The sequence below is a fragment of the Nicotiana tomentosiformis genome, chromosome 5, assembly GCF_000390325.3.
Source record: "Nicotiana tomentosiformis chromosome 5, ASM39032v3, whole genome shotgun sequence".
In the NCBI taxonomy this organism is placed as follows: domain Eukaryota; kingdom Viridiplantae; phylum Streptophyta; class Magnoliopsida; order Solanales; family Solanaceae; genus Nicotiana; species Nicotiana tomentosiformis.
The window spans coordinates 88,446,526-88,518,614 of record NC_090816.1 but is presented as its reverse complement, the minus strand read 5'-3'; the positions used below and the strand labels follow the sequence as shown (position 1 = coordinate 88,518,614).

General features: G+C 40.2%; 2 protein-coding genes and 2 non-coding genes across 5 annotated transcripts; 1 reads left to right on the top strand and 3 right to left on the bottom strand.

Moving 5' to 3' along the window:
* Window positions 1-8,424: 8,424 nt before the first annotated feature.
* LOC138892744 (uncharacterized) lies at window positions 8,425-8,850 on the bottom strand. The gene has a single exon (XM_070176480.1). The coding sequence runs from the start codon at window positions 8,848-8,850 to the stop codon at window positions 8,425-8,427; it is 426 nt and encodes a 141-aa protein (XP_070032581.1).
* A 23,276-nt stretch (window positions 8,851-32,126) lies between these two features.
* On the bottom strand, window positions 32,127-49,951 carry LOC104091984 (ABC transporter G family member 24-like). 2 transcript variants are annotated; one of them, XM_009597438.4, is made up of 14 exons: window positions 49,374-49,951; window positions 49,126-49,202; window positions 45,129-45,395; window positions 44,510-44,573; window positions 44,269-44,415; window positions 44,022-44,056; window positions 43,771-43,844; window positions 42,512-43,443; window positions 41,988-42,284; window positions 41,087-41,578; window positions 39,317-39,465; window positions 38,919-39,208; window positions 38,695-38,828; window positions 32,127-32,436 (listed from the first exon to the last, which is right to left on the bottom strand). In XM_009597438.4, exons 1-14 carry the CDS (start codon window positions 49,652-49,654, stop codon window positions 32,280-32,282), a joined length of 3,396 nt encoding a protein of 1,131 aa, XP_009595733.1. In that variant the 5' UTR covers window positions 49,655-49,951; the 3' UTR covers window positions 32,127-32,279. The 2 variants fall into 2 exon arrangements, with proteins under 2 accessions (XP_009595733.1, XP_033510915.1); XM_033655024.2 differs by lacking the exon at window positions 45,129-45,395 and having other exon boundaries at window positions 49,374-49,950.
* On the bottom strand, window positions 32,925-33,027 carry LOC117275724 (U6 spliceosomal RNA). The gene has a single exon (XR_004505922.1). It is a non-coding gene; the product is annotated as a U6 spliceosomal RNA (small nuclear RNA).
* A 4,105-nt stretch (window positions 49,952-54,056) lies between the features above and the next one.
* Window positions 54,057-54,163, top strand: LOC117275726 (small nucleolar RNA R71). The gene has a single exon (XR_004505924.1). It is a non-coding gene; the product is annotated as a small nucleolar RNA R71 (small nucleolar RNA).
* The last annotated feature ends 17,926 nt before the right edge of the window (window positions 54,164-72,089 follow it).

Below are 72,089 nucleotides of genomic sequence, written 5' to 3'. Positions count from 1 at the left end.
TGATCTACATCTCCTCCCGTACAGTGCCTCATACGGGGCCATTTTAATACTGGAATGGTAGCTATTATTGTAGGCAAATTCTATAAGTGCCAGATGGTCATCCCAATTCCCCTTGAAATCTAGAACACATGCTCGTAGCATATCTTCAAGCGTCTGGATGGTACGTTCAGCCTGTCCGTCAGTCTGCGGATGGAATGCAGTGCTGAGATTTACTTGTGTGCCTAAACCCTTCTGAAAAGACCTCCAAAAGTTAGCCGTAAATTGAGCTCCTCGGTCTGATATAATAGATACCGGCACACCATGAAGCCTAACAATCTCCTTGATATACAACTTCGCATAATCTTCAGCCGTGTAAGTTGTCTTAACTAGCAGAAAATGGGCAGATTTTGTAAGTCGATCAACTATCACCCAGATGGAGTCAAACTTATGATAAGAGCGAGGTAATCCAATAATGAAGTCCATATTAATCACCTCCCATTTCCAGGTCAGAATCTCTATATTCTGAATCAATCCACTAGGTTTCTGATGCTCGATCTTTACTTGTTGACAATTAGGACACTGGGCTACAAATTCTGCAATAGACTTCTTCATGTTATCCCACCAATATTGCTCCTTAACGTCATGATACATCTTTGTCGAGCCAGGATGGATAGAATATCGGGACTGGTGAATCTCAATCATAATCTTCTCTCGCAACCCTGCCACACTAGGTACACATAATCGGCCCTGGTATCTCAGTGTCCCATCTCCTCCGATCTTGAAAGCTGTAATCTTACACTGCTGAATTCCCTCTCTCAATCTTACTAAGGTAGGATCTTCATATTGCCGTGCTTTTACCTCGGCTACCAAAGATGATTCTGCTGTATTCTGTACAGTAACACCTCCGTCATCAGAGTCCAACAATCTGATTCTCATATTGGCCAGCTGGTGAAGCTCTTTGGTCAACCCTTGTCTACCTGCCTCAATATGTATTAAGCTTCCCATTGACTTACGGCTGAGAGCATCTGCCACAACATTAGCTTTACCGGGATGGTACAATATCTCGACATCGTAGTCTTTCAGTAATTCAAGCCACCTACGCTGCCTCAAATTCAACTCCTTCTGCTTGAAGATGTATTGTAAACTCTTGTGATCTGTGTAGATGTCAACATGGACGCCGTATAAGTAGTGCCGCCATATCTTCAAAGCATATATTACTGCAGCCAATTCCAAATCATGAGTCGGGTAATTCTTTTCATGCTTCTTCAATTGTCTTGATGCATAAGCAATCACCTTCCCACGTTGCATCAATACGCACCCCAAACCTATACCTGAGGCATCACAATATACCACATAACCTTCTGTTCCTTCTGGGAGAGTGAGCACTGGCACGGATGTCAATCGATTCTTTAGCTCCTGAAAACTATGTTCACAAGCATCAGACCACTGGAACTTGGTAGCTTTCTGTGTTAACTTAGTCAATGGTGCTGATATAGAGGAAAACCCTTCTACAAACCGCCTATAATATCCTGCTAGCCCCAGGAAGCTGCGGACTTCTGACGGTGTTGTAGGTCTCGGCCAATTCTTCACTGCATCGATCTTCTGAGTGTCGACACTAATACCCGCATCAGATATCACATGGCCAAGGAATGCTACTGAGTTCAGCCAGAATTCACATTTAGAGAGCTTAGCATATAACTTATGATCCTGAAGGGTCTGTAATACTATCCGCAAGTGGCCCGCATGTTCCGCCTCCAAACGAGAATACACCAGAATGTCATCAATGAATACGATCACGAACACATCAAGATAGGGCCTGAATACACTATTCATGAGATCCATAAAAGCTGCTGGGGCATTTGTTAGCCCGAACGACATCACCAAGAACTCAAAATGCCCATATCTTGTCCGGAAGGCCGTCTTTGGAATATCCTTCTCCTTAACCCTCACCTGATGATACCCTGAACGCAAGTCAATCTTGGAGAAATACTTGGCACCCTGGAGTTGGTCAAACAGGTCATCAATTCTTGGAAGTGGATACTTGTTCTTTATTGTAAACTTATTCAACTGTCGATAATCGATACACATCCTTAACGACCCATCTTTCTTCCGCACGAACAAGACTGGCGCACCCCAAGGTGAAGTGCTAGGCCTAATGAAACCCTTATCCAGCAAGTCCTTCAACTGTGCCTTCAACTCTCGCAACTCTGCCGGGGCCATCCTATATGGAGGGATAGAGATCGGTTGAGTGTCAGGCAATGCATCAATGCTAAACTCAATCTCCCTTTCAGGAGGAAGGCCTGGGAGTTCATCTGGGAAAACATCTGGAAATTCATTGACCACGGGGATTAATTGTAGAGTAGGCGGCTTCGCCTCCGCATCCCTAACGCGAACAAGATGATAAATGTAACCTTTTGAGATCATCTTCCTTGCCTTAAGATAGGAAATAAACCTACCTTTCGGCGTAGCAATGTTCCCCTTCCATTCAATGGTGGGTTCACAAGGAAACTAAAACCTAACCATCTTCGTATGACAGTCAACACTTGCATAGCATGAGGCCAACCAGTCCATTCCCATTATCACATCGAAATCAACCATTTCTAACTCAAATAAATTTGCCGAGGTTTGACGACTACAAATCATCACAGTGCAACCTTTATAAACCCTTCTAGCAATCACAGAATCTCCTATCGGAGTGGATACCGCAAGTGGTTTACTTATCAATTCAGGTTCAATGCCAAACTTATTAGCCACAAAGGGTGTAACATATGATAAGGTAGATCCTGGATCAATTAGCGCATATACATCATAAGAAAACACAGACAATATACCTGTAACAACATCCGGAGATGACTCGAGATCTTGTCGACCTATTAGAGCATAGGTTCGATTTTGAGCACCACTCGAACTCGGCACTGAACCTCTACCTCTACCACGACCTGTCGACTGTTGAAAACCTTGTGCTGGAGGTCGAACTGATGAGGAAGAACCAGACACAGATCCAGTCGGTTGAGCCATACCACCACCTCCTCTGTTAGGACAATCCCGCATCATATGGCCATGCTGTCCGCAAGAATAGCACGCATCGGAACCTCGACGGCACAGTCCAAAGTGGGCCTTGCCGCACTGATCACAACGAGGTGTTGGGGGTCTCGTCTGACTAGTATCTCTATGAAATTGTGAGCCTGATGCCCTCGAACTCTGACCTGAACCAGAATAGGTAAATCGATCATACCGAGGCCTCTGAAACTGTGGAGGAGCACTAGCTACAGGTGGTGCCGAACTCCTCGAAAGATTGGGGCCTGATACTGCCTCTGAACTCATCAGAATACCATGCAAATCTTGCCCTCTTATGCTGGCCCCTATCCTGCTCCCTATCTGCCCTTTGCTGGCGCTTACGATCCTCTAGGGTCTGGGCATAAGCCTGAATACGGGAAATATCCATGCCCTCTACCAAGGAGGCTGTTGTGCACTCATTTATCAGATGTGGTCCCAACCCGTTCACGAACAGATGCACCCTATCACTCATCTCTGACACCATATGGGGAGCATACCTTGCTAAAGAATCAAACTGTATACTATACTCTCGTACACTCATATTACCCTGTCGAAGGTTCAAGAACTTATCAGCTCTAGCTCGTCGTATCTCAACTGGCAAGTAGTGACGAAGAAAGGCCTCAGAAAATTCCTTCCACACGGCTGGAGGAGCGTTCGGACCCCTAGATCTCTCCCAACTATCATACCAGAAAACCGCTAAATCCCGTAACCGATAAGAAGCCAACTCTACTGCCTCCGTATCACTAGCATGCATAACCCGCAATGTACGATGAATCTGATCAATAAATATTTGTGGGTCCTCCTTGGGGTCTGATCCGGTAAACACTGGAGGGTCTAGATTAATAAAATCACGAACTCTCGCACTAACCGGTTTATCAGCAGCACCGGTATTCTGCCTCTGAGCCTGAGCAGCTACCAAGCTAGTCAACAATTGCACCGCACTGCGCATATCATGGTCTGTAGTGCCAGACGGAGGAACTGGATGTACTGGGTGCCTCCTAATATCCTCGGGAGGAGACAGAGAGGTATGAGACGGCATCTCACTCTGAGCCTCACTTTGGCCTGCTCTGGCTGGAGGCACCTGAATGTTACCCTCTCCCACAGCTGTATCAAGCCGTTTACTAATCACTTGCTTCCTAGTCGAAGGCATCGCTGAAAGAAAACAAGGTGAATATTAGATATGAACACTTACTACTCAACTCTACGCACGATCTAGATTCAGGAAGAAGGTAACAACCCTAGATGTCACGTAGCCTCCTGATTATAAATGTGGCGCGCTACACATCCATAATCAAAACTCTACTAGACACGGCTCATAGACAACCCCTAGGACAGACTTGCTCTGATACCAAGTTTGTCACGACCCAACTGGAGGGTCATGACTAGCACCCGGGCCATACTTGCCGAGCACTAACGTACATTTTATCTAACCTTCCTTATTATCTTTAAGGGCCGACAAGATCAATATAAATAGTAGACATGGATCATGAACATCCAACAATGAAAGATAATGTCATGAACATACATAACATGGGACGACAAGACTGTCAAGAAACTATATATAAGGTACGAGCTATCATGATGCCATGAAAGACTATACAACAAAAATCAGCCGAAAAGGCATTCTAAACCATACATAAGTCGACACCTGTCTATGAGCCTCTAAAAGAACATAAGTGCTACAACATTGCCGGAACAGGGCCCCGACATACCCATAAGGTCTATAACAAAAATGCATACCAAGACCACGGCAAGTCCGGAGAAGGGATCTCGCCAATAACCGCTGAACTGGACAGCCTACTGTGGTGGGGGAGCTACGTCTACCTGTCTATCAGGACCTGCAGCACGACATGCAGCATCCACAAATAAAAAGGACGTCAGTACGAATAAAGTACTGAGTATGTGAGGCAAGAAAGCATAAGTAAGAACAGTAATGTAAACATGGATAGAGAATATACAACCTGTGACATCTGGGTACCTCTGAGGGCTACTGACATGAAATACATGATACATACATATATATACATAAACTTTTAAAACATACGCCTTTGTGGGCATCACCATCATCATATCGTACCCGGCCATAATAGGCTCGGTAAAACGTACCCGGCCATCATAGGGCTCGGTAGAATCGTACCCGGCCACGTGGAGCTCGGTAAAACCCAACTGATCAGTGGTTGCACAATAGGTGCCATACCCGGCCAACTATAGCGTGGCTCGGTAGAGTAAAATAGATACATATATATGATGCATGCTGGACTCATTGGAATCACATTTTGAACCTTTCGGAGTGACGTAAGGTTGGTATCCTTCGTACACGTTATTAGGATTAACTCTTCATCAAGAAACTTATAAGAATCAGGAACTACCAACAACATTGATAATATAAGAATAAGAGAAGTAACATCAATACCAATCGTTTCATAAGAAGGGCAGCAATGTAAGTACTGCTAGCTTCTAAGAGTAGAGTATCTTTGGGAGCTCGTTCATTACATTATGTACAATCGGAGTCGTGCAAAAGAATGAAGGGGATAGACTCACATACCTTGTATATACTGCCCAACCTCAAGCTATGCAAATATCACGACTCCTTAGTCTACAATAAGACAAATGACACTATCATTATCGTTTAAGCGTCGTAACTATTATGTATCGACCACAACCTATTTTACGATGAAACGGACAGCACCTCCCCTATTTATATGACTTCCCACAAGTCAATACAATCACCAAACAGCCCAAACAACATCATTAATAATCATATTGAGCCTCCAAAACAGTCCACCAACCAACAACATTACTACCAAGCTTTTCGATATATATTTCACAAGTTCTAGCTTCAACGACTTAGCTGCAACTTGGATAATCTTAAATATATATAGAGTAAGAGGTTCCTTACCTTTAAACAGAAAGAACAACTCCAATTTGACCTTAATTTTCCACGAAATATCCCTTCAATTCTGCCACAAGAACAAGGAAGCGAAACTAGCAATTAATTCGGGTTTTTCGGCACTAGAATTACTTTAGAAGACTTGAAATTACCTAGGGTTGATATTAAAAACTTGAAGGTGTATTTACAGGACATAAAACACTTAAAACAACCTCCCACACGAGCTGGAACAACACAAAAATCAGCAACAACAAGAAGAACAAGAAACTTACTAGCGCCACGGGATTCCCGACATTTGATTTGTGTTGTTTGCCCTTTGTTTGGGTCTTGGATCATGAGAGAACCTTGAGAGACTGTTTTTAGGGTTATAAGGTCTGAATATACTGAAAACTAATGACTTAAAACGGGGTTGAGGTATCTTATATATGTCCATATGTCTTAAACCGCCTTTGTGGGCCCCATAGAGAGCAGCTTGGCGCACTCTCGCGAAAATGCGAATATCTCTCTATTCCGAGATCGTATCAACGAACGGTTTAATGCGTTGGAAACTAGACTCATAGATCTTCAATTTGATAGGTAGATCACCCCATAATTCCAAGCACATTGGGAGAAAAATGCAGTAACATTTGACCTAAAGTTTAAGTAAAATTATAAACCTAAGTTGCGACAACTTTTATCAACTTTTGTTTCATAACTCGCTTGACTTCAAGACTTATGATGCGGATATTATATGATTCAAATACATTAAAACAAGACCTCTTGGGACAGTTAATCACCTCTAGTGTTACCCGAAAATACGGGTTACAACATCTTTGATTCGTTTAACTTTTAATATTTGTTAACCACTCTTATACACCCTTGTATCGTTTAAGACCAATAGGATTAACTTCTTATCATCTCAAAGATAATCTCTTCTTGGATTTACATCGACTAACTTACGACGTGATCTATGGTATGCGAATTTGGGTTGTAACAGCGTCTCTGCTTGTTAGGAGAGCTTTGCACTAAAAATGTAGAATAATCTCCGCTTGGGAGTGATTGAATTAGACCGTAATCATGACTGAAGCTGCATGAAAAAAATGTCAAAACATTCAAGATAATAGTAAAAGAAAGAAAAAGCATGCCCAAGAGATACTCTTGACTGCGCAGCTAAGTTGCGGCCATTGATTGGCAGAACGTCGGTGACGAGGTTTGTGGCTGTCTATTCTGGCTTCCGTTGCGATAGAGTGGCGGTGCGGATTGTTCCGTTGGCAAACTGAACAATTTTCTATATACAAGGCTTCGATTGGTAAAACTGACGTTTGATTTGTACAGGGCTCTCCAATCGATTAAGTTGACGGTTTGCTATATACAAGACTTCAACTGGTGAAGCCGACGGCTCGTTTGTACAAGGTGCTCCGATTGGTTGAGCAGGTATTTTGCTATATACAAGGCGTTAACTGGGTGAAGCCCGTAGTTTGTTTTGTACAAGGTGCTCCGACGGGTTGAGAAGACAGTTTTCTATATACAGTTCCTTTTCCATATCTGCGGTCAAACTCTGAGGTACCTGCAAAGGATTCAAGGATTAGATTTAGCTGTGCCAGAAAAATTCAAGTAATGGAGTAAAGGGAAATAATCCTGGGAAGGTGACAGATTCGTCATCTGCCCAGTGTGGTCTAAATGCTTCCTTGCTTCTTGTTGACCCTGCGCTCAAAGAAAAATTCTTAGTGGTAGCGGGGAAGTTGGTTTGTGTCGACCACAGTGTTGGTTTGCCCCGACCTTTGATATGGTTATGCCACGAAGTTCGGTAGGTGGAACAAATTACTGTATGTTTAAAAAAGGTTTTTTGAAAAACTTTATTTTCAGACAAATGCCGTCGTTTCAGATTATGACATGTTACGAAAAGTTCTCCACATGCAAGAGACTCTTCTTGAAAACTCTATCCCGTTGATGTCGATCTTTCGCGATGCTTGACAATTCAGATGCTTTCCATTGCGACTGCGTTCTAGTTCAACTAATGCATTACAAAGGTTTTTCTTAAGATTATAACCGAACCCTTTCAGGTTGCCTACGTATCCAAAATGGAATCAGGTCTGAACGTAGTTCGTGGATGATGACAAAATGTGATGAAGATGACCGAGCCTGACTCAGGCAGCCTACGTATCCAAATGGAATCAGGTCAAGATGTAGTTCAATTACATTTGATACCAAAATGATGAGATTAAGAATGAAATGGCCGAGTCTGACTCAGACTACCTGCATATCCAAATGGAATTAGGCCAGAACGTAGTTTAATTAAAAAGATGACTGAATCAGATGAGGATTGCCTATGTATTCCGTTTTGAGGAAATCAAGTCGGCGTAGTTCTAGAGCAACATACAAAAGTGATATTTGCCTTTTCTATTACAAAAGAAATGAGGGAGAGAAACAGAACCCTACATGGGTTGCCTACGTATCCCTCCGTTGGAAGTCAGGTTGAACGCAATTTTGTTACAACAAAAACCAAACTCTATTTGTCTTCAAACATAGTATCTCTTGATTGCGTCTAAGTTGATGGGCTTTCTGTTGATTCTTACATCCGTTTCTTCCAAAATTAGATCTCCACCCGACAACACTCGGTGAACCACGTAAGGACCTTTCCAGTTTGGTGCGAACTTTCCTTTGGCTTCCTCTTGGTGGGGAAAGATTTTCTTCAAGAACAACAACCCAGGTGTGAACTGGCGAGGCTTCACCCTCTTGTTAAATGCACTGGCCATCCTGTTCTGATATAGCTGACCATGGCATACCGCATCTATTCTTTTTTTATTGATGAGCATGAGTTGCTCTTGTCTGACCCGTATCCACTCTGTATCGTCCAACATGGCCTCTTGAATGACCCTTAAAGATGGTATCTCGACCCATGCGGGTATCACAGCTTTAGTGCCGTATACTAACATGTACGACATTGCCCCATTGGATGTTCTCATGGTGGTTCAGTAACCCAATAAGGCGAAGGATAGTTTTTCGTGCCATTGCCTGTGATTATCCATTATTTTTTGTAGAATCCTCTTGATATTCTTGTTGGCTACCTCCACTGCCTCATTCATTTGTGGTCTGTAGGCTGTGGAGTTATGGTGGAAGATTTTGAACTTCTCGCAGATTTCTCTCATGAGGTCGCTGTTGAGGTTAGTGACATTGTCAGTGATGATTGACTCAGTTATCCCAAATCTGCAGATGATGTTGTTTCGGACGAAATCTGCCACTACCTTCTTTGTGACGGCCTTGTAGGTGGATGCTTCGACCCATTTAGTAAAGTAGTCGATATCTACCAAGATGAAGTGATGCCCATTTGATGCGGCGAGCTCTATGGTTCCAATCACATCCATGCCCCAAGCGGTGAACGATCAGGGTGAACCCATCACATTCAACGCATTCGGCGGAACCCCGATGAAATTCCCATGAATTTGGCACTGGTGACACTTTTGCACGTAGCGGATACTATCACCTTCCTTAGTCATCCAAAAGTATCCATCTCTTAAACTCTTATTGGCTAATGTGAACCCATTCATGTGGGGTCTACACGTTCCTGCATGTATTTCTTCCAATAACCTGGTTGCCTCAGCAGCATCTACACAACTCAACAAACCTAAATCTGGGGTCCTATTGTACATGACTTCCCCGTTGAGGAAATATTGGTTTTCCCACCTCCTGAGGGCTCGCTTTTGACTATTAGTTGCATTCTATGGGTATTCTCTAGTTACAAGGAATTTCCTGATGTCGTGATACCATGGTTTACCATCTGGCTCTTTATCCACATGGAAGCAATAGGCATGTTGATCCCTGATCTCTACCTCGATAAGGTCGATGTAGTTCTTGTCTGGATGCTGAATCATGGATGATAGAGTTGCAACGACGTCAACAAACTCGTTCTGAATACTGGGGACGTGCTTGAACTCAATCTTTGTGAACTTCTTGCATAGCTCTTGACCAAAAGTTCTTTGATGCTCATGTCGACTGCCATTCTGATCCCAAGGATTCACGCTTCGTATTCAACTATATTATTAGTACAATGGAATCTTATCTTTGCCGACACTAGATAGTGCTATCCAAATTCAAAAATTAGTACTGCCCCAATTCCGACTCCTTTAAAGTTTATTGCTCCATCGAAAAACATTCTTCATCCAGCGTATGATTCTGCAATATCTTCTCTAGCAAATAATACTTCTTCATCAGGAAAATACGTACTGAGTGGCTCGTAATCCCTGTCCACCGAATTCTCTATGAGGTGGTCAGCTAAAGCTTGCCCCTTGATAGCCTTCTGAGTTATGTACACAATGTCAAATTCGTTGAGGAGAATTTGCCATTTAGCTAGTTTTTCGATCGGCATCGGCTTCTGGAAGATGTATTTGAGCGGGTCAAGCCGAGATATCAGATGCGTAGCGTATGCTGACATGTAATGCATTAGTTTCCGGGCGATCCAAGTCAAAGAACAACAAGCGCGTTCTATCAAAGTATATTTGGCCTCGCATGGTGCGGACTTCTTACTTAAGTAGCAGATGGCCTGCTCCTTTCTCCCAGTTTTGTCATGCTGTCCCAACACACATCCGGAGGCGTTATCCAAGACTGATAGATATAGTAACAATGGCTTCCCGGTATCGTGGGGAACCATCACTGGCGGATTTGAAAGATACTCCTTGATTCTGTCGAAAGCTCTCTAGCACTCTTCTATCCATTTTGTGGCAGCATCTTTCATAAGCAACATGAAAATAGGTTCACAGATTACTGTGGACTGGGCTATGAAATGACTGATGTAATTTAGTCTACCCAAGAATCTCATCACGTCTTTATTTTTCTTGGGTGGTGGAAATTCCTGAATGGCCTTGTTTTTTAATGGTTCCAGTTCTATCCCTTTCCTGCTTACAATGAAGCCCAACAGTTTTCCAACAGGGACTCCGAACCCGCATTTTGCCGGATTCAATTTCAAATTGTACCTTCGCAGGCGCTCGAAAAATTTTCTCAAATTGTCCAAGTGCTCCGAACTCTTTCGAGACTTGATGATGGTGTCATCCACATACACTTAGATCTCCTTATAAATCATGTCGTGAAAAAGAGTCATTATGGCCCTCATGTATTTTGCACCGGCGTTCATGAGACTAAATGATATGACTCTATAGTAGCAAACTCCCCAAGGTGTGGTAAAGGCTGTCTTTTCTACATCTTCCTTGTGCATCAGGATTTGGTGGTACCCAGCAAAAAAATCCACAAACGACTGCAGTTCATGCTTCATGCAGTTGTCGATGATGATGTGGATATTTGGTAGAGGGAAGCTATCCTTTGGACTAACTTTGTTGAGATCTAGGTATTCCACACATATCCTAATCTTTCCATCTTTCTTGGGTACTGGACGATATTTCCAACTAGCTGGAATAATTGGTGACCCTAACCACATTCGTCTCTATCTGCTTGGTCACTTCCTCATTTATCCTCAAACTTAAATCAGGTTTGAATTTTCTAGGTTTCTATTTGACCGGCATTCTAGTAGGATTGGTGGATAGTCGAAGCGAGACAATGTCAGTACTTAATCCCGACATGTCATCATATGACCACACAAACACATCGATGTATTGTCGGAGGAGCTCAACCAGTTTTTCCTTCTGCTCGGCTTCTAGATGAATGCTGGTTCTGGTTTCTTTCACGTCTTCTTCATTTATGAGGTTGATCACTTCCATTTCTTCGAGGTTGGGATTTTTTTTTAACTCTCCAGCTGTTCGATCTCTTGTGGGATATTTTATGGCATCATACTCTCATCATACTCCTCGTAATCTAGGTCATTTCGCTTGACGGTTTCATTATATGTCACAATCACGGAATGCGGTTTTTTAACATTTTTATTACTAAAAAGAAAAACTAAGTATAAATGAAGCGGTAAATAAAGTTGCAATATTTTTAAAAAAATGATTCTTTTAATTTCATCAAAAGAGGAACGTCTGAGCGTTCGCAAGAGGCAAATGACAAAAAGGTACAGACACGGTGCATGCCTTAATTGACCGTGTGCTTTTCAAAAAAGAAAACTTTTATAGTTCCACACTACTAAGACTCTCGGCGAACCAAAGATGGACTGGCGGTCCATTTCCACAGCTCTTCCCTTAGTTCAGCATTCCTAATGGTCAGTGTCTTGATGTTAGTCCCATCACAACACTCTTCAATCATATTCATGAACATCATTCCCATTCCATCGAGGATATCATCTTCTGGTACTGAAGTTTGGCCCGTACTTGAAATATGCTCTAGCAAAAAAACCCTTTTCTCGGAGCTACCGGTATGAGCTTTCCCCACTAGAGGCTGATATCTGATGCCGGCCCTTCCTTTCTGCCCATTAACTTCTATTGGCTCTGTGATCACGTCCGACCTGACTCCTAACCCTGTTCCTGGTTTGTATCCATATTTCATAATCTCCCTCATAGCCATATTGGATCTATACGGCAACTTCATTCCCAAGTTTTGTTCAGTCTCTTCCATTTCAGTGGTCTGTATGATTTCCACTGCATGGAAAGCAACTTCATCTAGCCCTTCAATGAATGGAACAACATGCTCCAAATAAGCGGAGTGACCCCACTCTCCATGGACCACAATCTCCTGACATCCCCACTCAAATTTCATGCATTGGTGTATAGTGGATAGGACGGCCCCGACCATGTGTATCCAGGGCCTTCCCATCAGCAAGTTGTATGAAGAAGAAATATCCTATACTTGAAATAATATGGGAAATTTGACCGGCCCGATCTGCAAAGCCAAATAAATTTCTCTGATAACATCCTTTTGCGAACCATCAAAAGACCTTACCCTCACATGTATTTCCTTAACTTCCCCCAAATGGATTCCCAACTCCCACAAGGTAGATATCGAACAAATGTTGACTCCTGATTCTCCATCAACCAGCACTAGGGACACTACTTTGTCCCCGCATTTAACAGTGATATGAAGAGCTTTGTTGTGACTTATGCCTTTGACCAGAAGTTTGTCTCTTCTGAAAGTGATCATATTTGCTTCAACCATTTTCCCGATTGTCGCGGCCAGCGCCTCACTAGTGGTGTTGATTGGTACACTTACCCCTCTTAGTACTTTAAACAGGGCATCCTTATGACTGTTGGAGCTCATCAGCAAGTCCATGATTGATATCTGTCCTGGAGTTTTCTTCAGCTGCTCCTCCACGGAGTACTCTTTGGTAGACATTCTCTTCAAGAATTTGGCAGCTTCTGGGTCTGTTATGTTCCTTCTTTTAATCTGCTCTCTTCCGAAGTTCCCTCTATTAGCATCTTCAGGAGCGTAGCATCTCCCAGACCTAGTCATACCATGGGTTATGACAGAGTCTGTCATCTTGGCCTTCCCCTTCTGCTGGTACGTCCATGGGATAATTTTGTATTCCCGACTCTCTTCATCCCCTGTAGCAACGGCAGGTTGTCGCTGTTAAGTCTGAATTATCATCGTACATATCACTTGTACTATAATAATTTAAGTCCTTTGAGGTGGGATCCTTGCGGCCTCTGCATTTCCTATTGTGACAATCGTTCCCTTCAGATCATGTTCTTCATCTAATGTGATCATGTTGACCCCCTAGTTTCGGTGATCTGGCAACGGGTTGCGATTCACATTGGGTGGTGCCATAGTGCACTGAATGGCTACGCTCTTTATTAGTGTTTTAATCTTATTTTTCAGCTTAAAACAATCTTCAGTATCATGTCCAGGCACATTGAAATGGTACACACACCTTTTAGTTGCATCAAAATACTTGGAAGGATTCTCAGAAACCCTTCCTTCCACTAGATGTATCAATCCTTCTTTTCACAATCTCTCGAACAACTGGTCCAGAGGCTGAACAATCAGGGTATAATTTCTGGGACCCCTCTTTTCAAAATTGGGATGAGGGCGTGATGCATAAGTGGGTCAGTTTTGGTGGGTAGTGGTTTGGACAGGGGCATATGGTCGTTGTGGGTTCGGGTTATTGTGGGCTCCAGGATGGTTGTATTGGGGTTGAGGGTGGTAATATGGATGGGTGTTATAGACTGGAGTAAGCGGGTGGTGGTGAATGGTTGTTTGGGGAATAAGAAGTGTTTACGTGATGTGGGTTGGGTTGAGAGTAAAGGACGATTGGTGAGACCTCCTGTTTCTTCTTCTTTCCGCTACCGATTGACCCTGATTGGATTTCCTTGCTGGCTACTTGCAGTGCTGCCATAGATTGTACTTTACCAAATTTTATACCTTCTTCTAAGAAATCTCCCATCTTGACCAGCTCGGGGTATTTTTGTCCCACCATTCCCATCATTTTTTTGAAGTATATCCCTTCCTGGGCTTTGATGAAATACTTGGTTAATTCACTGTCGTTCAGCAGAGGTTGCGCCCTAGAGGCCTCTGACCTCCCCCGACGTGCATATTCTTGGAATGACTCGGATGGCTTTTTCTGTAGGTTTACTAGTGCGAACCTATCAGGAATGATCTCTGTGTTGAATCAAAAGCGATTCATGAAGTCCTCCGCCATATCTTGCCAGGTTCTCTAGTTTTGCGGATGCTGTCGATTATACTAGGTCAGTGCTTCTCCCATCAGGCTCCTTATAAATAGCTTCATTCTTAGCTTCTCGTTCCTTCCCACTTCATCTAACTTGTCAAAATATGACCTCAAATGCACATGGGGATCACCCGTCCGATCGAAGATATCGAGCTTCGGAGGCTTATACGCTGCTGGTATATCCACATTCAGATAGATACACAGATCCTTGTTGTCCAAACTTTCACTTCCTCGGGCGACTTGGAGGTTCTTCATTTGTTTTCTCAAGATTTGAAGCTGCTTAGATACTGACCTCTCTTCCTTACTCCTAGCTTCCCTCTCCATCCTGACATATCGGTCAATCTCATAAGGCACCTTGACCGTGATAGGCGCTATAAAGGTAAGTTCAGAAATGGCATATACATGAGGAACATATCGCTCATGGGCGGCGGTATGTGCCATAGGTATGTGTTGATTTGGATGAGTGGTAAAAGTGACTCCATCATGAGGAGGGGTGTGAGTTGCGTTGGTTTTGGTAGGCGATTTTGTGGTGTTTGAACGTATTGTGTTATGTAGGGAGTGTGGATAGGGGGATTTGGTGGGTTTGCGGGGGTTACTAGAGGTATGACTTGAGTGGTGGGGACTGAAGCTGGGATGTTGTTGTTTTGGCGCGATGTGGAAGGAAAATTGTCGGGAATTGAATCCAAAGAAGGAAAGCGAGGTGGTTGAGGAAGCGTTGTCACAGCCAGGTGTTCTAGTTTCCTGATATGCTGTACTTCCTCCCTTAAGGACTCCATCTCTTGGGCCATCTTGGCCACGTGATCATTATTCCTGGTATCGTCCTTCTCCCTTGATCGCTCCGGGCTATCGGCTATGACCAAAGTATGTTCAGTCAGTTTTTTGTAGCTGACATCTTTCCCTTTGATCTTAGATTGTACAGTGGTTCCGCCAGTTTCGGTTCGACACAAACCAACTTTCTTTTGAGGAGAAATAATAAAGTAAAAAACAAGAAGAAAAAAAAGAAAGGAACATGAGTCAGTCTCTTCATTTATACAAGAAGGAAATCACACAGAGCAACTAATTCACGCATTAAGACTAGCGTGTTTTCCAAGATTTCGTGGGACCTCTCATTGCCGTAGGTAGGCTTAAATTGTAGATGTTTGACAAACAATTAGACTTGACTCATTTAGATACGAAGCAAGTTTGTTTTCATTGATAATTTTGGACTGAGATAAGTGGGAACAAAGATTACATCACCGTTTCTAGAACTACATGGGCTTAAACAACTTGCACTTTAGGAAAGTAAAAAACAACTGGGGATAAGGGTACAAAGTGGGAAAGAAGGGGAAGTCAACCAACATCAAGTACCCATCTCGGAATCATTTCCCATCTCATCTTCTTCTGGTTCTTCCTTCGGGTCTTCTTCAAACTCCTTCTCATCATCGTTGAACTTAGACCTTCCTCTGGATCTTCTTCCGGCCCTGTCCCAGATTCTATCTGGATGCACTCCACTAGTTAATACACTTCTAATATTCAAGTGAGTCTCTCGAATTCACTCAATTATTAGTTCAAACGTTTAGTAGAAACTCCTCTCTCGATTAAGTCTCAACCTCACAATGTGAACCAATTTAAGATCGGTGAGGATATGCAAGTGTTCATAGTGGATTGGTCTTTGGGAGAACCTCTTTCGATTATTCTCCTAACTAGGTCTAAACAATAATTCAACTAGCCTCTTCGATTACTAAGAAGAATTAATGAATTCAACCAACAAGATAGTGCAAAGATGTCACAAGTATGCCTCTCTCGATTATATGAACATGTAAAAATAGATGCAACAATTAAAACACCCAAAATGATTCAATGCATAAAAACTAGAGTTAATATCCATAAACAAATATCAATACACCAAATCTATCAACCGCTAAAGAGAACTACTCCATAGATATGGAGTAATTCATCACAAATATAAAGAAAAACATAAAATTATCCAAACTTTTGTCTTGAGTGAGGATTGAATGATGAATCCATTGTGCTTTTGCTTCTTCACCTCCTTAGGTCTTAGATGTGTCAAAAGTCTTAAAAATAGCATTTTTACAAGTATTTATACCAAGTAGGGTCGGGCCCAAATGAAACCACTTTTTCCTACGTGAATTAGGACAATTACTTTGTAAAATTTGTAGAGGCGCGCCACACGGGGTGTTAATGGGAAAGTCCAGAGAGTTAAAATTTGTCATGCAGCTGGAAAATGTACATGCACGCCCCATGCGATGGGTGTGCTATTTTCTCAGAATCCGGATTTTTCTTGACTTTTTGATATCCAGACGTGGTTTTCGACCCCCGAACGCGATTCCAGCTTTATCCCTTGGGCTTTTACTCAGACTTCAAATCTCCAAATCACTTGAATTCATTATGTAACATCTACATAGCTCGGAATCCTCCTACAAGGCATAAAACACATAATTAGTGCAAAACACTATCAATTAAAGCTCAAAACAAGTGAAGTACAATAAATTAGACTGCAATAAGCGACTAAAACACGCGATTATAGCCTACCATCAACACCCCACACTTAAACCATTGCTCGTCCTCGAGCAATCAAACTATACTTTATAAAGACACGACCTTTTTACACAACCCTCCTAACTCATCATACTAAGAATATTTAAAATATATTAAGCACAATAACATAACATCATAGCCTCAAAATTCGACTCAAAAGCACCAAGCATTATTTATAACCCGATCACTTACTCTAACATAGAGGTCAACGACATTATCTTTCCTTCATGAATTAACTACCCTCACCACAATAGAGAGTCGTTCCACACACAATAGAAATTAAGAATAATTAGGAACTCAAGATAGAAAGAATTCACTCATTCTCAGAAACAACATTCATATGCCACAAAAGATGAACCATAGGCTTGCCCGTAGTGTACTACTCTACTAATCGAGCCCATTCAGTCAAGGATCAAGTAGGACTTTAATTGGTTGTAATGTAGGCTGCGAGACGAGTATGATACATTTAGATATAAGAGTGACTACACCTCCCTAAGCACTTTAATACAAATAATTTAACATTTAAAGACCCCACATTTGTGTCAAACCATACTCCACCTTCACATCAATATACATTAACTCCCAACTTTTTTAAGCACAATTACATCAAAAGTTACCACTATCAAAGAATATTTTTGCACAACAATACAACAATTTTTCCTTTTCCTATTCAATTCAAGTGGTTCTTACTTACTTTTGTTTTCAAAACAAGTGCACCTTTCTCCTTAATTCATTAGTTCCACTCAAAAGCCAAACCAACCACCCCACACTTCAACTTTTGCAAAGTTCATATCAAATTCAATTGCTCACGAGAGGTAAATGGGTCAAATATATGGTCAATTCAAACAATTGGGTAAAACCTGTAATGTGGTTGCCAAAGAAACATGATTACAGGCTCAAACGTGTTAACTAAGATACATAACAATTAGGTGGGTAAGAGCATATAACTGGTTCAACAAAGAAATGCCTAAACCACTTCCAAGACTGAACAACGCTACTATTTCTCTTTGCAAACACACGGGGCAAGTTCTAGATATCAAATGCAATATATAGAATACTCAAAAACTCACACACATATGGCACCTAACTCACTCAAGATCAGACTATCAAGACACTCTAGTCAAAGCAGTTAAGCAAAGTTAAAATCATACAATTTAAGGTGCTTATGCAAAAGTCAAAAACTAAGCCTAAGCGTCACAACTAAAGCACTCACTATTATCAAGGCATAATAAAGTCAAGATACATTGCTTCCAATTCAAATCATAACACAAGGTTTTCTACTATTCTATAAAACCAAAAACTAACTACACCCAGTTCAAACAAAACCCTTAGAAAAGAACCGCGACACAAAGAAAAACCAAGGGGAAATATTACACTACCTAACAAAAAAAATATTTTTTGTCTTTTTCTTTCGACTTTAATCCCTCAATAAACCCGTCGAATGATATCCATCATCGGGAAAAGTCAAAAATTTTAAATTTTTATGGTTTTTCTCATTTTTCTATCTCTAACTACTAAAACAACAAAACTAAATTACTAACACAGATACATACAACATACAACATACAACTATCCCCCCACCCAACACTTTAAGTTGTGGCATGTCCCTATGACATAGAATTAAAAAGCATAAGGTATAGGAAACTTCCTTGAATCTCTAGTCAGGGTCTAAGTCAAAGTCGGACTCCATTCTTCATGCCCAAACTAGTGCACACATCCACGTGGACAACTTCTTCTCAACCTTCTTGGGGTACACCCCACACTTGTCTTTCTCAATCACTGGGACCTTCTCTTTTGAACTTTTCACTTTCCACTCTACGCTTGTAGCTGGCTTCTCTATTCTCACCCCATCTCCACATTCATCTCGAAAGTCACCGTCTCCTCACCCACTCTAAGCATGAGCTTTCTATCATGTATGTCTAATATTGCTCTGTCCGTCGCTAAGAATGGTCTTCCTAAGATAAGGGGGACCTCTTTGTTCTCCTCCATCTTCACAACTATGAAATCTACAGGAAATACAAACTTATCGACCCGAACTAAGACATATTCAACTATCCCTTCAGGTATAAAAGTTGTTTGGTTGGCCAGTTGCAAGGATATTGGTGCGGACCTTATCTCTCCAATCTCATTCTCCATGTTCCTATAAATAGACAAAGATATTAAATTTATTGAGACACCAGAATCACATAAAGACTTATCAAAATTAAGAGTGCCTAAAGAGCAAGGTATAGTAAAACTTCCTAGATATCCACACTTTTGTGGGAGTTTGTTTTGCAACATTGTACTGCAATACTCTGTGAGCTTGACCATTGAGGTCTCTTCTATCTTCCTCTTCTTTGTAAGGATCTCCTTCAACGATTTGGCATAAGCTGGCATTTGTCAGAGCACTTCTGTGAATGGCAAGTTTAAATTAACCTGCCTCAGCATCTCTAGAAATTTGGCAAACTTCTTGTCCAACTTTTATCTATATAACTTTTGGGGAAAGGGTAGATCAGGCATGTGCTTGCTTTCTTCAGATTCATCCCTTCTTGAATTCTTTTCCTTCTTCTTTTTCTCAGTTCCCTTCTTGCCTTTCTTCTTCTTATCAAATTTATTTTTCAGCTGCTCCACACTTTCTTTTCCAGGTACCACCTCTTTTTAGTGGGCTCTTTCACTACTTGCCCACTTCTCAAAGTTACAGCATTTACAGTCTCCTTGGGGTTTCTTTCAGTATCAGCTGGCAGAGTACCTAGGATCCTTTCAGACAATATGGTGGCAATTTTTCCCACCTGCTTTTCCAAGTTTTGCAACACTGTGCCAAGTTCTTTGATACATGCACCATGAGCATCTAACCTCTCATCTGTCTTGATAATGAAGGATTTTATTAGATCTTCTAACCTAGGCTGACTTGGCTGTTGAGGATGGAACTGCGTCCTAGGCTGATTTTGGAAGCTTGGGGGCTCCTTGTCCCTGGAATCTGGAGTTGTTTTGTTGCCATGCATTTGCAGTACCCCCAAGTGAACTTCATAAAAAACCGGGGTGCTTCTGACCCATTGCATTGAAGTTATAATTCCCCACATCATTTACTTCCTCAGTTGAGGCTTGGCACTCATGAGTAGGGTGTCCTCTTCCACATATATCACAAGCTGCGTTATTCTCACTTTGTATTGAAGCTAAGGTTAGCTTCCGTATCTCTTTCGCCATGGCATCAAGTTGTACTTGCACAAATGTGTTAGCATCAACCTGGTGAACACCATTCACCCGTCTTCTTTCAGCACTTTCAGAGGGCCACTGATTTGCATCTTCAGACAATTCATCGAGAATAGTGACTATCTCCTCTGGTGTCTTTTTCATCAAAGGGCCTCCAGCTACATTACTCAATGTTTTACGTGAGGTCGGTGTCAAACCATCCCAAAAATCCTAGAGTTTCATCTAGAGTTCAATTCCCCTATGTTGACACTTTCGCACTATCTCCTTAAACCTCTCCCATGCTTCAAACACAGTTTCAGTATATTTTTGGCAGAAGTTATGGATTTCTCTTCTGAACTTGCCTGTCTTAGCTGAGGAGAAATATTTATCAAAAAAAATTTTCTGGTCATCTCTTCCCATGTTATAATTGATCCCGGGGCAAGCTTCTAAGCCACTGCTTTGCATCATCTTTGAGTGTGAAGGGGAATGCTCTTAAATACACTGCATCTTGTGACACACCATTGTATTAAAAGGTGTTCATAATCTCCTCGAAGTCCATTAGATATGTATTTGGATCTTCGTTTGGCTTCCCTCTAAAGACACAACAATTCTGAAGAGTTTGGATCAACCCTTGCTTCAATTCGAAATTGTTCACAACCACTGGAGGTGGTCTAATACTTGATAAGCCTTGGTTGTAGACCGATCTAGTGTAATCACCAAGTGGTCTTTTAACTCCAAGAGCTATGTTTCCGAACTGGTCTGCAACCACGGGTTGATTCTGAGCAATTCTCCGAGCCCTCTCCTCTTCATAGACAAGTTATTCATTTCGAAGAGCATCTTCCTCCACATCTCGTGCAGCTTTTTCCCATTGTTGGGTGCCTCTCTTGCAGCCAAATCAATATTATCATCATCTCCAGCCATAATTTCTTTGGTTGAGGATTGCCCAACCTTTTCTATAATCTCGGGGAAATTTCTTTCCATCTTCAGTTGTCCCAGTTGTTTCTCGATTTCTGGTTCGTATGGTAGAACTTCCTTCCCAGAAGATTGAGTTATGCACCAACTTAACCTGCAGCCTGCGCATAGTCAAAGAACATCAAGCGTAAAAATGGAAAAATAAAATAAAATAAAAAGAAAAATTTCTGAATTAGCAATACAAACTATTTCAAACACTATTGATTACCAATCCCCGACAACGGCGCCAAAATTTGACGAGCGCAAAACACACACAGAAATATGCTCGCTAGTCAAATATAGTATAATATAATATCGTATCCACAGGGATTAGAGTTAAATAGTATTTTCGTAGTTTATAGCTTGGTTGCTATCCAAGATGATCAACAGTTGAGAATTATGCGATTAAAAACTAAAATTAACTAAGAATCTAGAGCTAATTGACTATGACAATCGTAACAAAAATAAGCAAGGAAGATATCAATGGGAGAAAATAGGGGTTGATTTGATAGGTGCAAGATAATTGTCTGGGATTTAACTCTAGTTAATTCACTTCTAATGTTCAACTGAATCTCTTGAATTCACTCTATTATTAGTTCAAATGTTTAGTAGAAACTCCTCTCAATTAAGTCTCAACCTCACAATATGAATCAATTTAAGCTCGGTGTAGATATGCAAGAGTTTGTAGTGGATTGTTCTTTAGGAGAACCTCTCTTGATTATCCTCCTAACTAGTTCTAAACAATAATTCAACTATCCTATTTCGATTACTAAGAAGAATTAATGAATTCAACCAACAAGATAATGCAAAGATATCACAAGTATGCCTCTCTCGATTACATGAACATGTGAATATAGATGCAACAATAACAACACCCAAAATGATTCACTGCATAAAAACTAGAGTTAATATCCATAAACAAATATCAATACACCAAATCCATCAATACCTAAAGAGAACTACTCCATATATATGGAGTTATTCATCACAAATATAAATAAAAACATAAAACGATCCAAACTCTTATCTTGAGTGAGGATTGAATGATGAATCCCTTGTGCTTTCGCTTCTCCACCTCCTTCTTAGCCTCCTTAGGTCTTAAATGTATCAAAAGTCCTAAAAATAATGTTTTTACATTTATTTATACCAAGTAGGGTCGGGCCCAAACGAAACCACCTTTTCCTACGTGAATTAGGACAATTACTCTGTAAATTTGTACAGGCGTGCCGCATGGGGAGACGCGCCACGCGGGGCGTTAATAGGAAAGTCCAGAGAGTTAGAATCTATCAGGCAGCTGGAACATTTACAGGCACGGTGCGCCACGCACCGCCCCACGCGCCGCGGGTGTGTTATTTTCTCAGAGTCCGGATGTTTCTTGACCTTTTGATATCCAAACGTGGTTTTCGACCACCGAACGCAATCCCGACTTTATCCCTTGGGCTTTTACTCAGACTTCAAAGCTCCAAATCACTTGAATTCATTTCGTAACATCTACATAGCTTGGAATCCTCCTACAAGACATAAAACACACAATTAATGCAAAACACTATTAATTAAAGCTCAAAACAAGTAAAGTGCAGTAAATTATAGTGCATAAGCGACTAAAACACGCGATTATAGCCTACCATCAGTATACTGACTTCCTCTTGAGCAGCAAACCGAACAAAAGGCTTTTGTTTAGCCGTGTAGAATCAAGGACTCACCCGACTAGTGCAATACTCATAATCAGAGAGAAACCAGAAACTAATTAGAACCCTATCTCAATTTACTACTCAAAACTAAAAGCGAGATCTTTCTAAACAATTTCGTGATAGCTTTTGCGTCTATTAAGTGTGTTAGCTCTGTAGGTTGAAGACGTTAGGTCTTTCTTATTGTGTCTTAGGTCTGGTTGGTAGGAGCATTGAAAGCCCTTTTATAGTGCCATTAATGTCTTAGGGTTTCAGCAGAATTCAAATTCAGTAGTGGAGGATGACGACTACTAGATGATGCAAGCATAGGCGAGTGAAATCAGAGTGAGCAGAGGGGAAATCATTTAGGGATTTTTACCTGAGAGGAGGGAAGCTAACCGTTAAAGGAGAAACCCATCGGGCAAAGCCCTAATGTCCAGAGGTCATTGCATTTGACCTCTGAACCTCGAATAGTCATAACGAGGTTATGAGAAGGCTCCCATGCGCCTTGACTTGAAAGAACACAAGAAAATCTCACACGATTTGAGATTTCATATTTCGGTCTATGACTTCGACATTAGGGCTTTTGACATTAAATCATAAAAATTGAAAGAAAGTGATGAGTTTCGTAGTATTGAGACAACAAATCCCATGCATGTCAAGGATTTAAAAAATCAATGGTGAGTTGAGGTTTCATCTTTGAAGGTTAGGGTTCGGATTTGAGGGATTTCAAAATGAAGCGAGGAAACGGGAAGGTATCAGCGTGATTCACGGCTAGGAAAGACAAAAACCATGATTCTCTAATGAATTGGTGACCTTGCACTAATTAGTGCAAGGTTTGGGTGATTGATTGGTCTGTAGGTTTGAGAGAGATGAGAGAAGAAGAGGAAAGGGGGCGGCTGAGTGTTTGGAGAAATGATTTAGGGTTGTGGGGGTATTGGGGGCTGGTCTTTAGGTTTAAGAGTGAGAGATGGGATCTGGGCCGTTGGATCTATTGATCAACGACCCTGATAATTCGAGCATTAAAGAATTAAATTGTGAAAAAGTCACGGCCGTTGGATTGTTGGATTTGGACGGCTGAGATTAAGTATGGTGGAGTACTAAAATTTAAGGAAAATGGGGATAAACTATTGGGCATTGATCTGATAGATCAACAGTCATTGTGTTTTCTTTGTGAGTGGGAGAGGCGAGTGACATGGCAGGTTATGATTGGTTTAGGGAGAGTGACCCGGATTGCTAAGATGGAAAGAGATAGGGTGTTTGGACTGGATATTTTCCGGATTGGTCTTGTCTTTGGGCTGGAATTTATTTAGGAAATAACCAATTGTATTTTAATTAGGAATTGCAATTGTAGCCTTTTAGTTTTAACTCGTTTTTAAAATTTATTTAATTAAACTTAATTAATTTCCAATAAAATATAGTAAAATTAAAATGTATCAAATATACTACTAATTATTATAATTATTTATAAAATAATTTATCTTCTAAATTATGGCACTAACTTAAAATTATTAACATAGTGACCTATTTAACTAAAATTGAGAAATAATTTGTTAACTTAACTATAAAACCTATGTGGTGTGTTTTGATTTAATAATCTAAAAAAAATGATAAGTGTATTTGTAATTACATAATACTGATACAAAGTTATTAATTTCAAAAATACTAATACCTAGTTAATTTTATAAAATAAGTATTTATTAATAGAAAATACTTTCAAAACATTCATCGTAAATTATTAAGGATAAATAAATCAATTTTAAAAGGGAGGGTCAAAATTGGCTGTCAACAATAACCGGCCCTGCATCCGCTACACACCGTCATCTCCAATAGAAACCTCCTTAGCATCACCGTGCTGTACCGTGTCCTTAAGGACAAGCAAATGGGGGTCGTCATACTGACGCTCTCTGATGCGATCATATAAAGAAGACCGAGAAACGACGTAAGCAAGAACTCGACTGGGCTTCGAAACATCCAATCTAACAAACTGGTTGGCCAAGGCCTGAACATCCATGGCTAGCGGCCTCTCCGCTATCGGTAGATATGCCAAACTACCCATACTCTCCGCTTTTCAACTCAAGACATCGGCCACCACATTGGCCTTCCCCGGATGATATAGAATAGTGATATCATAGTCTTTAAGTAACTCTAACCATCTCCGCTTCCGCAAATTAATATATTTCTGTTTGAACAAATGCTGGAGACTCCGGTGATCAGTATAGAACTCATATGGGATACCGTACAAATAGTGCCACCAAATCTTCAAGGCATGAACAGTACCTGCCAATTCTAAGTCGTGGACATGATAATTCTTCTCAAGAACCTTCAACTTCCGAGGCGCGTAGGCAATCACCCTACCATCTTGCATCAACACCGCGCCAAGGCCACTACGTGACGCATCATAATACACAGTGTAAGACCCCAAACCCATAGGCAAAATCAACACTGAGGCTGTAGTCAAATCAGTCTTGACCTTTTGAAAGCTCACCTCACACTCCTCGGACCATCTGAAAGGAGCACCCTTCTGTGTCAATCAGGTCATAGGTGCAACAATGGATGAGAAACCATCTACGAAACGGCGATAATACCCAGCCAAACCAAGGAAACTCCAGATCACAGTAGCTGAAGACGGTCTGGGCCAACTCTGAACTGCTTCAATCTTCTTCGGATCTACCTTGATCCCCTCACTCGACCCCACATGACCCAAAAATGCCACCGAATTAAGCCAGAATTCACACTTTGAGAATTTTGCATACAACTTCTTTTCTCTCAAGGTCTGGAGCACAAACCTCAAATGCTTCTCAAGATCCTCCCGGTTGTAGGAGTACACCAAGATGTCGTCAATAAACACAATGAAGAATGAATCAAGATATGGTTGGAATACACTGTTCATCAGGTGCATAAATGCTGCTGGGGCGTTGGTTAGCCCAAATGACATCACAAGGAACTTGTAGCGACCACACCAAGTCCTAAAGGTAGTCTTCGGAATATCCGAATCCCGAATCTTTAGCTGATGATAACATGACCGCAAATCATTCATCCTCGACTGATGATCCTAAGTTAGCGAGGGCATCGGCTTCACTGTTTTGATCTTGAGGTACGTGTTGCAAAGTCCATTCTTTGAACCGATGTAATGTTGCCTGCAACTTATCCAGGTACCTTTGCATTCATTCTTCTCTGACCTCGAACGTCCTATTAACTTGGTTTACCACAAGGAGAATGTCGCACTTGGCTTCGATCACCTCTGCCCCCAAGCTTTTGGCTAGTTCGAGACCTGCAATCATGGCCTCATATTCGGTTTCGTTGTTAGTCAGTTTCATAGTCATAATAGATTGTCTAACTGCATTTCCTGTTGGTGGCTTCAATACGATGCCAAGTCCGGACCCTTTTGCGTTCGAGTCGTCATCCGTAAAGAGGGTCCAGATCCCCGATGAGGTCCCTGAGTTGATTAATAACTCTCTTTCGACCTCGGGGATGAGGGCTGGCATAAAGTCGGCCACAAAGTCTGTCAAATTTTGAGATTTAATGGTGGTCCGGGGTCGATATTCAATATCGTACCCACTGATATTTACAGTCTATTTGGCCAGCCGGCCCGAGAGCTCGGGCTTATGCATAATATTCCTTAACGGGTAAGTAGTCTCGACACATATAGGGTGACACTGGAAGTATGGTTTTAGCTTTCTAAAGGCGCTTAGCAAAGCGAGCGCCATCTTTTTTAGGTGAGGGTACCTAGTTTCGGCCTCACCTAGGGTCCTGCTAACATAGTAAATTGGAAATTGCATACCTTTCTCTTCCCGGACCAGGACTCCACTTACCGCTATCTCCGACACCGTCAAGTACAAGTATAGTTGTTCGTCTGGTTTCGGCATGTGAAGTAGCGTTGCGCTTGATAGATACCGCTTGAGTTACTCCAAGGCCAGTTGGAACTCCGGGGTCCATGAGAATTTATTATTATTCTTCAATAGTATGAAGAACTGGTGGCTCTTGTCGGAGGACCTAGAGATGAATCGCCCCAGGGCAGTTATGCGCCCAGTTAACCTTTGCACGGCCTTCACATTGTCCACAACTGTGATATCTTCGATGGCTTTGATTTTGTCAGGGTTGATCTCGATTCCCCGATTGGATAGCATGAATTCGAGGAATTTACCTGACCCAACTCTGAACATAAATTTCTCCGAGTTCAGCTTCATATTATATTTCTTCAATATGCTGAAGGTTTTCTGTAAATGTTTTAAATGGTCCACTGCTCGTAGGGACTTAACCAACATATCGTCAATGTAAACCTCCATTGATTTTTCTATTTGTTGCTCGAACATCCAGTTTACTAGGCGTTGGTAAATGGCACCGGTGTTTTTTAACTCGAATGGCATGACGTTATAGCAGTATGTGCCGTATTTAGTGATGAAGGAGGTTTTTTCCTGATCACCGGAGTTCATCCGTATTTGGTTGTATCCGGAGTAGACATCGAGAAAACTGAGGATCTCGTGGCTGGTCATGGCGTCGATCATGCGATCGATGTTGGGCAAAGGGAAAGAGTCCTTGGGACATGCCTTATTCAAATCCTTATAGTCTATACACATTCTTAATTTATTCCCTTTTTTAGAGACTACTACTACATTTGCTAACCAATCCGGGTAATTAACCTCCCGAATGGACCCTATTTTAAGGAGTTTAGATACCTCGTCCTTGATGAAAGCATGTTTGACCTCAGACTAAGGTCTCCTCTTCTGCTTGACCGGATGGAACTTCGGGTCCAGGCTCAGTTTGTAAGTGGTTATCTCTGGCAGGATCCCTGTCATATCAAGGTAGGACAAAGCGAAATAATCTTCATTAGCTATAAGAAATTGAATGAGTTTTTTCCTGAGCTCGGGGCTTAACCCTGTGCCCAGGTATACCTTTCGATCGGGTAGGTGTTCACTCAATACAACTTGTTCCAATTCTTCGACCGTTGATTTTGTAGCGTCGGAGTCATCGGGGGCTATGAAAGATCTGGGGACCCCGTAGTCATCGTCCTTATCTACCCCTCGTTTCTCTAATTTTGTCGAGGTCGGTATCAGTGATTGCTATTTGGCCCTGTTTTTGACCATCTGGTTCGGATCCTCCGATGTTAAGATTGTGGATGCTGGGATCACTTCATCGACCGTGAACATTTCCTTGGAGGCCGGTTGTTCCCCATAAACTGTTTTGATTCTGCTGGGAGTTGGGAATTTCAGCACCTGGTGCAGTGTTGAGGGTACTGCTCTCATGTTGTGGATCCATGCCCTCCCAAACAAAGCGTTGTACCTCATATCTCCTTCGATCACATAAAACTTAGTTTCCTGGATGGTCCCGGCGGTGTTCACTGGTAATGTTATCTCACCCTTAGTGGTTTCACATGCCGTGTTGAATCCGTTTAGAACTCGGACTGCAGGCACGATTTGATCTTGTAGACCGAGCTGCTCTACGACCCTCGATCGGATGATGTTGGCCGAGCTACCTAGATCGATTAACACACGCTTAACTCGAATTTTATTTACGAGTACAGATATTACCAGTGCATCATTGTGGGGTTGCACGACCCCTTCTACGTCCTTATCGTTAAAAGACAAGGTTCCTTCCGGTACATAGTCTTGAGTTCATTTCTCCCTTGTGATGGACACTTTGGTGCGCTTCAACATCGGACCTTGAGGGATATCGACCCCAATGATGATCATGTTAATTGTGTGTTGAGGTTCTTCTTGTTCTGACTATTTGTTAAAATCCCTATTCCTGAAATGATTCTTGGCTCAGTCGCTCAGGAATTCTCGAAGATGCCTGTTATTGAATAGTCGGGATACTTCCTCTCTTAACTGTCGGCAATCCTCCGTTCTGTGGCCGTGAGTGCCATGATATTTACACATCTGGTTATGGTCCCTTTGGGTTGGATCGGATTGTATAGGTCGAGGCTATTTGGTATCTTTGATGCGTCCGATAGCTGATACAATGACGGCAACATCGACATTAAAGTTGTATTCTGAAAGCCTCGGTACTTCTTTAGGCCCGATGGGCATGTCGAAGCTGTTTTTGCTCATGAGTCCCCAGTTGCTATGACCTCGGTCACTTCTCCTTTCATTTCTCATAGAGTTCCGCCCTGACCAACTACTTCTTCGGTCTCTATTATACGGCTGATACCGATCCCTGTTTGGTCTCGGTTCACGATCGATGTCTCTCTTGACTCTGTCGATGTTTTTGACGGGATAAACAGACCCTGAAGGGGCCCCGAGTTGATCATCTTCCACTTTGATCTTCGATTGATACCGGTTATGCACGTCGGCCCAAGTAACGGCCAAATATTCTATCATGTTTTGTTTCAATTGTTGTGAAGCCACCGAGCTTCAAACATTGACCCTTGGGTGAAAGCCTGAACAGCCCAATCATCAGCGACAGATGGCAGGTCCATTCGTTCTATTTGAAACCGGGACACAAACTCTATGAGTATCTCTTTATCCTTCTGTTTCACTTTGAAAAGGTCTAATTTCCAGGTTTCGACCTTGATGGCCCCGGCGTGTGCTTTCATGAAAGCATCCGCAAGCATAGCAAATGAATCAATAGAATTAGGAGGTAAGTTGTGATACCATATCATAGCCCCTTTTGAAAGGGTCTCTCCGAACTTCTTCAATAGGACAGACTCGATCTCATCATCCTCCAAGTCGTTCCCTTTGATGGAACATATGTAAGAGGTCATATGCTCATTTGGGTCGGTCGTTCGGTTATACTTAGCAATCTCAGGATGCAGAATTTCTTAGGGATTGGCCTTGGAGCCGCGCTCGGAGGAAAAGGTTTTTGCACGAACTTCTTGGAATCCAGGCCTTTCAATATTGGCGGTGCTCCTGGGATCTGGTCTACCCTTAAATTGTAGGTTTCCACTTTTTTGTCATTAGCTTCAATTTTCTTCTCCCCTAATTCTATCCGTTTTTGTCAGTTCTTCGAGCATCTTTATGATATCGGGGTTAGCCCCCGATTCATATTCATTTGACCTTTTCGTGGCCGGTTCATCGCTGCGGGTGACTTCCCGGGGTTGATTGGGTTCAACCCTGCTCGGTGCACGGCTTTGGTTCTGTAACTGAGCTATCGCCACATGTTAAGCCTGTAGCATTTCGAAGATCACCCGCAAACTTATCCCATCTCCTCCAATGTTTTGTGTGTTTTGAGTTGCCGATCGGGCTCTACCACGGATGCTATTCTCAGGGTCGGTAGGCAAGTTTGCGTCGATAGCCACATGTGAATTAGAGTCAATCGGGCTAGCGGCCGGAATTCCGATAGGATCAATGGGCGGTACCTCGTCACCGGGCGCTATGTTGTTAATTTTACCGTGATGGTCGGACTCGTTATCAACATCTAGGGGTGTTGATTGAGAGTTCGACATTTTGAGTTTTAACCTGAAATTAAAGACACTTCAAAGAACAAGTGTAAAGTAGTGTGTATTATGGAGATTTGTATTAAATAACCACTATTATCCTTATCCCCGCGGTGGGTGCCAAACTGTTTACCCTCAAAATCGGATAACATCTGAATTTATAAGTAGTTTTAAGGATACGTGATTTAACTTGATACAAAACGACAAATTAGATTGCAATTGAAATAAGTAATGGAAAAGTAAGCACAAACCATACGAATTGAATAGTCTTAGCCCTGGAGAATTAATCACCCTCGAACCAGGTACTTCGATCGATATCAAGACAGAAGAAATGAGATCTTTAAAGAGAGTAGTAAGAACTTAAAGAGAATAATAATGTATTGCTTTGGAATGCGTATTACAATGTGTCCAATGAATAATCAGACTCCCTTTTATATAGTAGAGGAATCCTACTTTAGGTACAATTCTATAAAAGGTAAAAGATCTCTTGATTCATTGATTGCTGGTTCCTTATTGATTCGTGCCGAGATTCCCGCCGTAATATCCAATCGATCACGGATATTTCGATCTTCTGTTGGTTATGCTAACAATATTTCTTCGAGCTTGATCGGGGCTAAGTTCGACTCCGAGATTACTAACTTAATGTTCTCGAAGACAGGCATTCTGACCCCGGGTTCTAGCTCGGTGGGACTCAGGGTCGATCTTCAGTCTTTGGTTGTCATGTTCCGAGCCTAACCTGCCATGTCGTAGGCAAGCTCGATTCCGACCGTATACAAGTATATTTGCGTATTATTTATATACGGTAAGATTTTTGACGAAGTGGTGTCACGTGATATCGCTTCGTATAATGTGCATCCGTTCCCATGCAATTCAAGTATGTTCTACAGTCAGTGCTTGACTCTACCTATTGAGTTTTTATGACAAATTAAATGATTCGAATCTAAATTGATTTTGGGTTGTACATCTAATTTTTTTGAGATTGTATTTCAGTCGATCAGAGTATCACCGTGTCAAGGTGGAAGCTACAAGTTTGAGCCCTATCAATCTTGATGGATACAATAAAAATATCAATCCATCTCTCTTTTTCTATGAAAAGGGAGTACATGGGGCATAAGTTCATTCAATTATACAAGTTGAATGGCACCTTATCTCCCATTCAAATACGTTGATCGGCTCTATGGTTATTATGACTATGGGTGGCAAATAGGTTGTTTGGGATGCTCAAGATGGGCTGACTCATTAAATGTGTCATTGTCCAATCCTGTCCAAAGTTTATTTGGGTTAAGATAGGCTTGGTCAAGATGGGCTAAACAATAAATTATAATCCAACCCGCCTAAATTGATCCAAATATTTGCAATACTCTCAAATTATAAACAAGCATACAAAAAACGGATAAATTATCCGACCCGATTCATATTTAATACGGATAAAAACAAGTTAACCGGCGGATAATATGGATATCCATATTATCCATGGCTTCTTGAATATGATCATTTTTTTAGAGAATTCCAAGTCTCCCAAACTTGAGGAACCCTCAATTTGATATTTTACAAATGTAAAAGTTAAACTCATTAGTTATCCACTTAGTTATCCATTTTCTAAGTGAATAATAAGATTCTTATCCATACTTGACTTGTTTTTAAAAAGTTTATTATCCAATCTATCTTTTAATGAATAATATGGGTGATTAACTATTGTTTTTTAACCATTTTGCCACCACTACACGATGAAATTAGTCTGTTAACAATATACATCGACTTTGGGGGGGAAAATTACATTGTCAATGAGACCCACATTTGAATTAAAAAGAAATTCATTTAGAAGGTTGTGAACAACTGTACTTCGATACAAGTGTAAGAAGACGAAAAAAACGTATTTTTCATTATAAAATTTAACCATCTGTATGGCTTATGAATAAAGAAATCCTGTAAGCAACTCTAATATTCTTTTTCTTTGTGCAAATAAAATGAGTCCACCCGTTGTTAAAAGGAATAGAAGAGCTCAAGAATGTCATTGCAGAAGATGAACAATATTAATATACATTTACACATATATGATATAGGCAACAGGAGGATAGAATCCTCTAAAACTAAATGACAACTACAAAGAAAAACGACGTGGATTATCAATTTTCACTTCTTCTGGAAACTTATCATGCCGATGAAAGCAATGATACGACTACCTAAACCTATGAGAAGGAGAATGCACAAAGAAAGACTCCAATCATGAAGACTGTATCCCCAATTCATAAGCGCACCACAACGTGTTATGAGCCATACACCATAATACCTGAAATCACATAGCATAATGATCAATTACATGCAACTTCGAATTTGAAATTATGTACAAGGTATTTTGCAAATTTAAGATCGTTGTACACGCGGACATTACGTCAATCATCCCTATAGGATTCCTGCTGTAAAATAGTGTATTTTCAATTTGATATGTTGTTTGTGGAAAATCATTCAAGAAGGGCTTTACGATGTAAAGTAAATGTTGTCAAAGATCCAAAAGTCTTATACATCTGTATTTTCTACATCTTGCGTTCTGATCTAGCTCTCTGCTTTCAGTTTTTGCAATCAAAGCAAAGTAATTTTAAAAACTGAAAATTTGCGAGTTCATCTAGAATGAACCATCACAGGAAGATTAAATTAAGATGAAATTAAAAGAAAAAAAAACATTTATTTTTACCACAAGCACATGCGGGCAAGTGAGGAAGATATACGAGTATGAAGCCTTAATCTCTATATTTGAACTAGGTTTCAGTAGGAATTAGTAATTCTTTTGACAATTTCTCGATTTGTGCATGTCATCCTTGCGCTGGGCAATGTTAATCCTCTCCGTATTGTTCCAATTTCATTGAATTCCCCCAAATGGACATTCATGATAATAAATGATGCCACAATTTTAAGAGTCATTTATAGTTACTAACAAGAACTGTGGAAAAATACATGTTCAAAAGAATAATAGCCTGTTTGGCCAACCTTCTCCAAGTTCAAAGGCACTTTTTTTTCAAAAAAGGTGCTTTTGAACAAATTTGAAGTGTTTGGCCAAACTTTTAGGAGAGAAAAAAGTGCTTCTGAGGAGAAGCAGAAGCAGAAGCAGTTTTGGAGAAGCAGAAAAAGGTACTTTTGAAAAAAGAACTTTTAAAAAAAAACACTTCTCAAAATAAACTGATTTTTTCAGCTTGGGCCAAATGGGCTATAAGAGAGTTTTACCCAAATAAATACGACGGGAAAAGAGAATACCCTAAGAATCTCTGCGAGTGAATGACGAGAAAATTCCACAAACATTTAAAACGAGAATGCCCTTAAACTTAACTTCTCAAGGCCACTGGACCCAAGCAAAATACTAGAGATGCAAAGCACATGGTCTAGTCAAAGAGATGACTTTCTGTTCTCGATGTTGTCACCTTTTACCAAATATCTAGTCTAGAAAATAACTTAGACTCTTAGGTTGTCACCTACTGAGAAAGAGTCCGCTGTTTTACTTAATGTTCTGTCTAACAGCGGTAAAACTCTTTTTTCTCTTAGATAGGTAGAGTCGAAGAACGACTCTACTTCTTGATGTGAAGAAAAAGAAAAGTACCTAAGATGGTTTAGCGGCACGTGATGTTTGGACATAGTATGAAGTCAAGCTATTAAGCCTGCTGAACTACATGCATATATGCCCTTAAAGTTACGAAGAGAGCAAAATTGATGTGCATGCATATGCCCTTGAATTTACAAAGAGAGCAAAATTGATGAGTAATGATTATTTTTAGAATCTTTGTACATATCTTAGAATATTAGAATGACAATATAGGATTAATTAGTGATCAATTAGTTCATGTAATTGTGTACTCTTGATTGTCTTTCCTTTTTTAGAACATGTAACTAAACTATTTAAAAATCCTATTAGCTTGAGGAAATAATCAAGTTGCGTTCTCTCAAACTCTCTTCTTACTCACATGGTGTCAGAGCAAATTAGTGAGAAAATAATCAGAGAACTCACTGCCGAGCAATTTTCGGGCAAAATACACCATTTTCTGAAGGTTCGTTGCTTCCTAGGGGTACTATGCATTTACCAGTACCACCAATAGGATTGGAATCTTCGTGCGACCAGAATCAACCAGACTCAGTGTCATCGGACCTCCCACGTGCCGACCAGAAGGAGGAATTTTCCAGCAAGATTCAGCTATGCGTCGGCGCGTGAGACTTACTTCGACAGATTCCGGCAAGAAGTTTTCTTCTCCGGTGATCGCCTCTTTGGTCCAAGCCTACCCAAACAGATTCCACCACATTCCGGCAAACGTTTTTAGATTCCGGCGACTGTTTTCACAATTTTCTTGATTTGGGACAACTTCTTTATTATACCCAGGGGTCAACTAAAGTTACTACATCTTCCTGATTGCCTTTCAGAATTTCCCGTTGACTTTCTTGCCATCAACACAACTTCAGTCACTTCCCAGGAAAATCAGATTTTCCGACAAGTTTCAAATACTGTTACTAGTGGATTTAATATTTTGGGCAAGAATTCTTCGGTTGTCTTTGGTTGATTTGGTAACCCCCTCTTGGATTTGAGAAATTTGGTTGCAACAAAATGGGAACCAATAGTATTAATATTTGGATCATTTCTCTACTGGATTATATTAAGTTCCTTCAGTACAAATCACGTAAACAAATATCTTTTGAGATAGCTTCTTTGTTCAAACAAGTAATAGCGTGACTTGTGCCTCCCAGTCTTCTTCTTCCGGCTCTTGGATCATTGATTCAGGTTCATTTGATCACATTTCTAGTAACAAATTTCTTTTTACTACTATTTCTTCCTCAATCATTTCCAACACTTACAATGGTCAATGGATCTCAAACCATGCAATTGGAATAGGTCAAGCTAGTCCACTTCCTTCCTTACCTTTGAATTCAGTTCTTTATGTTCTCAGGTCCTTTTAATCTCATATCCATAAGTGGTTTAGCAAAATCACTTAACTGTTCTGTTTTATTTCTTGATAACTCTATTTTTATACAGGAACGCAATATAGGACGAATCATTGGTATTAGGGGTGGATCAAATGGACTTTATTATCTTATCATTGTTAAATCACATGGACGCACATCGTGTCCTCCTTCAACAACTTGTCCTACTACTGATTCATCAGACTTATTGCATAAATAGTTGAGACATCCCAGTTTATCAAAACTTTAAAAAGTGGTACCTGCTACATGGTTTGTCTCACTTGTCCACTGTAGAGTGTGAGTCATGTCAGCTCGGTAAGCATACACGCTTCTATTTTCCTTGACGTCCTGATAATCGGGCAGTCACCTTTCATGTTAGTCCATTCAAATGTTTGGAATCTTAGTCGGGATAGTTCTACCTTGGGATTCTGCTACCTTCTCAGTTTCATTGATGATTATTCCTGGTGTACTTGGATATTCTTGATGAAAATCAATCTGAGTTATTTTCTATTTTTCAGACCTTCCACATTGAAGTCCAAAATCAAATTTGGGGTTTCTATCAGCACATTTCGTACTGATAATGCCCAACAAATTTGTCTCCTCCATTTCAACAGTTCATGAACTCTCATTGGGATGATTCATCAAACATCTTGTCCATATACCTCTCAACAAAATGGGGTAGCTGAAAGAAATAATAGGCATCTCACTGAGACTACTCGTACCCTACTCATACAATTTCATGTTCCGTTGTGTTTTTGGAGGGATGTAATTCTCACATCCTGTTATCTTACTAACCGTATGTCATCCTCAGCTATCCAGAATCGAGTTCCATTATATGTCTTGTTTTTCCACTTATCTATGTTCTCTCTTCTACCTCGTGTCTTTGGGAACACGTGTTTTGTTCACAACTTGACTGCGGGAAAAGATAAGATAGCTCATCGTGCTTTTAAATGCGTATTTCTAGGTAACTCGAGGAAGCAGAAGGGATATTGATGCTATTCACCGGACCTTCAGCGATGTCTTATGTCTGCTAATGTTGCCTTCTTCGAGACCCAGTCATACTTCACAGGTTCAGGTGAACACTTAGACATTTCTAAGGTAGTAGCAGTTACATATTTTAAAGATTTAGTCACTATCTCTCATTCACCTTCCTCCACAACTCCGATTTCATCACCTACAGCTCCAACTCCACTACCTACAACTCCAGTTCAATAATCTATAGCTCCACCACTCTTGACTTATCATCGCCATCAGTTTCTAGCATCATGTCCAGATGATTCATGTCTTCTATCGGATCCTTCACCTACTGCAGACTTGTCTCCTCCTAGTCCACCAATCGCACCCTGAAAAGATATTTGATCCACTCTTAATTTGAATCCCCATTATATTGGTTTGAGTTATCATCGTTTATCATCACCTCGTCATGCCTTTGTGACATCTTTATCCTTTATTTGTGTCCCTAAGTCCATATGTGAAGCACTATCTCATCCTGGACAGTGACAGGCTATGATCGAAAAGATGTCTGCTTTACATAATAGTGGTACTTGGGAGCTTGTTTCTCTACCTCTAGGTAAATCTACAGTTGATTGTTGGTGGGTGTATGCGATCAGAGTTGGTCCAGATGGTGAAATTGATCTACTTAAAGCTCGTCTTTTTGCCAAAGTTTATCTCAAATATTTGGACTTGATTACAATGATACTTTCTCCCCCAGCTAAAATAGCATACGCCCGTCTTTTTTTTTTTTGGATTATTGTTGTTCGCCATTGGCCTCTTTTTCAGTTGAATATTAAAAATGCTTTTCTCCATAATGATCTTGAGGATGAAGTATATATGGAACAACCACCTAATTTTATTGCTCGGGGTCTAATGGTCTTGTATACCGGTTGTGTCGGTCCTTATATGGTTTAAAACAGTCTCCTCGAGCAAGATTTGGTAAGTTCAACACGATTATTCAGGAATTTGGTATGACTCGCAGTGAGGTTGATTATTTTGTATTCTATCGACATACTGCTCATAATATGTGCCTTTATTTGGTCGTTTATGTTGATGATATAGTCATCTAGGGCAATGATGAAAATGATATAATTAAATTGAAGCAACATCTCTTTCAGTATTTCCGGATAAAGGACCTAGGATTGAAGTATTTCCTAGGCATTGAGGTTGCGCAGTCCAAATTAGGAATTGTTATCTCACAGTATAAGTATGCCCTAGACATTCTTCAGGAGATAGATATGACAAGTAGTAGACCATTGACACTCCTATGGACCCGAATGTTAAACTTCTACTATGACAGGAGGAGCCCCTTAGTGATCCTGGAAGGTATAGGTGGTTAGTTGGTAAGTTGAACTATCTCACCGTACCTCGAACTAACATTGCCTTTTCTGTGAGTGTGATAAGTCAGTTTATGGACTCTCTGTGTGATAGTCACTGGGATGCAGTTGTTCGTATTCTGTGATACATAAAATCAGCCCCAGACAAATGAGTTGCATTTTGAAAATCAAGGTCATGAGTAGATTGTTGGATACATAGACGCTGATTGGGCTGGCTCACCTTCTGATAAACGATCTACGTCTGAATATTGTGTTCCGATAGGAAGTAATTTGGCATCTTGGAAAAGGAAGAAACAAAATGTGATTACTCGATCTAGTGTAGAAGTTGAATACCGATCAATGACTGTGGCAACCTATAACTTATTTGGATTAGACAGTTGCTCAAAGAATTGAAGTTTGGAGAAATCGGTGACATGAAACTTGTGTGCAATAACCAAGCTGCCCTTTATATTGCATCAAATTCCATGTTTTATGGAAAAGATAAATTATCCTTTCATCAGGGAAAAGATACTCTCAAGACACATTGTTACAAAATTTGTGAAGCCAAATGATCAACTTGTAAATATTTTCACCAAGTCCCTCACTGGTTCTCATATGAACTACATTTGTAACAAGCTTGGTAAATACGATTTGTATGCACCAGCTTGAGGAGGAGTGTTAGAATCTTTGTAAACATTCTAGAATATTAGAATTATAGTAATTAGTGATCAATTAGTTCCTGTGATTATGTACTCTTGATTGTCTTTCCTTTCTTAGAACATGTAACCATAACTATCTAAACCCTATTAGCTTGAGGGAATAATCGAGTTCTCTCAAACTTCCTTCTTTCTCACAATCAGGAATTCCAGCGCACAATATGGTTTTACAGGTTGCCCCTCATATCCATCATCAGCAGTATTACCAACTCATGCTTCCATAAACAAGAAATGAAAACATGCCTACGATCTACAAGGAAGGCATCTTTCCACTGCTTAGATAAGGGATCAAATCACGGCATTCATAAAATACCTACATGCACATTCTCTCTCTCTCTCTCTCTCTCTCTCTCTCTCTCTCTCTCTCTCTCTCTCTCTCTCACACACACACACACACGCGCGCGCGCCCCAATCACACCTACATGTTGTTGTGTGAGATAATATACATTTATATATATACATCTAATTCGAACATTTGAATGGTCTTTGCCCAGGAAAGGAGCCAAGATTTGCACAGCTAGAACCATTAAAGTAACAAGTGCTAAACCTTATATTGCTCGATCACTACAGGGAACTGTCATAACATACCTTTCGGCATTTGAGATGACAAATGCCTCCAGTGCCCACTTTGGATAGCATAAATCTGCCAAGACCTTGAGGAATTTACCACCGTCGGTGCGAGATGCAATGAGCGTCAACACCACAGGAACAAGTACCGAACACTATATAGAAGTGAAATCTGTTAGTACGGGATATGAAAAGAAACAAAAACTGTAGCAATATAACATGTCTCAGCGGGAATTCATGCTCACCAGCTGGGAGGGACCAGGTGCTAGGAAGATGGCAAATGCGTAACCCATTCCAGTCACACAATACACAAGGCAGAGTAACACAATGTAATTAGCTGCGAAAGAAGATCTTGGATTGCAGAAGAAGTAGTACATTGATAGATATACAGCAGGCTTAATCACTGTGTTGAAATGATCTATTGTATCTTTGGCAACAAAATGAGCAACGCTACTAATGCCAGAAGCACTTTCTCTCCAATACTGCAACTTGTCCAATGCAAATGTCCTTAAAGCCGCAATTTTGCATAACAGAGCTGAAAAAGAATTATAAGAAATACAAACTGGATCAGAAATTCAGGAGAAGAAGTTGTACTCTGAACTAGTATGGACTTTTACTCCCTTGGAAATGATTATCAACTTACAGACAGCAATTATTGTGTGTGTATAGCCAGGTGCGCCAAAGCTTTCATCCCTCACTTTGGTTAGTGATCCTAAGCAAGCTCCAGCAACTAAGAGAATGAGATAATCTATTGCTTGCATTTTTGCTTCACGTAATCTTTGCTTGCTTATCCTGGGATAATTTTAAATACAAAAAAATGTGAGAACTCAACTGCAGTGTAAAAACAGTGATTTAGAAGCTTATTCAATTAAATTTGCCCATGCATCCAGCAGTGGCGTGTAAGTAAATGCATGCTAAAAAGAACAGCATTTTCCAACAGTTAAGTCATACCAAATCTGCTCTCATGCTACAACCCAATCGTGGCCTGATTTTCTACTATAATTTGTCAGGAAAAGTTAACATACTCAAGATCTGACTTGCCCAAATCTCCAAATTTGATATCAACCTCAGTCAACTATACTAATACTTCTAATTGCTACTACGCGCAGGTAATGATTTACTCTGACAAGTGAATATCCAGGGGAATTTCCTCGATATAACATGGTTTTAGATACATCAAAATAAGGAAAACAAACAACATAATGCCCTCTTTAAATACTCCATAAATGTGATGGGAAGAAGTAATTTGACAGGGAATGATCAACTTTCCTGCAGCTTGCTCTGTGCAGGCATTATTTTATTTTTTATTTTTTTTAATTATCAATGGCATTATGTATTATAGAATAGGGCTTCAAATCAGAACTTAACACAAGGGCTTAAATAAGTAGACAAATGACAAGACGAGGGGATGCACGTTTTTCTTTATTTTGCACGTATTTCTTTATTTTATTTCTTTACCCTTACTTTTAGTGGCCAGAAAGAATGGTGGCAGAATTAAGAGATGATTTATTTCATAATTTTCAGAATTTGATTCCTTGCCAATGGCTAGAAAATTTTGATTGAGTCGACAACATATACTACTGGTCCCACCACCCACAGAAGTTGATTCCTTGCCAATGGCTTGAAAATTTTGATTGAGTCGACAACATATACTCCTAGGAACAATGGAATTCCCTTTGAATGATATCAATCAGAACTCCGGAATTTCTGCGAGGTTCTTTTTTTGAGAGGAAGCAGTGGCTCTTATCAAAATTGACCAGCCTGCTTCTTATTGGATGAAATAAATCTTGATCTCTGGAAGCGTTCTTAGCTCTTCTTTTTGCGCTTAATTTTTTCCTCGAGCAGGGGATATGCACATGTGTCCCAAAGTGAAAGAGTATATTCAAAAACCATTATCTTTTCTTTGTTTGTATCAAAATGACCTCGGTTGAGAAACTGATGCACAAGACACTAGACCACCGTAGGAGATTCAAAATATTGCTCATTGGTGCAGGCAGCTTTAACAACACTTCTCCTCTTCAATGGCTTCAGATTCTACAATGGGATATTTCTCCCAGTGGACAAATTGCTTGCCTGGCAATATTGATGTAACTCAACTAAAAGTAGATACTGGTTGCAATAACAGCAAACAAATTATAATATCAATTTCGAGCAATTCCGAGAATTTAGTAGGTAACAGAAATATGTGGACAACATAGGTCAACTTGTGGGCAATGTCAAAGTTCGTGATAGTGAGCTGGGTAATGGGTGTAGAGATTATTTAGGACCCAATTCCCAGACTAATGGTTCGATATCGATACTTAAAATAATTTTGAACTTACCCTGTTGTAAGCTTTTCTCTCTATTGTTAATTCATGATAAAAACACATAAAGAACTATCCGATGAAAAGAAATTGGTTTTGTGAATATTTACCTTCCAATGAAGTACTTGTATTGCAGAAGAACATTTGGAGTTCTCCGGTTGGAGAGGTCCTTTGACATCATAAAGTTGTGCAGTATAATATCACGTTGGCGCTCCACGTTAGTCTTCATGTCTTGCCACATTTCCCCAGCAAAGGAATGTTCCTCTGTTACATGATCAAAAATTGCTTGATTGCCATTGTTTACATCCACTGGTGAAGATGCAAGTACAGCAGCACTCTGTTGCATTTCTGGGGGCACAGAATAACCATTGTGAAGCATCCACAACACGGGAAGCTCTTTATAGTCCACATTTGAATTGGTGGTTGGTTTGACCAGCCCTTCCAAAACATCTATGAAGTGGTCCGGAGGATTAACTCGTTCTGGGACATCGATACCAAGGCCTGCAAAGTAGTCCTCAACTTTCTTTACAGGACCATGGTAGACTACAAGACCACCCTTTGCTAAGAGTATCAAATCATCAAACATCTTGAACAAGGTGTAGCTGGTAGAAAAAAGTTGCAAAAAGGTGATTAAGAGAAGGAAATAATTAACAGCCTAAGAAGGTCCACTTCACTTTATTTGCAGTTTCACAATTCATTGTTTTTAGTGCCCTTCTGGGTTGATTTCCAATGACGATGAAGGTTAAATGGCTATTGTTGGACGATTAAACAAGCATTTCAGTGACAAGACAACGGGAAGCATAATTTATCAATCAGAAGGAAACTTCAACTAGCTAGAAGAAGATTTCTTCTGTTTAAAGAATTATTCACTTAACTTATCAGCTGTCTGACATTAACAACTAAAGACTGAAAGCTTTTGCATTTTTGTGCTACAAGACTAAATACCTATAAATGGAAAGGATGAATGTACATGCAGTATCAGAATCCAAGTCAACAAATTCCGGTGGTTACCTTGGCTGATGGACAACCATGCAGATATTGACTCCTTCAAGGGCTTCACGTCGAAGTGCTCTGATAAGTAATTGAGAAGATGCACTGTCCAGTCCAGATGTCGGTTCATCTAGAAATAGAAGTGATGGTTCCATTACCAACTCTAGCCCAACATTAACTCGTTTCCGTTGGCCTCCAGAGATACCTCGCTTCTCCACTGTTCCAACCAAGGAACCCCGCACGCTCTGTAAGCCCAAGAACTCAATGACTCTCTCAACAATAAGAACCTTATCTGGCTTTGGCAAATCTGCTGACAACCTTAAAATTTACAAAAAGTTAAAAATTTATCTTTTAAACTAACAGCTACAGGGATCAGATGAACTTGAGATACAAGAAGATACAAGCCAGCAGTAGCCAATAGAATAATGTGTTTGCTGCTTGTTATGTGATTTAGAAGTGACTGAAAATTTTGAAAGTACCCTGTGCTGAACATTATAACCCGAGTAGCAAGGACATAGTAAGTAACGAAACCAACTATTACATACCTGCACCTTGCACTGAACCATAGATTCTCCTCAACAGTCAAGTTTCCGTGCACAATATCATCCTGTGGCACAAAACCAACGATTTTTCTGTACGAATGAATTGGTTCTGGTTTTCCATTTATAAGGATGGAACCAGAAATTGTACATCCAACAGTTTTTCCTGCCAGAGCTGAAAGGAGAGTAGTTTTCCCTGCTCCTGATGGACCCATGACAGCAGTAATACGACCGGGCATGATTTTTCCATTAACAGATCGTAACAGATGCTTCTTTTTACCTTTCAAGGTAACAGTTAAACCTGTAAAACCTATCTCAATTACAGGTCTTTTCTTGTAATCAGTATTTGTGGCCATAGAGATTACACCAGAGAAAGTAAGGTTTTTGTTCTGCTGTTGCTGCGCTTTTTCTCTCTCAAGTTGTGCATATGCATACTTGAAAATTTGGCTACGAGTTTGAATTTCTTTTCCTTTAGGCTTTTTGGATTTCAAATTTTTTTCTTTAATCTCCAAACTGAAAGAGTCTGAACTATCAAAAGTATGATCTTCAATTTCATTTATCACCTCCATCAAGGGAATGGATCCTAATTCTTCTACTTCAGATGTGCTAAGCGAATTCTTGGACACTGAAGAGGTACTGTGCTCCTTTGATGAATATGAATTACCATCGATATCAGTATCTTGTTGATTCATTAATGTGACCTTGTCACTGATTGTGACATTTCTCTTGCGAGAAAATTTGTGAGACAATTGACCTTGCAATTCAACAGCATGCTTTTTAGCAGCCTCTTTTGCGGCTTTCCACCTTGCACGTGCCTGTATCTTTTCTTTTACAACTTTTGCAGCTGCTTCCCGGGATCTAGCAAGTCTCCTTTCTCGTATGGTGATTATTTGGTCCGAACAGTTGTAAATTATAAGGAGAAGTGTAGCTAAAGCTGCCTGCAAGAATGAGCAAGATTTTTATCTCCTACAATGGTATAACTTCTTAAACATCAAACATGAATAAATTCAAATACTAAAGAGAGAATTTTTACGGGATCAATTTCAACTTTAGCACTGGGAAGGTAGTACAATAATATCAAATTTGTTATCACCAGAAGGGTGCTGCTACTTCTTATGGACAACAGAATAGTAAACTTTAATTGAAACCAGAGTTATTTTGTTGCATTACTGAATCGAATTCTCACCTCATATAAACCTAGAAACAGCTAGAAACTATGAAGGGATATCAGGCAGGGCAGTTACTAGATAATAATCAAAACTTACAATGAGCATTGCCCCATATGCATGAATATTCTGACTTGCAGTGTTCGGATTACATGAAGTCAACTTGAAGCATCCTGCAAATCCATCAAGAGGTGAATGCTTAATGAAGCAGCACCACTGGAGAAATAATCTAAATCCATGCTATAGCAATATGCTTAATGGAAATATAATTCGTTATTTATTTTGCACTAAAAGATTTCTATTTTAGCAATGTATTGCAAATAGTTGGTCACTTTCAAACTGGAACTTACGTTTCTCAGCCGTAGAACCTGTGGGGCAATAATTCCTGAAATTACAGGGTAAAGAATAAGCCTTGAAAAGACACATGAGGAGCAAAATTGATGAAATATCATAAAAGAAGTGTGTTGTGCATGTAGAACTAACTGGTAAGGATTTTTTTTTTAAGGGGCTTCTGTAATCAGATATCAGCCTGATATCAAAATTTTACAACTAGAAGACAACCAGACTGTTATCAAGAGTCGGGACAGAAACTACTACCCACTAGTACAAGGATTCTTCTCTGTATTTGTTGGACAATATGACCCTGCGGAACAGAATACCTCTGAGCTGCTGCGAACATCAGACCAAATGTTTGCCCCGCCACAAGTATGATTTGGCTGCCCAGGAGGTAATTGATAACTATATCTACAGACATACCAATAGACATGTTATACAAACAACAAATGGGCAGTAGGAAGTAAAAGATCAGAGCGACCTTGTATCAAGAATCTGGACTCACGGTTCGCATATTCCAGTATTCACATTGAGCGTGGCAAGTGGACAGTAGGAACCTAAAGGGCAGGCTGGAAAAATGAAGCAAGTTATCAGAAATCCTTTCTTTTGTAAAAACTCAGTCAATAAGATACTTATCAGAAAATAATTAGCAACTACGATTTAAGAAGTCTTCAACATGTAATCGAAATAAGTGAAAAACAGTGTTATACTTAAACATTCCATGTAAAGTATATATATAATATATATACGTAAACACATTGTGGTAAAACATCAAATTAGTGGTCTTGGCACTAAAATAGATTCATATGTGGAATCAACAACAATCAATTATCATTTACCAAATAAAGCAACAACAAGAAGCCTCCTTGTTCAACTGTAATTGCAGTATGCTAGTTATCTCTTAAATTATTTTTGCCATAATGCTCCTGCAGTCATGCTTACATACGGGGCTTTACTGTCCACTCATCGGTATTAGAAGATAGAATTAAATTACTATCTGATAGTTGATACTAGAGCGTAAAACAAGAACAAGTCCTTGAAGTAACAGAAGAATAAACTGCATTCTAGTTCTGTCCCACAAATGGTTGAAGAAGAAATATTGACAAGATTGATGATATACTTACGTATCATACAAGTAAGACCGTGAGGACAGAAGAAACCCTCACAGCAAGGCTGACAAGCAACAGTTCTCGCTGGTATTTCTCGAGAATCTCTTAGGTCAGGATTCTGATCTGGGTCGGTGCTACATGCCCATCCTGGTTCACAACCTGGAACCCAAGAGGTCAAATTGCAGTTTCTGTTGGCCTTCAAATAATTGGACCCTGATGTTATGGTGTTACTGAAGTAAAAACTGATTTCTGCAGCAGTACACAGTCTTCGTTGAATATCCCCTGTTCCAATAAATATAATTTTCATATCATCTTCGAACTGTAGTGTAGCCTGAAGAGAATGATTAATGGCACGAAATTCTAAGCAATGTATAGGGTAAAATATGCTATGCTACGTGGCCGCCCAAAAGAGGGACACGTGGAACCTAAGACGGGGATAGCCAAAACCGAAGGCAACGGTCCCGTTTGTCACCAGAAAGAATAACGCTCATAAAAATGCAATAAATACTCTTTGCCCGGTAGCATTTAATGGAGAATATTCCATAGCATTAAGTACGTTGCCCGTTACAAGTAATTTGGCATTTATGCTCACCGTTACATCTTCATCAATGGCCCTCATAATTGACATTAAAGAAGGGCACGATCCTAGGACCTTCTTTCCTACACGTAGCTATAAATAAACACGAATTTTCTGGCAAACTAATACTACAATCTACTCAAAGCCCTAATCAATTTTACCTTCTTATTTTCCATTCTTGTTCTTATTACTATTGCGTCTGGAGGCTTCACTACCATAGTCTTTATTTCTGTCATTGCGTCTTCCTATCAAGGCTAAGTGTTATATATTTCTTCAATTATTTTGTTATTTCAGGATCGAATTAATCCACTTGTCTAAAAATCACGTATAAATTCAACTGTACCGTTTTACGGGTAAACAGTTTGGCGCCCACCGTGGGGCCTAGACAGTCGTGCAATTAAGTTGATCCTTGCCTTTTTTACTAACGTGTTTTGATTATTTTATTTTAAAAGAAATCATAAGAAATGGCAGATAACGGTGTTAACAACACGCACAATCCCGAGGTTCGAGGGGATCAACCTCATTTCGAGGACTCAATCAGTGACACCCACAACAAGGGGAATGACGCCACGCCGGTTAGGGCTGTGCATTATTTGAGTCAAACCGAAAATCCGAACCGATACGTGTTATTTGGATTGGTTCGGATCGGATTTCAACTCTTTGGATCGGATTCGGATTAAAGATTTAATTATTTTGGATAACGGATCGGATACGGTTTGGCTAAATTTAAATCCGAACCGATCCGAAATACGAAATATAGGGTCTACATATAAAAGTGAGGGTGCCATCAGATAAATCTAGGTTTCATTTGTCTTATTTCTCTCATACTCTTTCATGAAGAGCACATATCAACAGAAATAAAGGCTCTCAATGGGGTCTAATACTAGTTGAGACGATTGCAACAATACTTGATGTTGATTGTCTTGTGCAAAATAATAGGAGAAGTTGTTTAGACAGTAAGAGCATCAAAGTATATTTCATTATTTGGCAGCAATTAGTAAGAAATTTGGACAGGTCTTGTTTCTCTGAGTTTTCTTGTTGAGAAACACAAGTGAGGTTAATCATGTCCTTATATTTTTGTTCTAGCTGGGTATGTGATGGTTGAAACGGGCGTGCTTTTGCCTATTTCTCAATCCAAGTGTATTGTGATCTTACATAGTTTCCTTATCATGAAAGATTTGAGTAATTGTATGGAATGTTGTGTATGACTCGTTAGTTATAGCTAGCTATACTTAAAGTCTTTTATTTTTGCATCTTAATATATAAGGCTTACAGTTCGAAGCGTAATCCAAAATATTTATCCGATCCAAATATCAAAATCCAATCCGAACCGAATTTAATTTGGTTCGGATTCAGACTACAATTTACCAAATCCGAAATTATAGTCCAAAATATGCCAAATCCGATCCAATCCGATCCATGAACAGGCCTAACGCTAGTGCATGACAAGAAATACCCTCGACATGTTCGAGAGACAACTCCCGATGATGCTGAGGAGGAACATGTCATTGACGCGGTAAAGGTCCTACAAGAACAACAGGCGATCAATCTAGGCCACCTCACGCGACAGGATAAGGTTATGACGGAGTTGAAGCAGGCGTTGTCGGGGGCTTCGAATAATGCGAATAGACGAGATTTGGTTCCTCCCGGCGCTCTCGCGAATCAAACAACGCATAGGGTCGACAACAACACCCCGAGGAGCGAAGTTGGCTCCGATGGGGCTGGGGGAGCGCACCCGGCCCCAATAACGAAAACGATCCCTTCAAAAATGAACTCTACGGTTTATGAGGGAAGTGAACGTCCGCATGGACCAAATCCCAGGCGCACCACCGGTGCTGAAAAGTCTGGGCTCAAAGAAGTATACTCAATTGTCATACAAGCCAAGTGCGGCACCAGAATTAATCCCAAAGCGGTTTAAAATGCCTGATGTGCCAAAGTATGACGAAACTTCAGGCCCTCAGGAGCATATTACCACCTATACAACGGCGGTGAAGGGAAATGATTTAGCTCTTCACGAAATTGAATCTGTTTTGCTGAAGAAATTTGGAGAGACTCTCTCGAGGGGAGCCTTGACGTGGTATTCACTGTTACCCGAGCATTCCATAGACTCCTTTGAGATGCTCGCAGACTCTTTCATCAAGGTTGATGCCGGGGCCAGAAAAGTACAGGCTCGAAAGGCCGACATATTCAGGATTGCGCAAGGAGAGTCCGAGTTGCTACGAGAGTTCGTTACCCGATTCCACAAGGAAAGAATGTTGCTCCCGGTTGTCCTGGATGAATGGGCGGCTGAAGCATTCACCAAGGGACTGAATCCGAGAAGTTCAGACGCTTCCCGAAAATTGAAGGAAAGCCTGCTTGAGTATCATGCAACGAATTGGGCGGATGTCCACAATCGGTACGAATCAAAGATAAGGATCGAAGATGATCAGATTGGCTTTCCATCGTCGACAAAAGGACGGAAAAAGAACAAAGAAAAATCAAAAGACGATTTCGACACGGACGGACGGTCTTCGAGGGGCCGGTTAATAATCACCATATTACAATTCCTTCATTATTATTCATCGCACGGACAATCCTTGCATTTTAATCTCCGCATAACCAGCATGTGAACCAAACCATGCATAGAATTAGCTATTCCAATAATTGGGAATATGTTTTATGCAATGTTAGTCGCGCATATGAATTAAAAAATCCCCTAACTAAAATATATAGTCCATATCTAGCAGGGTCGAGCGATGAAATAACTAATAGGAGGAAGATTGTGAGAGAATTATTTATCTTCTTAGAAAGTTTGTTTCAGTAATTGAATTCTTGTATGGTTATTACTATCCTAATAGCAGTACAGTTCTAACTTCTACTAGTGAAATTTTAACAGTATTTTTTGGATATAAAGATAAATCTTGTATTGCAAAATTCAAAGAAGAGATTAACTATTAGCATTACCATTTGCGATATCAAATAATATTTCCTTGATAAATACCACCTAATTCATCTAATTGGTCCGTTGTGAACCAGTTAGAACTTGTTTCACCCACCAAAAGAGTAGATGCTATATATTCCAGTGTAAATCACAGCGTTCTGACCTGATTAGCCATTCCAGTCTTATATAGCATCAATTACAAAAACGATTGACAATCTGATCTAACAAGGTGAAAGTAAATGCACAACCACAAACTTGTTATAAAAAAACTGTGATTTACAACCGTTGACTTTATTTCAAAAGGACAATGAAATAGGATAAATTTCAATGCCACTTTTTTCTACAATTAATGCCAAACAGCCTCATTTATCTTCTATCCAAAAATCACAATCGCAAAGGAAGGAAGGGGGGGGGGGGGGGGGGAGCGCACACAGTAACTAAAATCATTTTATTCTCTTCCAAACATTTCTGTCGCACTTGATTTCGTGCAAATAAAACTTGAAAATGCAACGTACCTCTTGTTCTGGTAACACAAGCACTGAGAAAAGTGAGATCCGATGAGTAATTGAAGGCATGATCCCACTCTTCATCTCTGCAACACATCGTATATTAGAACTAAACTACATATCCGAAAACATAAGGAATCAACCACAATTAGACCGAGTATTTGCCTTTTTAACTATAAATTACTTCACTTTCCCTTTCGTTTGTTCGTTATCAACTCCCCACACACACATTCACATAAATTAAGCAAAATATTTACCGATTTAGAATGCAGAATTTGAATTTATCCGCAAATTCGTTGTCGAAAAGGCTGTGCGTCTGATTGTATATACGGTTATATACAGTTCGAGTAACTAAATCAACTACCGCGGGATTATCGAGTTGTGAGGCGGTGCCGGCACCGTTATCGATAGATTGACTCCGAACTGAGCTCCACTGCAAATTCACTAAGTTCACAAGCACGACAATGACGGCCAGCTGGAATGTAGACGACGGCGACTTTCGCCGCCGCCGGTGAGTCGCCGCGGTAGCAGCGCCCATTTAGGAAATGAGGAAAGGAGAAGCGCTTTAGCCAGCTTTTTGCTGGTATATAAGAAAGGAAAATGGTGAGAAGACATGGCGCGGGTGAATGATTAAAAAAGTGAATAGGCAGAGATCATAGTGGGTCCCATCTTCTGCAATTCGAAGAAGACCACGTCTTGGTCTTAAGTCTTAACCGTAGCCGGCTGGCTCTCCATTTGCCAGCTTGTTTCAACATTTCACGGTTTGGCTAAGCCGGTGGCAGATTCAATATCTTGATCTTTATGTATATATTTTCTGTTAACTTTTTGTTTTGGCTCAGTTAGGAGGGAGAGGAATAGGCCGGCCAAGTATAACTTGGAGTATCTACGTTTAAGAGATCAGGTTTTTACAAGTGTTGATTCGAGTTAATTCGAATGGCACCATCATTAGAAAAAATGTTTTGAATCTTAATAAAGTATGGCTGCGTTTTTTTTTTGAGACATTGATAAAAGGAATGATACATAAATCAAGTGAAGATGACGCTCAAATCAAAAAAATTAGTCAGTTATAAATGTATTATATTATGAAAGTTCATTTAGTATTTCCCGAAAAAACTTATCTATACGACACTTCGCCGTAAATATGTTTATCTATTTAGTATTCTATTGGAAATAAGTCTTCTGAAGAAACTTATTCTTTCAGTACCCCGTTATAAATAAACATCACATCCGGTAGAAGATTATCTATATCTGGTACAATGAGTTTATTCTTTCAGTACCCCGTTATGGATAAACATTACTCTGGTAGAAGATTATCTATATCTGGTATAATGAGTTTATCCTTTTGGTACTCCGTTATGGATAAACATTATCCCCGGTAGAAAATTATCTATATCTGGTATAATGAACTTATCCTTTCGATACTCCATTATGGATAAACATTACCTCCGGTAGAAAATTATCTATATCTAGTACAGTAGCAGCTTGCAGAAGCAGCTTATACATCAGCTTGCTTTCTTCTATAAATAGAGGAGATTTCAGTTCATTATGTACATAAGTTTGAAGTTTGAATAATATATCAGTTTCTCTCCATACTTGTCTTTACTTTACAGTCTTTATTTTATAACACGTTATCAGCACGAGACTCTACCATCTCGAGTAAATACTTTGAAAGTATCAGAGGTACGAACTTTCTTTTTTTAAATAATATCAAATCTTTCTAAACTTGAGTTTGTAGCCCTGGATATATCGGGCAAAAGCTACATGTCTTGGGTGCTTGATGCTGAAATTTATCTTGATGCGATGGGTCTGGCAGACACCATCATGGACAAAAATCAAGCATCAAACCAAGATCGTGTCAAAGCAATGATATACCTAAGACATCACCTTGATGAAGGCTTGAAAATGGAACATCTCACTATTAAAGATCTAGTCATACCGTGGAATAATTTGAAAGATAGATATGACCACATGAAGATGGTCGTTCTTCCACATGCACGTTATAATTGGACTCATCTAAGGCTACGAGATTTTAAATCTATCAGTGAGTAAAATTCTACTATGTTTAGAATTATTTCCCAATTAAAATTATGTGGTGATAATCTTACTGATCATGATATGTTGGAGAAATTTTTTACCACTTTTCATGCCTCGAATATGCTCCCGCAACAGCAATATCGAGAGATGAGATTCAAAAAGGTATTATGAACTTATCTCACATCTTCTTGTAGCCGAGCAACATAATGGGCTATTAATGAAAAATCATGAAAGCCGGCCTACTGGTTCTTGTCCATTCCCTAAAGTGAATGAGACGAACTTCCACCAAGCTAAGCTTGGAAGAGGACGTGGCCCCAGTCGTGGTCATGGCCGTGGTCGGGGAAGAAACTCTAAACATGGTAATAATAATGCACCAAAGAACCCTCCTCACCATCAGAAGTGGAAAAGGAAGGAACAAAAGCATGAAGCGGTGCAAGCAGCAAAGCCAAAAAATGCATGCTATAGATGTGGAGGAAAAGAGCACTGGTCACGTACATGTCGTACGCCAAAGCACCTGGTTGAACTTTATCAAGCCTCCTTGAAGAAGATAGAGAAAAATGCTGAAGCAAATTTTATTTCTGAAGATAATTTAGACTTCATGTATTTAGATGTAGCTGATTACTTTGCACTCCCGGAAGGAGAAACAAGTCATGTGATCGGTGATGAATCTGTAGAGATGTAAATTAAATATTTTAATTTTTGTTGTTTGTAGTAGATAGTATGGTTATGTAATTGTTGTACATAAATAAAAGTTATGCTTTGATAATGATGTTTACTATCATATTTATTTTTTTTTATGTCATTTTGAAGAATATGGATAATCCTCAAATTATGTTTGAATCAAAGACCAATCATGAATATATTTGTGTAATTGATAGTGGAACAACTCATGCCATATTCAAAGATCAGAAATACTTTTCTTATTTGCATAAGGAAAAAGCAAATGTTTCAATAATTTCTGGTAATATAAGTTTGACTGAAGGCTCCGGAAGAGACACTATATTTATGTCTAAGGAAACAAAACCTATAATAGACAATGTATTATTTTCCTCCAAGTCCCGAAGAAACTTGTTGAGTTTTATAGATATCCGCCGAAATGGGTATCATGTTGAGACGATAGATGAAATGAATATGGAATATCTTTGTATTACAAAGAATGTTTCTGGCCAGAAGTGCATTGTAGAAAAGTTACCAACTTTATCTTCTGGCTTATACTATTCAAAGATTAGTACAGTTGAAGCACACTCTATCGTAAATCAGAAGTTTACTGATTCAAATATTTTTGTGCTTTGGCATGGCCGTTTGGGCCATCCTGGATCAATAATGATGAGACGAATTACTAAAAATTCGAGTGGGCATCCATTAAAGAACCTGAATATTCTTACAAATAATAAATTTTTTGTGATGCTTGTTATCAAGGCAAAATGATCACTAGACCATCACCAATGAAGGTTGGCATTGAATCCCCTGCCTTTTTAGAACGTATACATGGGGATATATGTAGACTTATTCACCCACCAAGTGAGTTGTTTAGATATTTTATGGTCATAATAGATGCATCTTCAAGATGGTCTCATGTGTGCCTACTATCATCTCACAACCTAGCGTTTGCAAAGCTATTAGCTTAAATAACTCGATTAAGGGTACAATTCTCAGATTATCCTATAAAGGCTATTTGCCTAGATAATACTGGAGAATTCTCATCTCAAGCTTTTGATGATTATTGTCTATCAGTTGGGATAAAAGTTAAACATCTTGTAGCTTATGTTCATACTCAAAATGGCCTTGCAGAGCCATTTATTAAACGCCTGCAATTGATAGCAAGACCACTACTTATGAAAACAAAATTGCCCACTACTGTTTGGGGCCATGCTATCTTACATGCAACATCACTTATCCGTCTCAGACCGACACATTATAATAAATATTTTTCGTCATAATTAGTTTTTGATCATGAACCAAATATTTTCCATCTACGAATTTTTGGATGTGTTGTATATGTGTTAGTAGCACCACCACAGCGCAGTAAGATGGGCCCGCAGAGAAGATTAGGAATATATGTTGGTTTTGAATCACCCTCTATTATTCGCTATCTTGAACCATTGATGGGGAATTTATTTACTGCTCGATTTACAGATTGTCGCTTTGATAAAATAAATTTCCCACAATTAGGGGGAGAGAAAAAGGAAATCAAAAGAGAAATTGTGTGGAAAGTTTCATTATTATCCCATTTTGATCCACATACCCGTATATGTAACCAGGAGGTCCAGAAGATCATCCATTTATAAAATATAGAAAATCAAATGCCAGACGCGTTTACTGATTTGAAAAGGATAACTAAGTCACATATCCCTGCAGAGAATGTGTCTATCCGAATTGATGTCCCAACAAGACCATCTACTAGCATGAGAGCTAGTGAATCTAAAGTACTCCTGAAGCGTGGTAGGCCTTTGGGTTATAAGGATTGAAATCCTCGAAAAAGAAAATCAACAAATGATCAAAATGATACTATAAAGGGATCCCCTGAAGAGACCCAATATCTGATTAGTTCTGAGATTCCTGAAGAAATAAATGAACCCGAGACTCAAATGAGTGAGAAGCTTTTAATAAGTTCTATTGGTAAAGGGATTAATTTAAATCGATCTGAAATACTGGTGGATAATATTTTTGCATATAATGTTGCACTTAACATTATGCAAGATAGTGAGGATCTTGAATCCCGATCTGTCGAAGAATATCGACAAAGATCTGATTGGCCAAAATGGCAAGAAAACAACTCATCACGAATTGTGACTATCTGCTCTGGAGTATTCTTCATCAAAGGGCCTCCAACTGCATTGCTCAATGTTCTACGTGAGGCCGGTGTCAATCCATCCCAAAAGTCCTTAAGTTGCATCTAGAGTTCAATTTTGCTATGTTGACACTTTTTAACAATCTCCCTAAAACTCTCCCAAGTTTCAAACACAGTCTCAGTATCTTTCTGGCAGAAGTTATGGATTTCTCTTCTAAACTTGCTCGTCTTAGCTTATGAGAAATATTTATCAAGAAATTTTCTGGTCATCTCATCCCATGTTCGAATCGATCCATTAGGTAAGCTTTAAAGCCACTGCTTTGCATCATCTTTGAGTGTGAAGGGAAATTCCCTTAAGTAAGCTGCATCTTGTGACACACCATTGTATTGAAAGGTGTTCATAATCTCCTCGAAATCCATTAGATAGTTATTTGGATCTTGGTTCATCTTCCCTCTGAAGACACAATAATTTTGAAGGGTTTGGAGCAACCCCTGCTTCAACTCAAAATTATTAGTTGCAATTGGAAGTGGTCTAACACTTGATAAACCTTGATTGTAGATTGGTCTAGCATAATAACCAAGTGGTGTCCCATGTAAGGGTTGCTGTTGATTAATTCTGAGACCCCTCTATTCTTCATAGATGTTCTGTGCATCTCTAATAGCTGCTTCCCTAGCATACTGTGTAGCTTGTTCTCTTCGTTGGGCTGCTTCTCTCGCAAAATCTACATTATCTTCACCGTTTCCAGCCATAAGTTCTTTAGTTGAGGACTGCCTAACCTTTTCTGATGTCTCTATGAGATTTCTTTCTTTCCTCAATTGTCGCAGTTGTTTTCCTATCTCTGGTTCGTTAGGTAGCACTTCCTTCGCAAAAGTTCTAGTCATGTACTACTCTGAGCATGTAACCTACGCACACTCAAAGAACCAAACATAAAAAGAGAAAAATAAAATAAAAGAAAAAGAAACATTCCTGAATTAGTACTACAAACTATTTCAAACACTATTGATTGCAAATTCCCGGCAACGGCGCCAAATTTTGACAAGCTCTAAACACACTTAAATTATGCTCGCTAGTCAAAGATAGTATAGTATAATATCATATCCACAGTGATTGGAGTTAAACAATATTTTCATAGTTTCTCGCTTAATTGCTATCCAAGAGAATCAACAATTGAGGTTTATATGATTTCTAACTAAAATTAACTAAGAATCTAAAGCTATTGACTAATGATAATCGAATCAAAGATAAGCAAGGAAGTTATCAGTGGGAGACAATAGCGGGTCAATTGGATAGGTGAAAGATAATTGGTTTGGATCTAACTCTAGATAATTCACTTCTAATGTTCAAGTGAGTCTCTCGAATTCACTCAATTATTAGCTCAAACGTTTAGTAGAAACTCCTCTCTCGATTAAGTCTCAACCTCACAAGATGAACCAATTTAAGCACGTGAAGATATGCAAGAATGTGTAGTGGATTGGTCTTTAGGAGAACCTTTTTCGATTATTCTCCTAACTAGATTTAATCAATAATTCAAGTAGCCTCTTTCGATTACTAAGAAAAATTAATGAATTCAACCAACAATATAATGCAAAGACATCACAAGTTATGTCTCTCTCGATTATATGAACAAGTGAATATGGATGCAATAGCTAAATCATCCAACAACGCTTCATTACATAAAACTAGAGTTCTAATCCACAAACAAACATCAATACACCAAATCCATCAAATCCTAAAAAGACCTACTACATATATATGGAGCAATTCATGTTCTTCCAACTCCTCCTTAGCCTTCTTAGGTCGAATATGAGTCAAAATTCCAGAAAATAATGTTTTTCCATGTATTTATACCAAGCAGAGTTGGGCCCAGACGATACCACCTTCTCCTAGTCGAAATAGGATAATTACTCTGTAAAATTTTCACAGGCGCGCCGCATGGGGCGACATGCCATGCGGAGCATTAGTGGGGAAATCCAAAGAGTTGATTTCTGACATACATCAGGAGAATGGGCACGCGCCGCGACAATGGGGCTTTCTCACAGTACGGAATTTTACTTGCTTTTTGATATCCAGACATGGTTCTTGACTCCCGAACATGATCCCAATTTAATCCCTTGGGCTTTTACTCAGACTTCAAAGCTCCAAATCACTCGAATTAGCTCCATAACATCTACATAGCTCGAAATCACTCTTATAAGGCATAAACACACAATAAATACAACACACTAGCGATTGAAGCTCAAACACAATAAAAGTGCAGTAAATTAGAGTGCAATAAGTGACTAAAATACGGGATTATAGCCTACCATCAAAGGTGCGACGACCTTACGTCACTCTGAAAGGTTTAGAACATGATTCCATGAGTCCAACATGAATTATATATATGTATCTATTTTACTCTACCGAGCTGCGCTATAGTTGGCCGGGTACGGCATCTATTGTGCAACCACTGATCAGTTGGTTTTACCGAGTTCCACGTGGCTGGGTACAATTCTATGGAGCCTTATGATGGCCGGGTATGTTTTTATCGTGTCCTCTTCGAGGCCGAGTATGATATGATGACGATGATACCCACAGAGGCGTATATTTTTAAAAGTGTATCTATATATATATATATATATATATATATATATATATCATGCATTTCATGTTAGTCGCCTTTAGTGGCACTCAGATGTTACAGGTTGTATCTCCTCTATCTCTCTTTACATTACTCTTCTTATTTATGATTTCCGACCTTACTTACTTGGTACTTTATTCATAATGACGTCCCTTTTACCTGGGGAAGCTGTGTTTCATGCCCGCAGGTCCCGATAGACAGGTTGACATTCCTCCTAGTAGGCTATCATCTCAACGGAAGGTATTGGTGCACTCCACTTGCTCCAGAGTTACCTATTTGGTCAGTATGCTTTGGACATGTATTGATTGGTATGGCGGGGCCCTGTCCCGACCTTAATGATGTTTATGTACTCTTAGAGGCTTATAGGTCCGTATGTCACATGTATAAGTTTTTATATCATTTTGGGTCGTGCTATATCGAGTATTACCTCTTATTTTATTATGGTTATCGTGACGACCCTTATGGCCCATTTACCCATGATATTATTATAAGAAAGATACGTAATGTTGGTACTCCATTGAGTAAATCACCTGGTGCCCTTTTTGGCCCTTCGGTTTTGGTCGTGACAGCACAAGCCACCAAAAACAAAAGTCCAAATGCAAAAGTGATTGAAATACGCGATCATATCGAAGAAATTAACCAATGCTATTACTCTATTGGCCTAAGATATCGCCGTCCGACCCATCATCTTCCATCACTCTAGATTACCTCAATGATGATACGGAAGTGGCCCAAGTCCTCTGCATAACTCCATGCCGATGACAATTCCCAAGAAAGAAGAAATAACCTTTCCTACAACCGAGTAAATATCTTCCTTTTCCACACCAGAAAAAATGACAAATGTTTAAGATAAGTTATTCAACCCTGTCCATCATTCAGGTGTAACACATCACATATCGATAAATCCCTATCCAAGTCAACCTTGATGCCACTATACTCAAGTCACAACAAGCCCACTAATGTGTAAAGACCCTATTAGTCGTTTTGAGTATTTGATCCATGTTCCCTTATCTGATGCATTCCATATTTGTATTTGATGTATTGTGACTTGTTTGGATGGGTTGTTTGGTTTTATGGGGTTTGGAACTGAATTGGAACACTTAGTCTCATTTTTGAAGCATAAAAAATTAGAAGATTTGACCAAGGTTTGACTTTTATGTGAACGACCTTGGATTTGTATTTTAATTATTTTAATATGTTCGTATGGTGATTTTAAACTTAGGTGTATCTTTGGATATGTCCGGTAGTGTCCCTAGGAGTGAGATTTATGGCTCGGTGAGTGGTTGGATGGATATATGATGAGTATGATGTTACTGTGGGATATGTTGAGATGGTTTGGATATGAGGAGTAGAGTTTTCTTGGGATTTGAAAAGGACTATTGGGTGCTTGATTTCTGTCGTGATGTGTTGTACAGTCTCGAGTTATGAGCGTGTTAAGGGATATTTCATGTTGTTCATTCGTGGGATGAAGTAGATTCTTATGTTTTGTTGATGAGCTTAGACTCTGGAAGATTTGGTGAATGCATAGTGGTTGCGACTATGGTAGGTCATAGACGTAAGGCCCCATAAAATTTCGCCAAGGGATTCTAGTTTTGTGGTGTCGAGGTCGGGTAATGAGTACGGATGTAGTAGTTAAGCTCGCCGAGGTATGGACTTTTTGGGTTGAAGAATGCACTGAGGAGTTGATGGAAATTTTGAAGGTCGTTTTGCGGTCCAATATGCGTTCCCATTATTGTTTCGCGGTCTGCATTTTTCGTCACAGATTTGGCATGAAGAATTTTGGAGAGTGATTCTGCGGTCCATTCTGTGGCAGTATAAGTGGTCTGCAGACCGCGGACCTGTTGCAGACCTATCCAAACCATTCCAGTTCTTGGGCATCAGTTTTGCGAACCATTTTGCTAACCGTATATCTGTTATGCGGTCCATTCTGTGACCGCAGACCTGAGTTCGGAGGGTCCACTTTCCTATTTCTATAACCCGACCCCATTTTATAAATAGCCTTTGGGGCTTATTTTGGGGCGATTACCTGGTGATTTTAGAGACTGGTAAGAGCATTTTAGAGAGAGAAGGAGAAAACCTAACACTCTAATCATCCAATCTTGCACCAACCTTCAAGAATTAAGAAACCCAATCACTAGATTATCATCTATCTGGGTAAGTCCTACTCCTAAGCTTTCATGCAAGTGGTTATAAGTTCTAGTATATTGCGGGGGTTGGAAATAGGCTATGCATGTGACAATAGGTTGTAGTATGTGGGATTAATGAACCATTTTGATTAGTTTCTTGTTGAAATTGGTTGGTGGAGGAAGGGATTATCATTGTAGAGCTTTGTAGTCTATTTTGTATACTAGGTGTTTGACAAAATTCCTAAAAGAGTTACACCATGTGAATAATTCTAATTATTACTCGATTTTCGCTATCTTCCTATACATTGTTATTGCTATAAGTGTTGGGACGTTGTACTAACTTAAAGAAAGCTCAAACAATATATGTTGGCTAAACTCCTCTTTTAGAATTGAACCCCACAATGGCCTTGTAAGTCCCATGTTGCTCATTATAAATTAATTATTTCGAATAAGCCTTGTGACAAGAGATATATGCATTCAATTTGTATTTCAAATGTAGTTATTATGTTGAGTTACTATTTGAGAAGGTGATTAAGTGTGGGATGTGTTTTAATATTTTATGATTTGAAAACATTATCCTAATGAAAACTAGCATGTCGAATTATGTAAGAAATTACATGTGCCTAAGACTCTTAATTTGGTTAGTGGCTCAAATGTGTATTTAAAGTCTTGAGTAGAAATTCCATATTGTTGATAATCTATAAGGATGCTTAAAAGTAAAAGAAATTGGTTAGAGATATAAAGTGTGGCCAACGTGCCAAGAACGAAAGTTATACTTGTGGCCAATGGTGTCGAGGAAGTGAAATGATATGAGAAAGGTCATGAAATAGGCCCTTATTCAACTGTTCCAAATTGACTTCAAAAATAGATGTACCTAAAAGCTTATGTACTCAGGTCATGCCCAAATATTGTTGTCTTAATTAATGCTATGCTTTGTAAGTATTTCCAAAGTGTTTTGAGCTCTTATATATTCATGAGTTGAAATTGGGTATTGCCCTTTTTGCGAAAATGTATTTCAAGAATGAATGATGTGTTAAAGATTTTCGACTGTGACTTAATTATGTTATACCCCTTTCTTGGGAAGAAAACCTTGTATGAAATCAATGTAATCAAACACTTATTTCTCATATGAGGAAACCTTATGAACCTACTCTTGCTAAGGCCAAATGTACAAACTGGTTGATTGGAACAGAACCCCTTGTATGAACTATTATCGTTTTGGAAATCTAGAGTTATGGTATTATGATTACACCTCCACCCGCATACATTAGGGTGAGGTGGTAGGGCCACTTTGTGTAGAGTTGTGGTATTGTGGATACACCTCCACCCGGATACATTGGGGTGAGGCGGCAGGGCTGCTTTGTGTAGAGTTGTAGTATTATGGATACACCTCCACCCGCATATATCGGGGTGAGACGGAAGGGCCGCTTTGTGTAGGGATTGTGGTATTGTGATACACCTCCACCCGCATATATTGGGGTGAGGCAACAGGGCCTCTTTGTGTAGTGTTGAGGGTATCGTGATTGCACCTCCACCCACATACATTGGGGTAAGGCGGCAAGGCCGCTTTGTGTAAGGGTAGTTGTAGAGGATCCTCGACTTAAGAATTTATAATTGTTATTGAAAGCTTTTAATAAATATGTTATGGCTTTAACGGCTAACTAAGACTTTTATTGTTACCATGATTCATCATATTCATGTTGTATTTCTAAGTCCTTGAATAGGTGTTTTGGTTTTCACACTAGTACTATTCCATATATACTAACGTCCCTTTTGTCGGGGACGCTGCATCTTCAATGGATACACGTGGTTCGTCAGCGAGCGGTTTTGATCCTCGTTAGCAGTTACTCTCTATTCAGCAGATTTTGGTGACCTTACTCTATTCCGGGCTTCATGTCATTTGGCATTGTACTTTATATTTTGAGGTATAGTTGGGTCCTAGACGCCGACACTTCCATTCTTCCCTTCTGTTGTATTTAGAGGCTCTATTGACAGATTACAGGTGGTGTTTGATGTTGGGTAATGAACTAGAAGTGTTGGTATGGGGCAAACATGTTTTTCATCAGATCTATAAACTTGTAATATTTGTAAGTCGTAATTGAATCTCTTTTGAATAAGGGGAAAAGAATGGGAAACACTTGACTCTTCTCATGTCTATCACTTCTACTGGTTATTATATTGTTAATGGGCAAGGTTTGGTAGAAGGCATCTAACAGGCTTGCTTAATTAGGGTATATCGGTTGAGCGTTGGTCACGCTCCCCGAAGTTGGGGCGTGACAATAGAAAAATGCCAGTTTGAGGCTAAGCATATGGTTTATCTCCCGCGGGATGTTCTGAGGTTGTGTGATTCTCATGATGATTCTGTGGAGAGCTTTTTGCTACTAGTGGGTTACATGTGTTGCAATTGGAGTTTGGATCGCTTGAGAAAGTTGGCTTGACTATCACGAGGATGAATGCGTTTAGTAAATGATTTGGGGTGTTTTTATTATTAGTGCTACATGAGTTCATGATGTATTTGGCTAAATTATGGTACGAGAACAAGATAGTTATGGAGTAAAAGGTATTGTTGTTTATCGGATATTGTGTTATATGACTTTGAGCCAAGTGGGGGAGTCTATTGTCGACGATTTGATTGCATGGTTATGTGTTATGCTAGTTTTGGTCTTAGATATACTTGCGAATCAGTTGTGACTTGAAGAGGTTAGTTTCGAGGATGTCTCGAGTAAGAAAATTTCTTGATGCATGGTGTATTATACTTTATAGGAATATTGGAAATCTTTGAATTATTTGAGTTTGCTATTCGTGGTGGAGGTAGTGTGCATGGAGTAGGGATTTACTCGTTTGCTTAGAGGTGTGGGTTACTTCTTGAGATCTTTATGTGCTAATAGAGTGCGGGTCGTTCGGCTCGTTTTGGCGATGCATTTGAGATTAGAGTAGGGTGGATGACTCTCGAGAAAGTTCTAATGAGTTCATGATTCATATGTGGAATTTGAGGAAATTTCGAATTTATGAACGGCTAAGATCTGTGATTTACATTCGATGATGTCGAGACTCGCGGTATTTCTATTTCATTATGGATTTATTTAATTTCAGTATCATGGAGGTTAAGGAAACGGCTTAAGATTCACATAAGGTCTTTACATAGTAAGTATCAAGGATGCGGTAATTCGGGCGCTTAAGAAGGAATACAGTGGCTTATGGGCTTTATGAAGACATGGTTTTATGTTAGGATCTCTTGTAGTGAGCTCCTTGCAAGAATTGTGGTGTTCTGGAAAGGAGAAGTTTTTACGACCCAATTCCATTATAGGCTGTGATAGCGCCCAACACCGTTATTAGGCAAGCCAACACTGATCAATCTATTGGTTTCCCGTTTCTAATAAGTTGCTAGGTGGATAACATTCCTCATTGATAAAAGATTTAGGAATTTACAAATGTAAAATAACTAAGCGAAAGCAATTGAGTGCAAATCGTAATCATAAAAATAAATCCAAAATCATAAGTCTACTAGCGTGTGCCAAGAACTGGTATCACAAGTGTGTGGACTACTAGTAGAATATACAAAAGATCTCTACTCTACTATCTGAAATAGAAAGACAGAAAATTAATCAAAGAGAGACTCTGGTTGCTGCTGAACGGCTCGGAAGGGCAGCTCACTGTGTGGTCTCGGACCAAAAGTCAAGCATGCGTACCGGACCGATAACCAGATGCACCTGCCTCAGATCCTGCATATCAAGTGCAGAAGTGTAGCGTGAGTACATAAACCACATGTACCCAGTAAGTATCCAGTCTAACCTCGAAATAGTAGTGACGAGGGGTCGACTTTGATACTTACTATGGGCAAAAAATACTATGCCAAAATTTACTAATAAGCATGGATTTCTTGAAAAATACTGAAAACTCAATAACAGGAAATAACAAATAATTCTTTCACAAGTACTAAAGCCCAAATCTTATTTTCATCATTTAACAAATTGATATCTCGAGCCAATGAAGCAATATCAATTATAAATGATTCCAAAGATGTATCATGCTCAACTTGCCCTTCTTCCCAAATCTCATGATCCCCTTCATCGGCTAGACTTTCAAGAGAACCTTCTCGCCTACCATAAATGATAAGCCACACGCCTTCTGGTCCGCGTAACTCTTCTGCCTGGACTGTGCTGTGCGATGTCGTTCCTGAATCAACTTTACCTTTTCCAAGGCATCCTTCACAAAATCAGTACCATATAACTTAGCCTAGCCAGGCTCAAACCACCCGATGGGAGAACGACATCGCCGACCATATAATGCCTCAAATAAAGCCATCTCGATGATGGACTAGTAATTGTTGTTGTAAGCAAACTCGGCCAAAGGCAAGAACCGATCCCACTGTCCCCCAAAGTCAATCACACATGCTCTGAGCATGTCCTCCAATATCTGAGTTGTCCACTCTGACTGCCCGTCGGTCTGTGGATGAAATGCGTTTCTGAGCTCTACACGGGTCCCCAACTCACTCTATACAGTTCTCCAGAAATGAGAAGTAAACTGAGGACCTATGTCTGATATGATGGAGACAGGCACACCATGCAGCCGAACTATCTCCTGGATATAAATCTGGGCCAATCTCTCTGAAGTATACGTAGTCATCACAGGAATTAAATGTGCCTACTAGGTCAATCGGTCTACAATGACCTAAACTGCATCAAACTTTCGTAAGGTCCACAACAACCCAACTACGAAGTCCATAGTAATGCGCTCCCACTTCCACTCAGGTATAGTTATCTGCTGGAGTAGGCCTCCTGGCCTCTGGTGCTCATACTTAACCTGCTGGCAATTTAGGCATCTAGCTACATACTCAACTATGTCTTTCTTCATCCGCCGCCACAAATAATGCTGCCTCAAGTTGCGGTACATCTATGTAGCACCTGGATGAATGGAATATCGGGAATTGTGTGCCTCCTCTAGAATCCTCTCCCTCAAGCCATCAACATTTGGAACACATAGATGACACTGGAGTCACAGAACACCATCCTCGCCGATAGAAACCTCCTTGGCACTACCCTGCAGTACCGTCTCTCTGAGAATCACCAAGTGCGGATCATCAATCTGTCGAGCGTTGATCTGCTCTAATAGTGAAGACTGGGCAACGACGCATGCAAGAACTCGGCTGGGCTCTGAAATATCCAATCTCACAAGTCTGTTAGCCAAAGACTGAATGTCCAAGGCTAGTGGACTCTCCTTCGCTGATATGAATGCCAAGCTACCCATACTCTCTGCCTTCCTGCTCAAGGCATCAGCAACCACATTCGCCTTGCTCGGATGATAAAGAATGGTGATGTCATAGTCTTTTAGTAACTCAAGCCACCTACGCTGCCTCAAATGGAGGTCCCTTTGCTTGAAAAAATGCTACAAGCAGCGATAATCAGTATAAACCTCACAAGACACCCCATAAAGATAATGCCTCCAGATCTTAAGAGCATGAACAATCGCGGCTAACTCCAAAGCATGCACATGATAATTCTTCTCATGGGGCTTCAGCCGATGCGAAGCATATGCAATAACTCACCCCTTCTGCATTAATATATAACCCAAGCCAATGCGTGAAGAGTCGCAATACACAGTATACATCCCTGAACCGGAAGGCAACATTAGGACTGGTGTTGTGGTCAAAGCCGTCTTGAGCTTCTGGAAGCTCGTCTTACAATCATCAGACTAACAAAACTGAGCACCCTTCTGGGTCAATCTAGTCAAAGGTGTTGCAATAGATGAGAAGCCCTCCACAAACCTGCGATAATAACCTGCTAACCCCAAGAGGCTCCTGATCTCAATCGTTGAAGTAGGGCGAGGCCAACTCTGAACTGCCTCAATCTTCTTGGGATCCACCTTAATACCCTCGCCTGATACATCATGCCCCAAGAATGAAATAGAATCTAACCAAAACTCACACTTGGAGAACTTAGCATATAGCTTCTATTCTAGCAAGGTCTGAAGCACCACTCTCAAGTGCTGCTCGTGCTCCTCCAAGCTAAGTGAGTAAATCAAGATGTCATCAATGAAAACAATGACAAACGAGTCAATGTAAGGCCTGAACACCCTGTTCATCAAGTCCATAAATGCCGCTGGGGTGTTAGTCAAGCCGAAGGACATCACCAGAAACTCATAATGGCCATATCAAGTACGGAAAGCAGTCTTTAGAACATCCGAGCCCCGAATCTTCAATTAATGGTAACCCGACCTCAAATTAATCTTAGAGAACACCCTAGCACCCTACAACTAGTCAAACAAATCATCAATACGTTCTAGTGAGTACTTGTTCTTGACGGTAACCTTGTTCAATTGGCAGTAATCAATGCATATCCGCATAGTCCCATCTTTCTTCTTTACAAATAACACTAGTGCACCCTAAGGTGACACACTTGGCCTGATGAACCCCTTTGCTAGCAACTCCTCAAGATGCTCCTTCAACTCCTTCATCTCTTTCAGAGCCATACAGTATGGTGGTATAGATATAGGCTGGGTACCTGGAGCCAAGTCAATACAGAAGTCGATATCACGATCTGGTGGCATGCCTGGAAGATCAGAGGGAAACACATCAGAGAACTCCTAGACTACTGGTATTGAATCAATCGCTGGAGACTCTGCAGTAGTATCCCGAACATAGGCTAGATAAGCCAAACAACCCTTCTCGACCATGTGTCGGGCCTTCATAAAAGAGATAACCTGACTAGATGTACTGACAGACGAACTCTTCCACTCCAATCTAGGCAACTCTGGCATCGCTAAGGTAACAGTCTTGGCATGGCAGTCAAGGATGGTGTGATATAGGGATAGCCAGTCCATACCTAGGATGACCTCAAAGTCGGTCATATCAAGCAATAGAAGATCCTTTCTAGTCTCGTATCCACATAATGTGACCACACAGGACCGATAGATCCGATCCACAATAATAGAATCACCCACATCAGTGTACACATAAACAAGAGTACTTAAGGACTCACGAGGGATATCCAGGAAATGGGAAAACATATATGACACATGTGAATAGGTAGATCCTAGATCAAACAATATTGAAGCATCCCTACCGCAGATAGAAATAATACCTGTGATCACGGCATCTGAGGCCACTGCATCTGGTCTAGCCAGAAAAGCATAGAACCTAGCTGGAGTGCCGACTGGCTGGCCTCCACCTGTCTGAACAGTAGCTGGCTGACCTCCCCCTACCTGGCCTCCACCTCTAGGATGGCCCTTACCCATCTGCCCTCCTTTTCTGGGCGACCGGATGGCTGGTGTTGAAATCATGGGCTGATGACCCTGCTGTACTAGCCCCAAAGCCTGGGGAAGAACCTCCGCACATGACCGGTATCCTCGCACTCAAAACAACCTCTCGGTGTGGTGATCTGCTGTCTTTAAGTTTGACCCTGATGGCTTAAATACACACTGGAAGAACCCTGAATGTCTTGGGGGTGGTAAGAACTCTCTGGCATGGTACTGAAATAGGCGCTGGAAGAACCCTGAATAGCCGGTGGGCGGAAAGAACTCTTCGGCATGGCACTGAAATAGGGTCGTACTGGAGCACCCCGAGGAGGCAGTAGTGCTCGATATGTAGGCCTGCTGAGGTGACCCCTCATGAACTGACCTCTACCCCTAGCCGGGGCACCTCTAAACTCTCCGGAATAACGGACCCTCTTATCCCACAACATCTTCTCTCTACCCCTCTGACGGTAACCCTCAATCCTCCGAGTTATCTCCACTACTAGCTGATAGGAAGTTCCCATCTCAACCTCCCAGGCCATAGTAGCCTGAATACCTGAGTGCAACCCCACAACAAACCTTCGCACTCGCTCTACCTCAGTAGGAAGTATCATAAGTGCATGGCGAGATAACTCAGAGAATATCGCCTCAAAATAGGTCACTGACATCTGACCCTATTAATGCTGCTCAAACTGGAACCGCAACTCTTCCCTCTGAGAGGGTGGGATATACCTGTCCAAGAATAGATGTGTAAACTAGTCCCAGGTCATGGGAGGAGAACCTACTGGTCTGCCAAGAAGATAAGACTGCCACCACCTACGGGCCCAGCCCTCCAGCTGGAAAGTAGTATAATCCACCCCAAGGGACTCCAGTATCCTCATGGTGTGAGGCCTACGTGAACCTAGCGCTCTAATACAATATTGCCATGACCCAATTCCATTATAGGTCGTGATGGCACCCAACACCCTTGTTAGGCAAGCCAACACTGATAAATCTAATGGTTTCCCATTTCTAATATTTTGCTAGGTGGATAACATTCCTCATTGATAAAAGATTTAGGAATTTACAGATGTAAAATAATTAAGCGAAAGCAACTGAGTGCAAATCGTAATCATAAAAATAAATCCAAAATCATAAGTCTACTAGCGTGTGCCAAGAACTAGTATCACAAGTGTGTGGGCTACTAGTAGAATATACAAAAGATCTCTACTCCACTGTCTGATATAGAATAGACAGAAAAAAATTCAAAGAGAGACTCCGACTGCTACTGAACGGCTCGGAATGGCAGCTCACCGTGTGGTCTCGGACCAGAAGTCAAGCGTGCGTGCCAGACTGATAACCAAAAGCAGTAACGAGGGGTTGACTTTGACACTTACTATGGGATAAAAATACTATGCCAAAATTTACTATTAAGCATGGATTTCTTGAAAAATACTGAAAACTCAATAACAGGAAATAACAAATAATTCTTTCACAAGTACTAAGTCCCGAATCTTATTTTCATCATTTAATAAATTTATATCTCGAGTCAGTGAAGCAATATTAATTATAAATGATTCCAAAGATATATCATGCGCAAATTATACCGAGGTCGTACGGCCCGATCCAACATAAATATTTAAACAGTGCATTGCCGAGGGTCGAACGGCTCGAACCATAGATGCATCTATCTTCTACCGAGGCATTCGGCCCGCTCCACAAAGAAAAATACTTTAAAGAAACACAAATTCATAATAACAGTCAAGTGTTCCATTCACAACTTCATGTAATTGAGATTTAACATTTTAAAAATTTCCTTTATAAGTTTCCAATCTAACTTAAGTAATTAAATTAATATTTAAGGGTGCAAACATCTCAAGTATAGAATGATATGGGTCCTAGACTACTCGGACAAGATCATAATTAATAGCTACGTATGGACTCTCGTCACCTCGTTCATATCTACCCCCCCGCAAATAGAAACACATGTTAATCAATTCACCTATGGGGATAATTCCCTCTTACAAGGTTAGAAAAGAGACTTACCTCATCTCAAAGCCTACTTTCCGATCCAAGATTGTGCTCAAACCCTCAATTTGGCGCCAATCGACTAGCAACTAGTAAAATATTCCTTTAAAATAATTAATACACGCTTAAAAGTTCATATCCCAACTATCAAATTGATTTCCCACGCCTATTTGCAGAATTCCTATAATTCACCCCCGGGCCCACGTGCCCGGATTCCGGAAATGTTTGAAGAAAGTTGTTACCCATAACCTCATGAACTGAAATATATGATTTTTACTAGATTCCATAATGAATTTCATGATTAAATCTCATTTTTATCAAAAACCTAGGTTTTCACCTAAACCCATAATTTTCACTAATTTACATGTTATAATCTACCCATAAACTATGTATTTAACAAACATTGTATGGAATTTACTTAACTCAAAGTTCTAGGTGAAATCCCTCTATCAAGAGCTCTAAATATCGCCTAATAATGGAAATAAATGAGCCAAAATGACTAAATACCATTTTAAAAGAGACCTCACTGCCTCCAGCGATCTCGTACCTGTGGTCGCAGGGCCGCACCTGCGTTGTCTCTTCTGCGAACAAAAGTCTGCTTCTGTGGACGTGCCCAGGCAGGCTGGCTCCACTTCTGTAGACGGGGTGCTGCTTCTATGAAGGTTGGGGGCGCACCAGCGGATCTTGGGCTGCCCTTCCTTGGCAGATTCTGCGAGCTCGCGTGTGTGGCTGGCCAAGCGCAGGTGCGATTATGACAACATCTGGGAGCTTCAACTGTTGCTCCCAATTTCCAACATGGTACATGTCTCGCCCGATTGACACGCGGGGCCCCCGGGCCCCGCCCGAACATACCAACGAGTTTGGAATCATAAAACGGACTCGCTCGAACTCTCGAAACGCCCGAAACAATATTAAAACTAAGAGTCATACCCCAAAACCAATTGAATCAAAATTATGAACTTCAAGTTTTTCAATTTACTCCCAATGCGCCGAAACGTACTTAAACTACTCGGAATGACACCAAATTTTGCGTGCAAGTCTTAAATGACATTACGAAACTATTCTCAGTCTCGGAATTCTATTTGGACATCGATATCACCAAAACCCTCTCCAAACCAAATTTAAAGAACTTCTAAAATCTTCAAAGAAACAGCTTTCACTATTAGGCGCCAATACGTTCCCGGGTCATCCAAAACGTGATCCGAACATAAGCCCAAGTCTGAAATCATCATAAAAACCCATTAGAACCATCAAATCCCGATTCTGAGGTCGTTTACTTAAAATTTTGACCGAAGTCAAACTTAGCCTTTATGGCTAACTTAAGGAACCAAGTATTCCGATTTCAACCTGAACCCTTCCAAATCCCAAAATAACTATCCGCGCAAGTCATAAAACAGTAAAAGCACGTACGGGAAGTCTTACTTAGGGGAACGGGGTTGTATAAAGCAAAACGACCGATCGGGTCATTACAGAAGTGTTAACCTGAAAGCAAATTAGAAGGAACTTGGAGAAATAGGGAATCTTGATAGTAGGTTGGATTCGCATGATAATGGAATGATCGGTTCTTTTGGTTCTTATGATGTGGTGAGGCTTTACCGGTATTTTATGGCAATACTCTTGGGTTTGACGACCTGCGTGACATGGTTGAGTTAGAGGAATTCAACGTTGATTGATTATGTGAAAATGGGTTTCGAAAAGTTCTCGGTGATTTTTACCAGGGCATGAGATGGATATTTTCTACCGGAATGAGGAGTATGTTGCGTTTTGTGATTATCTCATAAATGGGATCAAGTGGAAGATTTTTCTGGATGATGGGGTATGTATCTTGCTTGTGACCTAGAGTTGATAATGGAATCTCGTGTTTTTATTTGATGGCATAATAGATGTGGTACGACGTGTGGAATTGAGAATATTTATGTATAAGGTTTTGGTTCAGTTTCGAAGGGAGGTTCATGAGTCTTAGGCAGTATGGATAATTTTTGAAGTTTAGAAGAATGTTGGCACTATCTGGTATCACCTAAGAAGAGTGCGCATTTTAGAAGACGCCTTGTGTTTGACTTACTGATGCTTCATTAGTATTTTGTTACTCGCCTGGTTGATCGATTGCTGATGTTTATATTTTTCTATGTGGCACGGAAGAATTATAGAAGTATTTCTTATTAGATGATTGTATATGATGGAGGTGTTAGTCATTCGAGTGATGGAGTTGGGACCGGTTATGGTGATTTTTGTATTCTCGTGGTTTGGAGACTAGGAGTCTCACAGGGGGACTATTCCTTAGTTGTGGACTATAAATATATGGTCCAAGTTAGACACCTAATGGTATGTGTTATTGATAGGTTTCACAGGATCTTTGGGAAAGTTATCTATCTATTGAGGATATGTAGTCTGCATCGGGTCATATTTGTTTACTCAACACTGCTATTGTTGATGGATGTGTCATTCTATAAGAGTTGAGCTTGTTCGTGTTCTAGTGGGTTCTATATGTTACCCTAGTATGCTGTAGTGGGTTGTGATCTATTAGTTATTTTCTCACAAGATGCGTTTCTGTTGGACCTTGCGGTGAAATTCAAATGAGATGTTCTTTTCTATATGAATAGTTGATTGTGCCTTGGTTATAGTCACACACTTCGTGCATTTGTTGTTGATTTGTATATGGTCGTTGATTTTGAGCATTATGGCTTAAGGTATTTCATGTGGATCAGTATTTGGATTGGGTCACGCACTGTGGTAGAGTCATGTTAAGATATGATCCTTCTTGTTGGATTCGTGTTTCTTGGTCCTACTATGTGTGATGGGTTCATAGCATTGCACTTATGGTGGTACCTGTTGAGCTTGCGAGATGGTTCTCTAATTTGTACACTTTCTATTTTTGCGTATATTTGAGTTGTTGCTTATTCGTGCATGGATTGCATGGTTTGTGGCTCTAGATAGTATTTGTGTTGCATGTCAGTAGAGCAGCCTGTATTTGATGAGATGAGGTCATTGGACCTGGAGTGAGTGCTATCGGATTTGATTGTGGTATGTTTGGAAGAATAATATCGAAAGTCAGCTTAGAATTTGGGCTATGGTTCTTGTTGGGTGAGAGAGCTCCTTGGCTTGTTGATCTGATGAGTGGTTATGAGTTTTTGCGCGTTGATTTCATCATGGGTAGTGTACGAAGGGTTAGAACGAGGTTTATTTCATATGAGGTTTAGTACTGGCATCGGATTCATTATTAAGCATCTATTATGGCCGGCGGTTATTTCTTTGACTATCTAGGTTATGTGGTATATCATGTGATTATATCTTGGGTGATGGTTATGTCTTGATATAGCTTGTTCAGACTTATACAATGTGTGGGTGCGAGATTCGGGTCTTGTAAAAGATTTCGGATGTTAGAGATTTGATTCTAAGGCTTATGGAGGTTGAAGTAAGGATCTTCAGTTAGGTGATGTTGTCAGGCTTATATGGATTGGGGTAACGTGGGATCACCCATGAGTATGTGCATGGTGAGTTTATACAGTGATTTGATGGCCTTGTAGCTACTCTTGCCATGTTCGAGGACGAACATATGTTTAAGTGAAGGAGAATGTAACAACCTGACCGGTTGTTTTTAGCATTTCCACTTCGTTCGGTGGTTTGAAGTCTTGTGCATATGATGTATTATGACTTGTGCGTATCGTCGGTTTTGGTTTTTGGGTGATTTGAGATTGATTTGGAAGAATGATTCTCAGCTAAGAAGCTTTAAGTTAGAAGAGTTAACCAAGTTTGCCTTTTGTGTATTTGACCTCGGATCAGAGTTTTGATGGCTCCGTTAGGTCCATATGGAGATTTTGGACTTGGGCTAATGTCCGGATTGGAATTTGGATATTTTTAGAAGGGTTCGACACTATTTGAAAAAAGTTGGCAATTTAAAGGTTTGGAATGTTCGTGAATTTGATCTGGAGTAGACTCTGATGATATCCTATTTGGACTGTTGTTCCGGGAGTTGGAATAGGTTCATCATCTCATTTGGAACTTGTGTACAAATTTTGAGGTCATTCAGCGTTGATTTTATATGGTTCGGCACGAGTTTTGGAAGTGAAAAGTTCAAAAATTCATTAAGTTCGATTTGAGCTGTGATTCGTGGTTTTGATATTATTATCTGTGATTTGAGGACTCGAGTTGGTGCGTGTTATGTTTTGG

What these genes read in the sequence shown, in the direction of transcription:
- LOC138892744 (XM_070176480.1), bottom strand. Translation starts at nt 8,850, where the DNA reads ATGTCGTACATGTTAGTATACGGCACTAAAGCTGTGATACCCGCATGG.
- LOC104091984 (XM_009597438.4), bottom strand. Translation starts at nt 49,654, where the DNA reads ATGGGCGCTGCTACCGCGGCGACTCACCGGCGGCGGCGAAAGTCGCCG. An exon ending in AAATTCTGCATTCTAAATCG is followed by an intron (nt 49,203 to 49,373) that starts GTAAATATTTTG and finishes GATGTGTTGCAG; the next exon opens with AGATGAAGAGTGGGATCATG. An exon ending in TTGTGTTACCAGAACAAGAG is followed by an intron (nt 45,396 to 49,125) that starts GTACGTTGCATT and finishes TTATTGGAACAG; the next exon opens with GGGATATTCAACGAAGACTG.